This window comes from Phaseolus vulgaris, chromosome 5 (assembly GCF_051622355.1).
Source record: "Phaseolus vulgaris cultivar YP4 chromosome 5, ASM5162235v1, whole genome shotgun sequence".
NCBI lineage: Eukaryota > Viridiplantae > Streptophyta > Magnoliopsida > Fabales > Fabaceae > Phaseolus > Phaseolus vulgaris.
The window spans coordinates 25,653,656-25,714,603 of record NC_143502.1 but is presented as its reverse complement, the minus strand read 5'-3'; the positions used below and the strand labels follow the sequence as shown (position 1 = coordinate 25,714,603).

Genomic DNA, 60,948 nt, shown 5'->3' with positions numbered 1-60,948 from the left:
GTTTGTGACTTTTATGGCTGAAGTTGAACCGTGGATGAAAGGTGAAAAGAAATGGAAAAATATAGGCAAACTTCTTAAAGAATCCCTGTTAAAACACTCACAAAAGTGTTAATTAGGAGGGAGCTAAGAGACAATTGAGGTTGAATTTGTGTAGCAATTCATCAGTCAATCAAAGTTGGAAAATACATGGGTTGAGCACCTCTCTTTATAGCCCAAATGGTGCCAAATATATGAAAATACTCTCCACTCATAGCTTGACAAATGACACTCTATAATGGGAGCAAATCCTCACCATTTATGGAGAGACAAGTGGTGGCTTATGAGTGGAGAGGATTTCTCTCCATTGAGGTGCAACCATGTGGCAATCATGTTTCCCATGTTGGTTGTCCAGTTGACCCTTCATACTTTCCTTGCTATGTAGCTGTTGTTCATGCCTCCTTAGAAATCTCTCCAAAACCCCTAGACGATTTAGGGTTGCAAATGGGCTCAAAGAGGCCTAATTGTAACCTAATTAGACTCTCCACTTCTTATTCTAATAGGCCCAATACATGACCCAAAATAAGCACAAAAAAGGCCCAAATATAAGTCCAAATAAAATCCTACACTATTCTTTACAATTTAATAAGATTAAGAAATTTGGAAGAAAAGTTAAAAATTAATTCTCCATAAAAATAAAGTTTTTTGAACTCCTCTTCTTTTTCCATTCTTCTAGCCATAACCCTACTTAAAGACTCGATAATTTATATCTAATTAGTTATCAATGTTTTAGCTACCAACTTTATAATTTAAAGTAGTTGGTAGTTATAAATTTGGTAACTAATTAAATATGAATTTATAAATTAGTGATTTATTAATAATAGAAACTACTTTAGATATTAAAAAAATTATCTTTAAAATAATATCTAATTTAATCAATATATTAACTAATTATTATATTTTTATCTAAAATTAGTTTGTATTTAAAAATACTTTTTTAGAAAAATGAATGAAATATAATGATAATTAACTTTATCTCTGAAAATTATATTTAGTTTAGAAAAAATGAAAACCACATAAATAGCATGAACGGAAATGAAATTAGTAATCTTCACTTCTCTTTTACTCATAGGTATACCAACTCAAACTTTGTATAAATGGCAACTTCGTTATAATTTTTTCAATAAACACTTCTAAAATAAATAAATAATAAAATTATTTTTTCTAAAATTAAAAGACCTTTATAAGTTAGCTCATACGTAAATTAATTCTAGTTTGTATAAATTTTCTTTTAAAAAATTATTTATGAAAAAATATTTCAACTAACAAATGAAATGAAAAAGAACGAAGGAGGAGAACATAAACTATCTGACTTTTGGAGGAAGATCATAGTAATATTTGTACTTGTATAAACTAAAAGGGCCTAGATAGTACGTGGAACTGGGACTGGTAGTAACAATTGTCTTAGATTTCTCGGTCGCTCCTCCTTCGCCCTTTTTGTATTCGCTTTCTAGCTCTCAATCGTTCCTCCTTCACTCCTTTTGTGCTTCTCAACACTTCATGATGGAAACCGTCCAGCCTCAAAACTTTTGGCCAAGAAGATAGATGAAGATCGAGCTTTAATAAAGAGTTTGTAAAGTCTTTTTCTTCTTCTTAGCCTTGTAAAAATTGTATAGAGTAGTTAGGAAGTTTTGGTCCTTGTATTTTGGGCCAAAGTAGAGAAAGATGTAAATAGAAAACAAAGTAATGTGTAAAATAGTAAAAGAGGGGTGCAAATAGAAATGTAGGCAAGGAAGGCATGAGTCTCCACATGTCTTCTCCTTAATGGAGAGGATTTGCACCAATAAGGTGGTGACACTTGTCACACTCTCATTTGAGAGTTTTTGAGAGACTTTATCCTATAAATAGGAGTCTCTTGTACATGTATTTCTTTAACTTTGAATTAGTAATGAAATGCTGCCTAATTTTGGCCATTCTACTTGTTCTTAAGTTCTTCCTAGGTTAGTCTCCTTCAAGACTTAGCCTAGACTCTTTCCTAGTGAGTTGGCCTCACCTCTCACTCTCACAAATTCCTACTCCACTTCAATCCATGGAAACTCCTCTTGAGTTTCTTTAATGCTTCCGCTCATCATATCTCCTTCATCATTCATCCAAAGAAGAAATTACAAAGATCATTACTAGAAGAAGATCGTTTTTCCATCATTTGGTATTCAGAGCTATGGTTGTAAGATCTTCTTCTATTTTTTTCTAAATTCCGTGTTGTTCATAATGTTCTTGATTGTCTTGAATGTTTACCGATTGATTTTGTGTTTTTTTGTCTTTTTGTTCGGTTCAAATTAATTGTTCTTACTTGAACCTTCATGTATGTGCTTTTAGGTGTTCTTGTGTTCATGTTCATGTGTGCTTTTGAATTTTTTGAGTTTTCTTCAAATTTGTTCGGTGAAATTTTCATATAATTGAGTCATTTTGATTTTATAATCATATATGTTTTGTCTAGAGTCATGTTTAGTCAAAATTTGTCATAAACTCCATTAGTTGAACTTTTTGAAGTTTTTTTTTCAAATTTCTTCATAGATTAGAGCTCTTGAGTGCTTTTGATTTTCATTTTTGAGTTCATAAATTGCTACTAGATCATTAGCAATTTTCTTTGAGTTAGGTTTCCATTATTACTCTCTCAAAATTCATTTTCGAAAATTCTCGAAAAATTTTCCGAAAATTGTTCGTGGTTCTAAAAGAAATTTCCAGGTGTGAAGAGTAGTTTGGACTTGTTTGTGAGATCTCATTGGATCTGTGGTGCGAATAGCAGTTCTGAATCCGTTTGTATTGTCAAAATTTCACGAAAATCTGTTGCACGTTCACGTTCACGTTCATATGCGTTTTCAATCCGTTCATCTTGTTCTTCATTCTTGATGTGATTTTAAAAACGTGTGAGCTGAGTTTGGTGCGAAGGTGAGAAACATAAGTTTGACGAAGAATTTGTTCGGTGTGAAATCTAATTGAAGCGGTGTGGTGTTGGAGGAATCACGAACGGAGGTGTTTTGCGGTTTTTGGCAAACGAAATTGGTGTAAGGAGGTTTTGCGGCTTCCGGCGAACATAATCAGTGGACAGAGGTTTTTGCGGTTTCCAGTGACCTAAATCAGCGAGGAGTTGTGTTTTCCGGCGACCTAAATCGTTGAAACTGTGAGTTTCCGGTGCGTTTTCATCTACATTCTTCATTCTCTGGAACGATTTTTAAATCAAGTGATTGGAGAACACTGAATGAGATATTGCGGTAAGGAGATTTGAACCGCCGAAATCAGAATTTGCTTGAGATTTGGTGCGTTGCTGGAAGAATCAGTAACAGAGGAGTTTCAATTTTCCGGCGAAACCGGTTAACGGAGAAGACGATCGATTTGAAGCGATTTGCTGGAGAATTTGAGATTCAGCGAGCACTAACCAAAAAGGAACTGTAGTGTTTCGTATGAATTGATTCATTGCAGCCAAGGTGTTTGTTCAATAAGCATGAATTAGAATTGTGTGAGTTGAAGGTGTAGCAAAGTCCAGTGGCATTCAGTTTCTGTGAATTGAAGAGGTGCGTTCAATTACATTTACGTGCAATTTTAATTACAATTGTTCTGTTCTGTTAATCTTCGAAATAAGAGAAGTTGAGTAGTGGAGTGGTTGATCTGAGACGGTGTAATTTTGATTCAGTGTAGTTTGTGTTGAGTAGTTGGAATAGGCATTCCATCAAACACTTGGTGTTCTATACTGGATTGAAGGATTTCCTGTGGTGATTCAATTGGACCAACAACTAATTCAACATAAACAAGTTATTGGCAATTGATTTAACAGTGTAGTAATTGTTTTGATGTAGATTTGGGTGCAGAAGTTTTATGGTTTGGCTATTTTGGTACAAAATCCTGCACATAATTGGTGTATATTGTTGAATAGTTCGCAGCTGCACAATTTTAATCTTTTGATTAGTGTAATTTGGTGGTATAATTTTGTGCATTGAAACTGTTTATGAATTGATCACGATGTTGTGATGTAGTATGATGACTTGAATTGTTTGCATCATTTGGTTCATAATTGGTGTTTACAATGCAATGCTTAATTGAGTAAAATTCCGGTGCATAATTGGTTGGTGTATTGATCCAGAGATTTAATTAAAATTGCCTCATTGAATGCAAGAAAAGTGAGATAGAGAAAGCAAAGTGCGTAAACTAAATTGGTTCAATTTTGTTGAAGCAAGAATTTTACTGGTGCAAGTCTTGATGCAGAATTTTCCGGTTTAGCTTGTGAAATTGGCAAAGTGAAGCTGTTGGTGAATTTTAAAATTGCAATTGACAATCGTAGGTCTTCATACTAGCTGTTCTGATTCAGATTTGATTGCTTGAAATTGTTGATCATTTTGGTGCAGATTTTAAATAAAAAAAAAAGTATGTCTACATTTGAATTCAATTTGTGAATTACAAATTGATTGAAGCTGATGCAGTGAATTGTGGGGTCCGTAAATTTGAAGAATTTGATGAGAATGGTGTGCCGAAGGTGCAGGTGAATCAAGTACTAGCAAGGTGTGCAATTAATTGAAGAAATTAAAGTAGAATCAGTGAAAGCAAATTTGAAAATTGTTGAATTGGTGAAAGCGTGATTGTGGGTGCTTTTAACTAACAAAAAATAGTTATATGTTGAGTAATTAGAAGTGTGTATTGGCAGCTACTGGAATTTGCAATCACACGGTGGGACCCATTCTTTAAAGTTAAATGCAATTTGTTGAATAATGAGGGAGCGTAAATTTTGGTGAGAAATTTGGCAATTGGAGTTCCTTTGCGCGGACCTGCGAGAATTGAGTTCTTTGGACCAAGCTACATTGGGCAGCAACATTTTGGATTTCATGGTCTACTAAGAATTTTCATCATTCTTTGTTTTTCTTTTTGTAATCCAATTCTAGTGCCAATCTTTAGGTGCTTCTTTTGAGTGCCTACTTTCTTGAAAACCTTTAATTTCTTGCTTGTCTTGATTTTATGGATAATCTTTGTGTTTGTCATCTCTAATCTCCTTTGAGTTTCACTCTTCAAATTGAGCTTTTATTGCTTTTATTATTGACCTCTTGAAGTGGAATATACCTTGAATTTGTTCTTTGTGAGAATTGAGCTAACTTCTAGGTAGCATCCTAAGAGAAGGCAAAGGACTTTGTAAGGGGTACTCACCTTTGGAGGACAAACAAGTAAAGGCTTGGAGAGAAACACTTGTGAGAGAAGAGAAGAAAACATTGAAGATTATTTTTTTTTTAAATTTTGTGTGATTTCAATTGTTTTGTAATTTGGCCATTATCTTTACTTTAGGTGTCTTGGAAGAGCCTTTGGTGTTCTTCCATCTCCTACAAGTTTTCTTTAATTTTCTTATTAGATACACGCTTTAGACGGTGAGTGTGTCTTGAAGGTTCACAAGTGCCAACAAGCCTCACCATTAGGAGTCGTCTAGTTTAAATTTTTGCAATTTAAATTCTTAGTTTTTAAAAGCTTTCTTTTAGTTTCTTTCTTTAGAAAACTCTTTGTTTGGGTTGAAGAAGTTTTCATTGGAAGGAGATTTGTGAAGTGCATTGGGATAAGTTCTGGCTAGGAAAGACTTGGTACTTAAGAGTGTCCATTGTGACCCACCTCTCTTTCCTGGGAATTTACCTTGTGTGCTAAACTCACTTTCCTTCTTGTGAAAAATCTTTTAAATACAAAGCTTAATATGTCTATGTATACTTCTTGTCATAGTAGAAAGATTTATAATCCTCATTATCAAAAAAAGGAAGGGATGCGTTTTGAGCCTAGAAGTTTATATTATTCTACAGAGCCTGAAATATACATTCCTTACTTTGATGGAAATAAAAATGTTGAAGCATATTTAGAATGGGAAACAAAAGTTGATCAAATCTTTGAAAAACATCAATTGGATGAATTTAGAAAATTTTCCATGGCTACCCTAAGTTTTGAAGAATATGCTAGGTCTTGGTGGATACAAAGGGAAGCTGATGTTAGAATTGGTAGAAAATCAGAAATATTGAATTGGGATGAATTGAAGATGTGTATGAGAAGAAAGTTTGTTCCACCTTCATATGTGAAAAAGAAAAAGCTTAGAGAAGAAATGAAAGAGCTTGTAGAAAAAGGAAGAAATTTTATATACAGAGAAAAAGAATATGTTAGAAGAGAAAAGGAGTTTAGAGAAAAATTCCAAGCTCTTGTCAGAAAGAAAGAAGAGAAGGAGAAAAGGGAGAGAGAGGACAACGAAAGGAAAGATAGAGAAGAGAAAGAAAAGAGAGAAAAAGTGATGATAGAAAAAGAAAGTATAAAAAAATCTTTTTCTGGAGTTGAATCATATATTGATAACATTTTATCTTCTCTAGAAAACCCTTGTGAGGATGTGCTTGAAGAAAAATCTATGTTTGGAGCTGAACCAGAAGAATGTTTGATTGAAAAGGAAGAAGAGGAAACCCACGAAGAAGAAGAACCTTTTATGACACTCCCTCAAAGGATGAGAAAGAATCCTTAAAGGGGGATTGCAATACTTTGAACTCTTCTTTTCAATTATATAATGTTCATTCTTCTTTACAAAAATCTCAAAAACCAAACTTTGTGATGTTGTTGCCTAGCTTGGGCAATAAACAACACAAAGTGAACAAAAATACTTTTGAAAGGGGCCTTATGTTTTTCTTTAAAAAGAAATTTAAAGATAAAGGGCCTTATTTTTGTTTAGTTTTCTTTTGTTTTAATTTTCTTTTAAAAAAGAAATTTATCTCATGTTTGTTTGATGTTTATTGTAGATTGACATTTGACCTAGGAGGAAAACATCAAATAAACAGAGGTTGCTGTCATTGAGCATCATTCAGATCTGAGGACAGATCCTTTTCAAGAGGGAGGGGATGATGGAAACCGTCCAGCCTCAAAACTTTTGGCCAAGAAGATAGATGAAGATCGAGCTTTAATAAAGAGTTTGTAAAGTCTTTTTCTTCTTCTTAGCCTTGTAAAAATTGTATAGAGTAGTTAGGAAGTTTTGGTCCTTGTATTTTGGGCCAAAGTAGAGAAAGATGTAAATAGAAAACAAAGTAATGTGTAAAATAGTAAAAGAGGGGTGCAAATAGAAATGTAGGCAAGGAAGGCATGAGTCTCCACATGTCTTCTCCTTAATGGAGAGGATTTGCACCAATAAGGTGGTGACACTTGTCACACTCTCATTTGAGAGTTTTTGAGAGACTTTATCCTATAAATAGGAGTCTCTTGTACATGTATTTCTTTAACTTTGAATTAGTAATGAAATGCTGCCTAATTTTGGCCATTCTACTTGTTCTTAAGTTCTTCCTAGGTTAGTCTCCTTCAAGACTTAGCCTAGACTCTTTCCTAGTGAGTTGGCCTCACCTCTCACTCTCACAAATTCCTACTCCACTTCAATCCATGGAAACTCCTCTTGAGTTTCTTTAATGCTTCCGCTCATCATATCTCCTTCATCATTCATCCAAAGAAGAAATTACAAAGATCATTACTAGAAGAAGATCGTTTTTCCATCACTTCAACTCTTCAACTCTTCAACTTTTTGGTGCTCAGTCGAGAATTAACCTGCAGAAGGTTCTGTGACAATCAAGTAAGTACTCTATATTGAAAGTGTATGATGTAATTGATAAAAGCGTACCTTACTCTTGTGTACTCTCATTCATGGGTTGTGACCTAAACCGGCGGTCACCAGGTTTGTGATGTAGTCGCCGGATGTGAACCTAGAAGACCAAGTGATCAGAGATCGCCGAAAGGAGGACATCGCCGAAGGATCAGGAAAGCTTGTTCCGGGCTTTCGAAGCAGAGGATGAAGTCGTCAGATGACCATTCCCTAGCTAGCCAGAGGTTGAGGTCGGGGAACAGCTTACCCGAGCATGCACGATGAAGCAAGTGAAGTAGATCATGATGGCGGCCGGCGAGACCACAGGGAAGGTGTGTATGATGACACCCGTACTCGCCACGCATAAGAGATCACGCTTCAAGGCAGTTATACGCTGAGTTGCTTCCTGCATAAGTAACTTAGCCGAAAGCCTGAAGAGTAAGAGGTGACGCTCAAGTCAAGGATGCTCCAGATGGTGACACGTGTACAGCTGGATGCGAGCCACGTGTCCAGATGTGTAACTGTCAGGAGAGAGAAAATGCACAGGTATATAAGGAATCCTAACGAACTTCTGAGGTACGCGCGTTTTAGAATACTTCTTTTACGCTTGCGAGAACTTGAATACGCCGAGAGAGAATATTGCACGGTAACTGAAGTTCTTAGTTTTCTCTTAGTATTTTGGCGGTTCAGTCGCTGACTTGGGCGTCGGAGCGTGATCGGCCGCAGCGGCGCCGTTCAGTCTTTTGCAGGTTCTTGAGGCGAATCGAGGCGAAGGACGGAAGCTACCACGGTGCAAAGTCGATCCAGATTCGACGAGGCAAGGCTCTTGCGTTCTGGTCAACAAGCAGGATCATCAGGCGCCCACCGTGGGGCTGTGTAAAACCTGTCCCCATCCACAACGTGAGTTCTTGGAGTTTCTGCAGTTTCTGTGTGGTTGTGTGCTGGTGCAACCATTTTCCGCCGTTCATTCAAGCTTTGTTCGGTAAATTCGTGTTTTCCACCGTTCGTTCGGGTTTTGTTCGGTGAATTTGAGGTTTTTCCCCGCTTGTTTGAGTTCTTGTTCGGCGAGGTGGAGTTTTTCACCGTTTGCACGGGTTTCAATCGGTGAGATCGAAGCTTTACCGTTCATTCGGATTTTTGACCGGTGAATCAGAAGTTTTGGCGGAGAAGTGGTAGGTTCGTGCTAAGATTTCAAGTTTCTGTGGAGGCTCTTGTTGTTGTGATTGCGTTCTTGGAAGTTCTTTGGAGTTTACGAAGTTTTGACCGGTTGATTGCTGGATCGATCATTTCGCTGGTGAAGGTTTTGTTCGTCGAGCTTTGGTTTGCTGAGTTTTCATGAGAAAGATGAGAAGCAACCGTTCAAGTCCAGTTGTGCCAGTTGCTGCTGAAGGCGCCATGACCATGGCGCAGATGATGGAGATCATGCGTGCACTGCAGGCGAACGTGGAGGCCTCGCGCGTAGAGCAGGCAAAGATGCATGAGGACCTAGTTGCCTCTCAGGCCAGGAATGAAGAGCTCAGCTAATGGAAGAGGGCCAAGCACATCTAACCATGAAAGCCAAAGCCCAACACTAGACCATGAAGAGCGTCTAGACCATGATGAGCGTCTAGCTAGAAGGATGGAGCGTCTAGGACGTGAAGGGGAAAGGCTACCCATGGAGCGTCTAGGAGGAGACCTAGACCGTCTAGGACCTATCACAAGGTCAATGGCTAAGCATATTCAAGCCCAATTGAGTGAAGCCACGGATGGAAGGGAGAAAGCTTTGTACATGTTGCATAAAGGCCCATTAGGGGTGCTTAGTAATTAGAGTAGTGTAGAAAGCACATTTGAGTGAAACATTCTAGAAACTCTCTAGGTGTGGCCGGTCATGAGCACATGGCACATGACTTTGTGAATTGCATTTAATTTGGTTTTCATTTCATTAGGCATTAGCTTAAAACTTACGGCCAAGTAGCTTATAAATAGGGAGGCCTACACCTTGTATTTGCAAGTTTATTGTGAGTAAAGTTATGCTGCCATTTTGTGCCAAGCTTTGCTTCTCCCTAGAATTCTAGGCTCTAAACTTCATCTCCTTCACCTCTCCTTGGGTTGGCCGAACCTCCCTAACTTCATACACATCATGCACCTTCAAGATCAACACCACTCTTAGGAGGATCTTGCTCACACACCTTCATAGCTTCCGCACCACTTTTTCTCACATGATTCAAGAAGACCTTCATGAAATGCCATCATTTGGTATCATGACCTATGGTTCTTCAAGATGAGTTGCTTTTGGTCTTTCATTTTTAGTTCTTCTTTACTTTCATGTTGTTCATCTTATTTTCCATAATTGTCTTGTTGTTTTTTTACATTTTATTTTGTTTGGTGTGCTTTGTGGAAGATCCAACCGAAGCACTCTTGTTCAATTGATCTTGAACAAGTTCTTGTGCAAATTGTGATAGGATTCCATACACCTTTGAGTTGCTATTTTCTTTTAGGCTTTTGAGTCTTTATTGCTTTCATTATTTGGTTCCTATTATGCTTTTGAGTCTTTAATTTCTGAATCTTATATGTTTTGTCAAGTCATGTTCATCCATTTTGTCAACAATTCATAGTAGTCCTTTTATTTGGCTTGATTGTTTCTTGATTTTGGGTCTCTTTAATTGCTTGAATCTGCTGTTCTTTGATCTTTTGGTGCCTTTTTAATTTTAGTTTGAGTTCATATTGTGTTTATATCCTACACAATTCTATTTCACAAATTTCCATTGTGTCTAAACTTTGGTATCTTGCTGTTTTTGTTTCCAGTTTTCAGAATCCCCTATTTCAGATTTTCTGTGCTGACTGTTTTGATCCAGAAAAATATTTACACTCATAGGAAAATTTTGATTCTCTGGAATTTGCAAGTTTGAAGTGTTATAGAAAGGACAAAAAAAGAATTAGTCCAAAAGAAGCAACAAAAAAAAATGATAAATCTTTAAAATCAGTGTGCAAATCTGAGGTGCTACAGTTGGCGTAACTAAACACCAAAATTGCAAAATTTATTAAAAACAATTGGTGCATGCGTTTTGAGTGATTCCAAAGCCAGATTTTAGCTAAGATCTTGAATATCTTGCATATCAAATTTCAGAATCATATCTTAAAAACACAGCTCAGCATAAATTGGGGAAAAACACGTTTCTGACCCACAACATTTTCCAGTGGTGCTGTTTTTTTTATTTGGTCATCTAAATCTAGTGCCATTCTTAGGATTCTTTTGTGTGCCTACCTTTATTTTGGTACCTTTTATTTGCTTGCTTAATATTTCTTGAACCTCTTTCTAGTTGTCATAATCTAACTCCTTTTGGTGGTACTGTTTTATTCAATTAAATTGTTTCTTGCTTTTGTTCTTTGACCTCTAATTTGGTGCTGAAATTTATTTTCTCCTTTGGTGCTTAATTGAATGGAAACTAGACTTGGGTAAGGTCTAGTCTTTTGATAGGTGCTGGAATTGGAGAATTAAAACCTTCATTCTAAGGGAAAACAAAGCCAAGGCCGAAACAAGCTTTCTTGAAAAACACTACAAAAACTTGGAGGGCCAACAAGCAAAGACAACAAGGAAGTGCATTTAGCAAAAAGAGGATCAACAAAGGGAGTTTTCTTATTTTCCTTGCAACTTAATTTGTGTTAATTACCTCTTAATTACGTTTTAGACGGTGAGTGTGTCTTCAAGGGCTCAAAGTGTCCAAGAAGCCTCACCTAGGGCCGACTAGTATAGAATTCTTAATTAGCAATTGTTAATTGTTGGTGATTGTCTTTCTTTTTGCTTAGTAGTGACGCTTTGCATGCTTATCTTGTGTTAAACCGACTAGCTTTGTCAAATTAGTTAGCATACATTGTTTTCTTGCATTGAAAAACAAGTTTTGTTTTCTCAACTTACTTGTGTTCTAAGTGCTTTACTAAGAGAAAGTTTTGTGTAAAGGGATTGGGGGATAGTTTTTGGCAAGGAAAAGGCTTGGTACTTAAGTAGTCCTTTGTGACTCACCTCCCTTACCTGGAAAACTACCTTCTTTAACTTTCCTAAACTTTCTCAAGGTCAAACACCTATATACACAAAGTTTTAGCCATGTCTTCTTCTTCTCACTCTCCAAATTCTATTGAAAGTGAAGTAAAATCTTTGAAAACTCTTTTGAAAGAAGTATCACAAGCGGTACAATTAATTTCTTTTAGACAATTGGAGAATGAGAACAAAATCAATGAGATGGCTAAAGCTCAAGAAGAGAAATCACAAAAATCACAAAAATAAAAAAAAACTCATACTCATGCATCTAGGAGTAATGAGTCTCTAGGGGAGGGAAGCCTTAGAATTAATGACTACTACCAACCACCCTCTAGAAGGAATAGGCAAAGGGAGCAAGAGGTGCCAAGGGAAACTAGAGTAGACCTACCTCATTTTCATGGAAAAGAAAATGTAGAAATCTATCTAGATTGGGAAATGAAGGTAGAGCAACTTTTTGCTTGCCATAGGGTAAGTGAGGAACGTAAAGTACCCTTAGCCGCCCTTAGCTTCCAAGGGAACGCCATGTATTAGTGGACCTCTCTCGAAAGAGAAAGGCGTCTTCATAGGGAACCTCCCATTACATATTGGAATGACCTTAAGGGAGCCCTAAGACGCCGACACATACCTTCCTACTACCATAGGGAGTTGATGGACAAGCTCCAAAGACTCCAACAAAAAAACATGAGTGTGGAAGAGTATAGACAAAAAATGGAGCTCTACATGATGAGAGCCTCCATTAGAGAAGAGGAGGATACCACAATAGCTAGGTTCCTTAGTGGCCTATCACTTGAGATAAGAGATAGAGTGGAGCTCTTACCTTATCAAGACTTGAATGATTTGGTTCAACTTTGCATTAAAGTTGAGCAACAAATTTTACGCAAAACATCAAGTCAAAAGGTGAGTCCTTACTCTAACTTTTATCCCAATAAAGAGTTTAGAAGGGAGGGTAGTACATCCAAAGAAAAACCAAAAGAACCTACCAAACCTTTTACCAAAGAAACCTCCACCCCACCCATCCGAGCTAGAGATGTCAAGTGTTTCAAGTGCTATGGTAGAGGGCATGTGCAAGCACAATGTCCAAACCAAAGGACTTTGTTTCTTAAAGGTGTAGACGAGTACACTAGTGGCGAGGATGAGCCTAGTGAGAGAGAAGAGGGGGGAGAGGATGAGAGGGTAGCTCCACTAGAGGGAGAATTGCTTATGATTAGGAGAACCCTCAACAATCACCCTAGCACATCCATTGAAACACAAAGAGAGAACATATTTCATACAAGATGCAATGTTTTAGAAAACATATGCTCTCTCATTGTGGATAGTGGATCTAGTTGCAATTGTTGTAGTGCTAGGATGGTGGAGAAGCTTAAGCTACAAGTAGTTCCTCACCCAAAACCTTATAAACTTCAATGGCTTAATGAAAATGGGGAACTACATGTAGACAAGCAAGTGGAAATCAAGTTTTCCATAGGGAACTACAAAGATAAGGTTTTATGTGATGTAGTACCTATGGAAGCTTGTCATATTTTATTAGGGAGACCATGGCAATTTGATAAGAAAACCTTGCATGATGGTCTCACTAACGAAATTTTCTTCTCCCACAAGTATAAAAAGTTTGTACTTAGTCCTTTACCACATTCTCAAGTGGTAAAAGACCAAATACAAATGAAACAAAAGAGGGATGAGGAAAACAAAAAAAAAAAAAACGCTAGAAAAAGAGAAAATCCTTAGGGATAGGAAGGCATGGGAGAAGAGTGTTCCTTCCCACAAGGTTGGTCAACAAGAAAAGCCCCTTGAAAACGTTTTTGAAAATTTGCTTCTTGTTGAACAACCAAGCCTTATCTTTTGTAAAGGAGCACTTACATGCACTGCCACAAGTAGTGAACTTATGACTTTACCTCCTCAAATAGAAAATCTTTTAAGTGAATTTGAAGATCTATTCTCCCATGAGGGGCCCATTGGGCTTCCTCCTCTTAGGGGGATAGAACATCAAATTGACTTCATTTCGGGGGCAAGCCTACCGAATAGGCCTGCTTATAGAACCAACCCCGAGGAAACAAAGGAGATAGAATCACAAGTTCAAGACTTGTTGGAGAAGGGTTGGGTTCAAAAAAGCCTAAGCCCTTGTGCTGTACCAGTCTTGTTGGTGCCCAAAAAGGGTGGAAAATGGCGCATGTGTTGTGATTGTCGAGCAATCAACAACATCACCATCAAGTATAGGCATCCAATCCCAAGGCTTGACGATATGCTTGATGAATTGCATGGGTCAACTCTATTCTCCAAAATTGACCTTAAAAGTGGATATCACCAAATTCGAATCAAGGAAGGTGATGAGTGGAAAACCGCTTTTAAGACCAAATTTGGATTATATGAGTGGTTGGTGATGCCCTTTGGGCTTACTAATGCCCCAAGTACATTCATGAGGCTTATGAATCACACCTTGATGGATTGTATAGGTAAATATGTAGTAGTTTATTTTGATGATATCTTAGTCTATAGTAAAACCCTAGAAGACCATCTAAGTCACCTTAGGGAAGTTCTTCTAGTGCTTAGGAAAAATAGTCTTTTTGCAAATAGGGATAAGTGTACCTTTTGTATAGATAGTGTAGTTTTCTTAGGCTTCATAGTAAACAAAAAGGGGGTGCATGTAGATCCCGAGAAAATCAAAGCCATCCGCGAGTGGCCAACCCCACAAAATGTAAGTGATGTAAGAAGTTTTCATGGGTTAGCTAGCTTCTAAAGAAGGTTTGTGCCTAATTTTTCTAGTCTAGCTTCTCCTTTGAATGAACTTGTTAAAAAGGATGTTGCATTTTGTTGGAATGAAAAGCATGAGCAAGCCTTTCAAAGGCTAAAAACTCAACTCACCAATGCACCCATTCTATCTCTCCCAAATTTTTCCAAAACTATTGAGATAGAGTGTGATGCATCGGGGGTAGGCATAGGTGCGGTTTTGTTGCAAGGTGGACACCCCATTGCTTATTTTAGTGAAAAACTCCATGGTGCCACCCTCAACTACCCCACCTATGACAAAGAGCTCTCTGCTCTTGTGCGAGCCCTAAAGACTTGGGAACACTACCTTGTGTCCAAAATATTTGCCATCCATAGTGATCACGAGTCTTTAAAATATTTAAAGGGCCAACACAAGCTCAACAAGAGACATGCTAAATGGATGGAATTTCTTGAACAATTTCCTTATGTAATCAAATACAAGAAAGGAAGCACCAATATAGTGGCCGATGCTCTTTCAAGACGGCATACACTCTTTTCAAAATTGGGTGCCCAAATTCTTGGATTTGACCACATAAGAGAGCTTTACCAAGAAGATCAAGAACTCTCATCCATCTATGCCCAATGTCTACATAGAGCGCAAGGAGGTTACTATGTGTCCGAGGGATATCTTTTTAAAGAGGGAAAACTTTGCATTCCCCAAGGAACACATAGGAAACTCCTTGTCAAAGAATCACATGAAGGGGGACTCATGGGCCATTTTGGAGTTGATAAGACTCTAGATCTTTTAAAAGCAAAATTTTGTTGGCCACACATGAGGAAAGATGTCTAACGACATTGTTCAAGATGCATCTCATGTTTAAAAGCAAAGTCTAGAACAATGCCGCATGGACTCTACACCCCTTTGCCGATTGCAAATGCTCCTTGGGAAGACATTAGCATGGATTTCATTTTAGGACTCCCTAGGACTGCAAGAGGCCATGACTCTATCTTTGTGGTAGTGGACCGTTTTAGCAAAATGTCCAATTTTATTCCATGCCACAAAGTAGATGATGCTCAAAATATTTCTAAACTCTTCTTTAGAGAAGTGGTGAGACTCCATGGTCTCCCTAGAAGTATAGTGTCTGATAGAGATCCCAAGTTTATAAGCCACTTTTGGAAAACTCTTTGGGGTAAACTTGGCACAAGACTACAATTTTCAACTTCTTGTCATCCTCAAACGGATGGGCAAACCGAAGTAGTCAATAGATCTCTTGGAACTATGCTTAGGGCTATCATGAAGGGCAGCCACAAATCTTGGGATGAGTATCTTCCCCACATTGAATTTGCCTACAATCGAGTGGTTCACAAGACTACTAATGCTTCTCCTTTTGAAGTAGTATATGGTTTTAATCCTCTCACACCCATGGATTTGATACCTCTTCCTAAGCCACAAGATTTTGTGCATAAGGAAGGAGTAATCAAAGCTGACTTTGTAAAGAAAATGCATGAGAAGATTAAACTCCAAATACAACACCAAAATGAGAAGTACACAAAATACAACAATAAAGGGAAGAGAGAAATAATTTTTGAGGAAGGAGACTTAGTTTGGCTTCACCTTCGCAAAGATAGATTTCCAACTCAAAGGAAGTCCAAACTAAGTCCTCGAGGTGATGGACCCTTTCAAGTCCTCAAGCGCGTCAATAACAATGCATATAAATTGGACCTACCTCTTGAATATGGAGTACATGACACTTTTGATGTAATTGACCTTTCTCCATTTGTAGTTACCAATGACGATGACGAGCTGGATTTGAGGACAAATCCTTTCCAAGGGGGAGGGGATGATGGAAGAGGGCCAAGCACATCTAACCATGAAAGCCAAAGCCCAACACTAGACCATGAAGAGCGTCTAGACCATAATGAGCGTCTAGCTAGAAGGATGGAGCGTCTAGGACGTGAAGGGGAAAGGCTACGCATGGAGCATCTAGGAGGAGACCTAGACCGTCTAGGACCTATCACAAGGTCAATGGCTAAGCATATTCAAGCCCAATTGAGTGAAGCCACGGATGGAAGGGAGAAAGCTTTGTACATGTTGCATAAAGGCCCATTAGGGGTGCTTAGTAATTAGAGTAGTGTAGAAAGCACATTTGAGTGAAACATTCTAGAAACTCTCTAGGTGTGGCCGGTCATGAGCACATGGCACATGGCTTTGTGAATTGCATTTAATTTGGTTTTCATTTCATTAGGCATTCGCTTAAAACTTACGGCCAAGTAGCTTATAAATAGGGAGGCCTACACCTTGTATTTGCAAGTTTATTGTGAGTAAAGTTATGCTGCCATTTTGTGCCAAGCTTTGATTCTCCCTAGAATTCTAGGCTCTAAACTTCATCTCCTTCACCTCTCCTTGGGTTGGCCGAACCTCCCTAACTTCATACACATCATGCACCTTCAAGATCAACACCACTCTTAGGAGGATCTTGCTCACACACCTTCATAACTTCCCCACCACTTTTTCTCACATGATTCAAGAAGACCTTCATGAAATGCCATCATCAGCAAAGTGACTGAGGAGTTGCGCCAAGCTCTTCAGGAGCAGAGAGGCCGCCCAGTCGCTGAAGAGGTCGCACCATCATCGCCGCCTCGCGTTTTCCCTATGCCATTTGCTCAGGCGATCACAAACACGCCTATCCCTGCGAGCGTGGTACCCATGAAGGCTACTTTCACCGGCGTGGAGGACCCTGAGGCACATCTCACCACGTTCCACACGCAGATGATGCAGTCAGGAGGCTCGGATGCTATGTAGTGCAAAATGTTTGTGAGCACGCTCCAGGGAACAGCGCTGGAATGGTTTGTGAGCCTGCCTACAGGTCACATAACCAATTTCCAGCAGTTTTCGAAGATTTTCGTTGAGCAGTACATTGTGAACAAAGTGCCACCCAGGGTGTCTTACGACCTGTTCGACATAAGGAAATACCAGGGAGAGTCCCTCAGGGACTATCTGAATCGTTTCAGAGCACAGATGGTCCGCTTGCCTGCGAAAGACGAGGAGATGCTGGTATACGCCTTCAAAAAGGGCGTGCTGCCGGGACCTTTCTGTGAGGCACTGATCAGGGCTCACCCCGCCACGTTTGCTGAAGTTAGGCGACTTGCGGTGGCCCACATCGCCGATGAGAGTGAGGTCGTCGAGAAGAGAAGGAGCGTGGCCCCCGCTAGGCCACGTGCCCAGACCAGGATCCAGCCACAGAGGGTGCTGGAGACAGCGGCGACCAAGAGGGATCAAAGGACCCGCCATCCTTATGATCCAAGGAAAAACAAGGGCAGGGGCACAGGGCGCCCCAGGGAGTACAATCGCCCGCCAAAGCATAAGTTTGTCATGGGGTTGGCGGATCTGATCGCCATCCCCAACATAGCAGCCAGGCTCAAGGCACCTGAGAAGGTGGGCGACAAGGTGTTAGGACCAAAACCAGACGCCTGGTGCGAGTTCCACCAGAGATTTGGTCACACCGTTGATTCGTGTTTGGCACTGGGATACCAGCTCGACGACCTGGTCAAGAGCGGTTTCTTGAATGATTACCTGCTGGACAGGAGGACGGGGGGCGCGTCGAGCTCCCAGCCGGCGGGTGGTGAGGCTCAGCAGCATGAGGTGCCCAGTCATGGAGAGATCCACACCATCGCTGGGGGTTTTTCGGGTGGTGTATGCACCGCGTCACAGAGGAAGAAATATGCAAGGTCTGTGATGACGGTGGACATGTTCGAGGATCACTCGCCAGATGTGGACATTACGTTCACAAGAGAAGATCTCAGGGACGTTGTGCCTCATGACAATGATCCCATAGTTATCTTGCTTGTCACAGCGGGAAGGAAGGTCCATCGGGTACTGGTGGACCAAGGAAGCTCGGCAGATGTGATGTTCTGGCCGACTTTCACACAGCTGCAATTGCCCCTTGACCAGCTGAGGCCCTATGGAGGGTGCTTGTATGGGTTTGCTGGCGATCAGGTGGAGGTCAGGGGGTACATAGAATTAAGAACTACATTCACGGATGAGGCGGGCTCGAGGACGAAGAAAATCAAGTACCTCGTCGTGAATGCTCCCTCAGCATATAACATTCTGTTGAGAAGACCAACACTCAACAGAATAGGAGTTGTGCCCTCAACCAGGCACATGAAGGTGAAGTTGCCATCGATGGAGGGGTTGTGATCACCATCAAATCTGACCAGAAGGAAGCGAAGAAATGCTATGAGAATAGCCTCAAGAATAAGAGGTCAGTAAGTTACATCACAACGCCGCCGCCTCCCGGTGTGAAGCCCAAGCCAACAGAATGGCGAGTTGTTGATGCGGCGATGGAGGTGGCCGCCGGAGGCGATGTCACCATGCTGGATGCTGAGGCTGAGGGAGAGAACGCCGATCGGGAAGAAGAGGCGAGGAATCGCCTAGAGGAAGCGAGGGAATTGGGAATCGCCAGGGCGGTGATCGCCAGGGAAGCTAGACCCAAACCCGTCGAAGAGTGGCTCGAAAGGGAGATCGGGGGAAAGGTCTTCAAGCTGGGAAGATCCTTGGAGGCTGAGCTCCAAGACCAGATCGCCAAGGTGATAGAGCGGCATCTGAATGCTTTTGCATGGTCTGCTTCAGACATGCCGGGAATCGACCCCGACTTCTTGTGCCACCATCTAGCAATGGACAACCAGGTCAGACCAGTGCGACAGAGAAGAAGGAAGTTTAATGAGGAGAGAAGGCAGGCGATCAGGGATGAAACACAGAAGCTCCTCGCCGCAGGCCATATCAGGGAAGTCCAGTACCCTGAGTGGTTGGCCAATGTCGTGCTGGTGAAGAAAAGCAATGGGAAGTGGCGCATGTGCGTCGACTTCACTGACCTGAACAAGGCTTGCCCAAAGGATTCGTATCCTTTGCCAAGCATAGACGCCCTGGTCGACAGTGTTGCAGGGTGCAAGTTGCTGAGTTTCCTGGACGCCTTCTCGGGGTACAACCAGATAAAGATGCATCCCATGGATGAAAAGAAGACCGCCTTCATGACCGAGAGATCGTGCTACTGCTACAAGGTGATGCCCTTCGGGCTGAAGAACGCGGGGGCCACGTACCAAAGATTGATGGATAGGGTACTTGCACCAATGCTGGGAAAGAATGTGCAAGCGTACGTGGATGATATGGTCGTGACCTCGCCGGAGAAGAGCAAGCACGTTGCGGACCTGGAGGAGTTGTTCACCACAATCGCCAAGTTCAGGTTAAAGCTAAACCCCGAGAAGTGCATTTTTGGTGTGGAGGCAGGGAAGTTCTTGGGATTCCTCTTAACTGAAAGAGGAATAGAAGCCAATCCTGATAAGTGTGCTGCCATCTTGGCGATGAGGAGCCCGACTACCGTGAAGGAGGTGCAGCAACTTACAGGTCGGATGGCCGCCCAGTCTCGTTTCGTATCGGCTAGCGGAGAGAAAGTCCATCCGTACTTTCAGTGTTTAAGGCGGAACAATAAGTTTGCCTGGACGAAGGAGTGTGAAAAGGCCTTCGTCAAGCTTAAAGAGTACCTGGCGAGCCCGCCGATTTTGTGCAAACCGTTGGTGGGAACCCCTCTCAGGTTGTATTTTGCTGTGACTGAGAGGGCGGTGAGTGCGGTGCTCGCCCAAGACCAAGATCAGGCTCAAAATCCTATTTATTTCGTCAGCAAGGTGTTGCAAGGCCCGGAGGTGAGGTATCAGGCCTTGGAGAAAGCTGCACTGGCTGTGGTATTTTCGGCGAGGAGGTTGCGCCACTATTTTCACAGTTTTACAATATTGGTGATGACCGACTTGCCTATCCAGAAAGTCCTGAAGAAGCCTGATGTAGTTGGGAGGATGGTGAAATGGGCGGTGGAGCTGTCGGAGTTCGACATCAAGTATGAGCCCAGAGGTCCGATCAAGGGGCAGATTTTCGCCGATTTTGTGGTCGAGCTCTCGTCAGAGGCAGCACGAGTTGAGGGGGATGATTTTCGTTGGGTGCTCTTGGTGGACGGATCATCGAACCAGCAGGGTAGCGGTGCTGGAGTCATCCTGGAAGGGCCCACCGGTGTGCTGATTGAACAGTCCCTGAGGTTTGCCTTCTAAGCCAGCAACAATCAAGCAGAATATGAGGCGCTGATCGCCGGAATCTTGCTGGCCAAGGAGATGGGAGCTAGGGTGCTGATGGCTAAGAGTGACTCGCTGTTAGTCACGGGACAAGTAATAGGCGAGTTCCAGGCCAAGGATCCACAAATGGCGGCTTACTTAGCGTACGTGCAGGAATTGAAGGTTTCCTTTGTCTCATTTGAAGTGGTGCATGTGCCCAGAGAGCAGAATGCCCAAGCAGACTTGCTAGCTAAGCTCGCCAGTTCGGGCAAGGGGGTAGGCAGAGGACGGTGATCCAAGAAACTCTGAAGACGCCCAGAGCATTTGTGGCAGACCACCTGGTTCTTCAAATAAGCAAGTCGACGAAGAAAGCGGCGAGGAGTCACAGGTCTTTGAAGCGCCTCCAGAAGAGTTAAAGTTGATTTACAGCCCTTGGCCGTTTCATACGTGGGGGATCGACATTCTGGGACCTTTCCCATTGGCGATCAGGTAGATGAAGTACTTGGTGGTGGCAATTGAATATTTCACCAAGTGGATCGAAGCAGAACCAGTAGCCCAGATCACCGCACACAAGATCGAGAGCTTTGTGTGGAAGAACATCGTGTGCCGGTTTGGTGTGCCTAAGCGCCTGGTGTCAGACAACGGGACTCAGTTTGCAAGTCACCTGTTGAAGAAGCTGTGCGAAGAGGTGGGAATTCAACAAGTATTTGCATCCGTCGAGCACCCTCAGACAAATGGCCAAGTAGAGTCCGCCAATCGGGTATTGCTAAGTGGGCTTGAAGAGAAGGCTAGAGAAAGCCAAGGGATCGTGGGCTGATGAGGTACCCCGCATAGTTTGGGCGTACCACACCACCGAGCAGTCAGGAACCCATGAGACCCCGTTTAGCCTGGTCTATGGATGCGACGCAATGATTCCAGTGGAAATCCAGGAGAGGTCGCCGAGATTCCAGAACTTTGTAGCGGAAGACTCGAATGAGGAAAGAAGGTTGAATCTGGATTTGCTGGATGAGGTCAGGGAGGAGGCGAGAGTAAAAGCCGAGGAAGTGAAAAGGAGGATTGAACGAAGGTATAACTTGAAGGTGATGCCGAGGCAGTTTAAAGAAGGCGACCTGGTGATGAGGAAGGCCCACCAGTACGAGATGGAGAACAAGTTGTCGCCTAAGTGGACGAGACCGTTCAGAATAACCGAGGCGCTCGGGGACGGCGCCTACCGCTTAGAAACATTGGAAGGAGGGGCGATTCCTCGCACTTGGAACGCCACACACCTCAAGTTATATTACAGTTAAAGCTTTGTAAGTAGAAACAAACACGAAGAGATTTGCAAGCTTTCTGTTGAAACAGTTTGAAGGGGGCACTCTTTTTTCCCTAAGGAGGGTTTTTAATGAGGCCACCCAATAAAGAAGAGTTTTCAAAGTTTAAAGTTTCTAAGATTGCATGCTTGTTGTTTAGAAAGTTTTAGAAAAAGACCTTATCACTCGTACGCGATTGAAGGCAAGTTTGAAGTTATGCTGCATGCTTTCTAAAAGTTTTTAAGTCCCCATCGCTTTTCGGCGATCTGCGGCACAGTTAAAGTTTTAAAGTCCTCATCGTCTTTCGGCGATCGGAGGCACCAGTAATGATTAAAGACCTCAACGCCCTCGCGCGGTTTGAGGCGAGAACAGATTAAAAGCCCTCAGTGCATCCAGGGGGGAGAAGATGTACACCCTGAGCAAGTTGAGGCACCGGATAAAGTCCTTCTCTCCATCGAGCGAGTTCAGGCAAGATGAACTGAAAGGTCAGGGGTGTTTGTGACCTTAAACGGCGGGAAGGGAAGGAAAATGCCTTTTTCCCCTTTAAGCGAAACATCAATATTGACCCAGTAAGACCAGATCATTGTTCTGAAACTCAGGGCGGTAGAGAAGGATCCGAAAGGCGCCTCTACCCCCAGATGAGGGAGCAATGATCAAGTTATGAAGAAGAGAAAAGTCCTCCTTGCCTTTGAGCGAGTGCAGGCAAGAAAAGTCCTCCTCGCCGTTGAGCGAGCGCAGGCGAGAAAGAGGAAAGTGCTCCTCGACTTTGTGCGAGCGCAGGCGAGAACAAGTTAAAAGTCCTCAGTGCATCCAAGGAAGAGGAGATGTAATCCCTGGGCAAAGTAGAGGCACAAGATAAAGACCTTCTCGCCGTCGAGCGAGTTCAGGCAAGATAAAATCCTTCTCGTCTCGAACGAGTTCAGGTATGGTGTGGATGGTGGAAGAAGTTTAAAGGATGGCTAAGGTAGGTTCGGAGAGAACGCCTAGCTATCCGGCTTATTGTTCTGAAACTCAAGGAGGTAGAGAAGGATCCGAAAGGCGCCTCTACCCCCAGATGAGGGAACAATAGCCAAGTTATGAAGGCAAAAGAAAGCTTACATCGCCAGAACCCTAGGGCGATCAGAAGAGTTCCAGGCAATGACAGGAGTAAAGGCTAACCTTGCAGGCAGATCAGGTAAACTGTATTGTAATACCAGTTTAAGTTAAAACCTGTTGCCTAGTAAGTAGCTAATTGCCTTAAAGTTTGCAAGTTGTGCTAAATGTTGTCGCTTGAAGGTTAATGAGTTGCTCAAGTTTTTGCTTTAAGTTAACAGTTGATGAAATGATGTAAGATTGATAGTTGCTCGAGTTTGAAGCAGTGAGTAAATGGTTGAGCCCGCAGAATCGCTAAGTTAATTTGTTTAAGCGGTTTCTACAAGGAAAAGCAAAGTAAACAGAGAAACCATGTGCAAAAGCGGAAGAAGTTATAATAAAAGTTGTACCAGTTCGAATACAAAGGAAAGAAATTTACAAGTAAAGATCGCGCAAAAAGAAATAGGTAGATAAATCTCAGAAAATAAGTGATGGAGGGAAACGGTTAATCTTCAGAAGGCATGATCTTCCCATCCACCACTTCATTACATATTGACACCATGGAGAGGTCGAGCTCAGGGTACTGGCAAGCGACTTGCTCCAGGGCGGCGTCGAATCCGGCGGCAAGGACTTGGGCGGAGCTTTGTTCGAGCTCTTCGTTTTGTTGTTTGAGCCCCTCGGTTTGCTGCTTCAGCTCGTCAGCTCGTTTCTTCAGTTCTTCAGTTTCCCCACGAGCCCGAGCAAGGTCATCAGCAGTTTTCTTGCCTTTGTCCCACGCCTGGGCCAGCTCTTCAGCAATTTTCTCGTTTTCCTCTCGAGCCTTGGCGAGCTCGTCCACGGCGTCGTCCCTCTCCTTCTCGACCCTTCCAAGGAGAACCTCCCGATCAGCCGACCTCTTTTCAAGGTTCTCTACCTTGGCTGCATCCGCTTTCATCGATGCCTCCAAGTTGGCCACCTTAAGCCTGTAGGGAACCAGCTTACTCTCCAGCTCGATTTTCTCTTGAGCTAGGAGGTGCAGCTTCTGGCGTGGATCGGAGGCCTCCTTGCGCGCAACCCTCAACTCAGCACTCATGGCGTCCTCCACCCTTGAGTGATCGATATCTGCCATCATCAGGTAGCAAGACAGCTTTTCCGCCTCGATCCTTATCAGGCGATTCTCCTTCTAGAGTGTGGAGATCTCATCCTGAAGTTTTTTGTTGGAGCTCTTCACAGCCTTTGTTATGATTGAGGGGAGGTCCTCTGCCATCATTTTGAGTTTAGCTGTGAAGGGCCCCCAGATTTCTTTGACCACGGGGGGAAGGCTTGCAGCTGTTGTTGGTGGAGGTGCTGAAGGAGCCTGGTGCTGACTCTCACCACCACCCTCTTGAATTGGTTGAGCAAGGGGGGCTTCCTGGCGTGGTGGTGAAGTGGGGGACTCAGTTATGAGTATCTGTGAGTTGTGAGCGCCTTCATCCCCACCTGGTGCGGCTTCAGCAATTGAGGCGGTTGAAGGAGGACCCTCTCCAGCAGATACGAACGACGTGGAGGCACTAGGAGGGTTCTCCATGAAGTTGGGCTCGTTACCTTCAACCGCAGGAAGCGCGACGGCCAAGGGTGTTGCTTGGACTGGCGGTGTTGGAGCTGAGGGAGAGGGCGGTGTTGATGTTGGGAGAGCGGGTGGTGAAGAAGGTGCCACCCTTTTCCTTTTTGTAACTAGGCCGTCCTCAGTCGCCTCATCATCCTCATCCTCATCTTCTTGAACCACTTGAGGAGTGTTCCGTCCGATTGACCGGGACGTCTTCGTGCGCGACCTCAACCGTCAGCTAGGGTCTCCTTCCCCCTGGTTACCTGTGAAATCCTGCAAAAAAGAGGACAAAGAGGCGCCCTAGCGGCCGTTTGCACTCCGACGCTCAAGTCAGCCAGCAAGAAACACCAAAACTGTTCACCTCCGTCTCTGAGCACCGCGTATGGCACTCTGAAGGTGGTAAAAAATAACTGTGTATTGTGTGTGTGTTCTCTCCTTCAGGCAAAGATATTCCCCAGTCACTTGTACGTAACCTTGAAGCACGGCAAGCAACCAGAGAGTTCTCGTAAATTTGCCAAAAGTTCCAACCCCGTTTCCCACATTCCCCGCGCTATTTAAACCTCCCAAGCATTTAAAGCGCCTTAAAGCGCTTTTAATCACAAACGTAACGCACTCATTAAAGCATTTAATTAGAAAACGTAGCGCATTTAAGACGTTGAAACGCTTGGGAGCCATCATAGTACCTGAACGCTTGAAACGGAAACTGTATTGAATGACTTTAATTACCTGGCACCTGACTGGAGGGTGTTTCTATTCGGACATGGTTGTCGTACACGTGGAGGGCCTCACGACGCCATGACCCCATCTGGGGGCGTTTCTGCCCACCTGGGGACGTTTCTACGTGTGAGTCCTCCTGCTTGGGAGTGCTACTGCGCTAGGGGTGACTTTTTGGGTGCCAACTCATGCCCCCAATCATCTAGTCACTTACTCTGAGAGCGTATCTGCCTTCCTCTCGTACCCTGCACCCAGTTAGCCTGGGCGTGACCTTCCTCTTGGGTCGTATCTGTCCCGAAGGCGTCTCTGGGGCGGCAGGGGTACTTCACGAGTCAGGCTGCCCTCCACTGATGCTGTCACTATGGCCTTGAAGCCACCTTTTCTTTCTCTTTATCGCTGCCCCAGGGCTATCGGGACCTGAGGCCTTCCCACGGCGTCGCTCCCTCCATGGGTATCGGGGAACCACACCGTGATTGCCTTGCTTTAGCACTGTTTGATCTGGCGACGCCCTGATTGGGCGACGCCATCACCTAGGCGATGCCTTGTCTTGGCGACGCTTCCTCTTGGCGATGCTGGCACTTGGCGTCTCTCCACCTAGGTGACGCCTTGCGTTGACTTTGACTCTCCAGTCGCTGACTTTGACCTTGACTTAGTCAACGCCCGGATACGGAACGGTACAAGGAGTTTTCCTCTTTGGTTTCCTTAAGATGAGCTTTTTTCGTTGAGGGGCGGGCAGTGTCTTTAGAGGAGCTGGGCCTTGAGGAGGCGATCTACCCTGGGCAGCGGCGATCTCCACTACCGAGTTTGGTATGGTTTGGGAGCCCGCTGCCAGTTTGTGAGTTCGGGCGATCGCCCTCAATTCGGCCATTTTGCCTTTTCCCAGCATGTTATCTGCACAGGGCAAAAGATAGGTGAGCAATTAAAACGGAAGCAGAAGATACAAGCATGTCTGTACAGGGGTAACACAAGCAACACATAAGTTAATAATGGAATGCCAAATTAGGACGGAGAAAAATGCTAAGTTGGTAAATTTGATGGTGAGGTGGGGTTTACCGATGTGGGCCTCGAGTTGGTCCTCGAGGAATTCGAAGGTGATTATCGCAGAAGTAGGAAAGTTGATCTGGGCATCACACACCCTCTTCCAAAAAAGGCAGAGGTCCTTGTCCAACTCGCCCATGTTGTCAGGACTTCTTGGCCTTCTGAAGTTTTCTTTGGAGTCCTTACTTCCCTTGTTTACCCAGTACAAGGGAAAGCCATCGAGCAACGAGGGGTCTTGATCGTTTTGGCGCACTTGGACGAACTTTCCTTTCCAATCTTTGTAAGATTGCTGGAAGATTGAGAGGATCGATCTCCCAGCAATCCCGTTTAAGCTAACCCAGGGGCAGTCTCCGGGATTCTTGGCCTCGAACAAGAAAAGGAAGACGTCTACCGAGGCCGGTAGTCCCAAGTGCGCGCACATGATTTGAAATGCCCGCACGAATGCCCAGCTGTTGGGATGGAGCTGGGCAGCGGCAATGTTAAGCTCGGTGAATAGCTCTCGTTGAAAACGGGTGAAGGGAAGCCTGAGTTTCACCTTCTTGAAAAGAGTAGTGTAAATGAAGCAGAACAACTCGCCGTTATTCCCCTTGTCATCCGCGCAGATTGGCACATCAGGAGGGCAAGGCAGCACCATTAGTTTGTCGTCATGGTCCTTGTGGAACGAGAGGTTGGGTTCGTCCCCTTTCTTCAACCGTAGCACCGCCAACGCAAAGTTTACTGAAGAGGTCTCCTTCAGCAAAGTTGGGGTGGCCCACGGGTAGAGTTTCTTGTAGTCTTGTGTGGGAATGGAGGCTCCTCCGACGACTGGTGGAGTTGCCTGAGTGAGATTAGGGTGAGAGGTTGCAGGCCTCTCAGCCTGGGAAGAAGGAGCACCAGATGCTTGTGGTAAGTTATGCGCTTGGGATGGAGGGTTTCGTGATGAAGGAGGAGGATTCGCGGTGGTTTTCGTGTGAGCCATCGCGGGAACTGCAAAGGAAAAAGGAAAAAGGATGAACAAAGGTTGCAGAGATCGACTCGATTGTGGATGAAGAATGGAGAATGAACGAACGGGAGTTCGTTGTGATGAATGTAATGGAAGACGAAGCCCTAAGTTACGAGAAGGAAGAAGAAGAGGAAACAACCCACAGCGTATGCACCAGACAGATAATGGATGATGCAAATCGGTTAAAATGTAGCAAGTATCAATAGAAGAAGTAAAAGAGGTATCTTTCGATGATCAGATGAGCGTTGAAGGGAGTTGCAGATTGAGGGAGCTGAGAAGTGTTGTGGGTTTGCAGAGAAAACTCAGAACGTTTTGAGAAAGCAGAGAGATGATGAAACAGTAGAAATGAAAGGGTTTAAGGGTTTTCCAAACGTTTTTGGACGCGCAAACGGCAGCTGAAGATGACCGTTGATGAAGCCACGTGTCGAGCGATTGGAAAAAGGGGTTTGGTGGAGCGTCAGAAAGGCAGAGGGTGCGAACGTTTGGAATTCCGTGCCAGTGCCACGTAGATCGGCAGTGACGTGACCTCTTAGTCTTTTCGCTGGACAAGTCTTCGCTTAAGACTGGGGGCTTGTGTACCGCCCAGGTAGTCGGAAGTGATGACGTGGCAGCAAGCGATAATATAGGCGTGTTGAACGGGACACCTGGCAGGCAGAAGGGAAGGAAGTCGGGGGGCTCGTGTAGTCGCCAGTCGTTAAGATGGCGTGCTCCGATCTCTATCATACCTAAACCGGCGGTCACCAGGTTTGTGATGTAGTCGCCGGATGTGAACCTAGACGACCAAGTGATCAGAGATCGCCGAAAGGAGGACATCGCCGAAGGATCAGGAAAGCTTGTTCCAGGCTTTCTAAGCAGAGGATGAAGTCGTCAGATGATCATTCCCTAGCTAGCCAGAGGTTGAGGTCGGGGAACAGCTTACCCGAGCATACACGATGAAGCAAGTGAAGTAGATCATGATGGCAGCCGACGAGACCACAGGGAAGGTGTGTATGATGACACCCGTACTCGCCACGCAGAAAAGATCACTCTCCAAGGCAGTTATACGCTGAGTTGCTTCCTGCATAAGTAACTTAGCCGAAAGCCTGAAGAGTAAGAGGTGACGCTCAAGTCAAGGATGCTCCAGATGGTGACACGTGTATAGCTGGATGAGAGCCACGTGTCCAGATGTGTAACTGTCAGAAGAGAGAAAATGCACAGGTATATAAGGAATCCTAACGAACTTCTGAGGTACGCGTGTTTTAGAATACTTCTTTTACGCTTGCGAGAACTTGAGTACGCTGAGAGAGAATATTGCACGGTTCCTGAAGTTCTTAGTTTTCTCTTAGTATTTTGGTGGTTCAATCGCTGACTTGGGCGTCGGAGCGTGATCGGCCGCAGCGGCGCCGTTCAGTCTTTTGCAGGTTCTTGAGGCGAATCAAGGCGAAGGACGGAAGCTAGCACGGTGCAAAGTCGATCCAAATTCGACAAGGCAAGGCTCTTGCATTCTGGTCAACAGGTAGGATCAGGTTGTATCTGGTGCGTATCTTTAATAAAACAATATTAGTTGATTTATCTCATAGTTCTCGAATTTATCGAATGTTGCTCGGATTTATAGAGGTGTTACCCTGATTTGTAGGATGTTACCATACTTGTCACTATTCTTTATTTGTTCTTTAATGTAATTAATCACCTGGTTGGCCAGTCACCAATGCTGAGTGACGTGACTCGTTTGGCTCTAACTAGTACAATATCCATGTGTGGACAAAAAATAAGAAAGATAATAATTATGTAATGGATATAATTGATTAGGTTAAAGAAGTCACCTAATAATATAATTGATTATGTGACTTTTTGTTAACTGATCCTGCCTGTTGACCAAAACGTTGGAACTTGCCTCGTCAAACTTGGATCGACGTTTGCACCGCGTCAACCTCCGTCCTTCGCCACGATCCACCTCAAGAACCTGCAAAAGAACAGAGCGACGCCGCTGCGGCCGATCGCACTCCAACGCCAAAGTCAGTGACTAAACCACCAAATACTACAAGAGTAACACTCAGGAACTCTCAAGGAACCGTGCAATGTTCTCTCTCACAGTATGCTCTAGAACTCGCAAGCGTAAAGAATACAATCTGAACGTGCGTACCTCAGAAGTTCGTTGGGAAACCCTTATATACCTGGTCACTTTCTCTCTCCTGGCAGTTACACACCTGGACACGTGGCTCGCATCCAGTCGTACACGTGCCATCATCTGGAGCCTCCTTGACTTGGGCGCTGCTTCTGACTCTCTTTTGGCTAAGTTACCTATGCATGGTACTGCCCAGTGCATAGCTAACTTGGAGTGCGATCTTTACTGGGATTGGCGAATTAGGGTGCCTTCGTACACCTTCCCTGTGGTCTCGCCGGCCGCCTTCATAATCTGCACCACCTTCATCTTCGGCGATGTGCTTGCTCCGGCGATCTCTAATCACTTGGTCGCCTGAGTTCACATCTGGCGACTTCATCTTTAACCCGGTGACCGCTGGTTCTGGTATACTGGAGATCGGAGCACGCCAACTTAATAACTGGCGGTTTCACTAGCTCCCCAATTTCCTTCCCTTCTGCCAACCTGGCATCTCGTCAACACGCCTGTACTGTAGCTTGATGCCACGTCATCACTTCCGACTACCAGGGCGATTCCCAGCTCTCTCGCTTCCTCAGGGCGATCCCTCGCCTCTTCTTCCTCCAGACTGGCGTCCCCCTCCCCCAGCTCAGCATCCACCATCTCCACGTCTCTTCCGGCGGTCTCTTCTACTACCGCCGATCTGGGCTTCAGACCAGGAGGCGGGGTGGTTGTCACGTAACTCACCGATCTCTTGTTTTTCAGGCTATTCTCATAGCACTTCTTTGCTTCTTTCTGATCGGATTTGATGGTGATCACCACCCCCTCCAGAGATGGCAACTTCACCTTCATGTGCCGAGTCGACGGTATAGCGCCTATCCGGTTGAGCGTGGGCCTTCCCAACAGAATATTGTAGGCTGAAGGAGCGTTCACGACGAGGTATTTGATCTTCTCCGTTCTCGAACCCGCCTCATCTGTTAACGTAGTCCTCAATTCTATGTACCCCCTGACCTCCACCTGGTCACCAGCGAAGCCATACAAACACCCTCCATAAGGCCTCAGCTGGTCAAGGGGCAGCTCCAACTGCGTGAAAGTCGGCCAGAACATCACGTCTGCCGAGCTTCCTTGGTCCACCAGCACCCTGTGGACCTTTCTTCCTGCTGTGATCAACGAGATGACTATGGGATCGTTGTCATGGGGCACAACGTCCCGAAGATCTTGCTTGGTGAACGTGATGTCCACCTCAGGCGAGTGGTCTTCAAACATATCCACCGTCATCACAGACCTCGCGTACCTCTTCCTCTGTGATGCGGTGCATCCACCACCCGAGAAACCTCCTGCAATGGTGTGGATTTCCCCGTGCGTAGGTATCTCGTGCTGCTGAGCCTCTCCACCTGCTGGTTGGGAGCTCGACGCGCCCCCCGTCCTTCTATCCAGCAAATAGTCATTTAGGAAACCCGCTCTTAACCAGATCGTCGAGCTGGTATCTTAAAGCCAAGCACGAATCCACGGTGTGGCCAAAGCCCTGGTGAAATTCACACCAGGCGTCTGGCTTTGGTCCCAGCACCTTGTCGCCCACCTTCTCTGGCGCTTTCAACCTAGCGGATATATTGGGAATGGCGATCAGGTCCGCCAATCCCATGACAAACTTGTGCTTAGGCGGGCGATTGTATTCCCGGCGTGCTGGTTGCGGGCGTCCTTGGCCCCTACCCTTGTTCTTCCTTGGATCATAAGGATGGCGAGTCCTCTGATCCCTTCTGGCCGCCGCTGTCTCCAGTACCCTCTGTGGCTGGATCCTCGTCTGGGCGCGTGGCCTAGCGGGAGCCACGCTTCCTCTCTTCTCGGCGACTTCACTCTCGTCGGCTATGTGGGCCACCGCGAGTCGCCTAACCTCAGCAAACGTGGCGGGGTGAGCCCTGATCAATGCCTCGTAGAATGGTCCCGGCAGCACGCCCTTCTTAAATGCGTAGACCAACATTTCCTCATCTTTGGCCGGCGATCTGACCATCTGCGCCCCAAAGCGATTCAAGTAGTCCCTGAGGGACTCTCCCTGATATTGCCTTACATCGAACAAATCGTAAGACACCCTGGGCGGTGCCTTATTCACGATGTACTGCTCGACGAAAATCTTCGAGAACTGTTGGAAGTTGGTTATGTGACCTGTAGGCAGGCTCACAAACCATTCCAGCGCCGTTCCCTGGAGCGTGCTCACGAACATCTTGCAGTACATGGCGTCCGACCCTCCTGACAGCATCATCTGCGTATGGAACGTGGTGAGATGAGCCTCAGGATCCTCCACGCCGGTAAAAACAGCCTTAACAGGTACCACACTCGCAGGAATAGGTGTGTCAGTAATCGCCTGAGCGAAAGGCATGGGGAAAACACGAGGCGGCGTTGACGGCGCGACCTCTTCAGCAACAGGACGCCCTTGCTGCTCCTGAAGAGCTTGACACAGCTCTTCAGTCACTTTACTAAGCTCATCATTCCTGGCCCGAGAGGCGACCAGGTCCTCATGCATTCTCGCCTGTTCTATGCGCGAGGCTTCCACAGTTGCCTGCAACGAACGCATAATCTCCACCATCTGCGCCATGGTCATGGTGCCGGCGCCTTCAGCAGCAACAGGCGCAACTGGACTTGCGTTCTGGTCAACAGGTAGGATCAGGTTGTATCTGGTGCGTATCTTTAATAAAACAATATTAGTTGATTTATTTCATAGTTCTCGAATTTATCGAATGTTGCTCGGATTTATAGAGGTGTTACCCTGATTTGTAGGATGTTACCATACTTGTCACTATTCTTTATTTGTTCTTTAATGTAATTAATCACCTGGTTGGCCAGTCACCAATGCTGAGTGACGTGACTCGTTTGGCTCTAACTAGTACAATATCCATGTGTGGACAAAAAATAAGAAAGATAATAATTATGTAATGGATATAATTGATTAGGTTAAAGAAGTCACCTAATAATATAATTGATTATGTGACTTTTTGTTAACTGATCCTGCCTGTTGACCAAAACATTGGAACTTGCCTCATCAAACTTGGATCGACGTTTGCACCGCGTCAACCTCCGTCCTTCGCCACGATCCACCTCAAGAACCTGCAAAAGAACAGAGCGGCGCCGCTGCGGCCGATCGCACTCCAACGCCCAAGTCAGTGACTAAACCACCAAATACTACAAGAGTAACACTCAGGAACTCTCAAGGAACCGTGCAATGTTCTCTCTCACAGTATGCTCTAGAACTCGCAAGCGTAAAGAGTATAATCTGAACGTGCGTACCTCAGAAAGTTGGTTGAGAACTCTTATATACCTGGTTGTTTTCTCTCTCCTGGCAGTTACAGACCTGGACACGTGGCTCGCATCCAGTCGTACACGTGCCATCATCTGGAGCCTCCTTGACTTGGGCGCTGCTTCTGACTCTCTTTTGGCTAAGTTACCTATGCATGGTACTGCCCAGTGCATAGCTAACTTGGAGTGCGATATTTACTGGGATTGGCGAATTAGGGTGCCTTCGTACACCTTCCCTGTGGTCTCGCCGGCCGCCTTCATAATCTGCACCACCTTCATCTTCGGCGATGTGCTTGCTCCGGCGATCTCTAATCACTTGGTCGCCTGAGTTCACATCTGGCGACTTCATCTTTAACCCGGTGACCGCTGGTTCTGGTATACTGGAGATCGGAGCACGCCAACTTAATAACTGGCGGTTTCACTAGCTCCCCAATTTCCTTCCCTTCTGCCAACCTGGCATCTCGTCAACACGCCTGTACTGTAGCTTGATGCCACGTCATCACTTCCGACTACCAGGGTGGTACATTAACAAAAGAATAAATGATGTGATTAATTATACATGTGAAATTTTGAGCTTCTTGGTTGCTTGTTAGTTGTAGACTGTAATACAATAGTAGCAGTTTCATTTGTAAACTTAAAATTTATCTCTACTTTAAGTTTGACTATAAGATTTTGATTAAGCTTCTTGTACCGTCCCATACCCGGGCGTTGACTAAGTCAAGGTCAAAGTCAACACCAGGGGTCAAAGTCAACACAAGGCGTTGCCGAGGTGAAGAGACGCCAAGTGCCAGCGTCGTCAAGAAGAGGCGTCGCCAAGGCAAGGCGTCGCCTAGGTGAAGGCGTCGCCCAACCAGGGCGTCGCCAGATCAAACAGTACTAAAGCAAAGCAATCACCGTGTGGTTCCCCGATACCCATGGGTAGGAAAGACCAGGGAGGGAGCGACGCCGTGGGAAGGCCTCAGGTCCCGATAACCCGGGGCAGTGATAAGGAGAAGGAAAAGGCGGCTTCAAGGCCATAGTAATAGCACCAGTGTAGGGCAGCCTGACTCGTGAAGTACCCCTGCCGCCCCAGAGACGCCTTTGGGACAGATACGACCCAAGAGGAAGGTCACGCCCAAGGTAGCCGGGTGGAGGGTACGAGAGGAAGGCAGATATGCTCTCAAAGTAAGTGACTAGATGATTGGGGGCATGAGTTGGCACCCAAAAAGTCACCCCTAGCGCAACAGCACTCCCATGCAGGAGGACTCACACGTAGAAACGTCCCCAGATGGGCAGAAACGCCCCCAGATGGGGTCACGGCGTCGTGAGGCCCTCCACGTGTACGACAACCATGTCAGAATAGAAACACCCTTTAGTCAGGTGCCAGGTAATTAAAGTCATTCAATACAGTTTCCGTTTCGAGCGTTCAGGTACTGTAATGGCTCCCAAGCGTTTCAACGTCTTAAATGCGCTACGTTTTCTAATTAGATACGCTGATTGAGTGCGTTACATTCGTAATTAAAGGCGCTTTAAATGCTTGGGTAGTTTAAATAGCGCTGAGAATGTTGGAAACGGGGTTCGAACTTTTGGCAAATTTTCGAGAGACGCTCTAGTTGCTTGCTCGAGCCTTGAGGTTACGCACAAGGGACTAGGGAAAGATTGTTTGCCAGAACGAGAATAAACACACAATACACAGTCCATTTTTACCACCTTCAGAGTGCCATACGCGGTGCTCAGAGACGGAGGTGAACAGTTTTGGTGTTTCTTGCTGGCTGACTTGAGCGTCGGAGTGCAAACGGCCGCTAGGGCGCCTCTTTGTCCTCTTTTTTTGCAGGAATCCACAGGTAACCAATGGGAAGGAGTCCCTAGCTGACGGTTGAGGTCGCGCACAAAGACGTCCCGGTCAACCGGACGGAACACTTCTTTATGGTTGGACTATACAAAGATCTTCCACAAAGGCAGTTGCTTGTACTTATAGACTTCACTTTGGGTTCTTTGTAGCATTTCCCACATCACATGCAAATTTTGATATGTATAGTTTTTGAAGATTCAACACTTCCTACAGCAAAAGATAGGTTCATGTGTTAGTGCACCTGATAAAAAAAAGTACTCTTAGGGTGTGTTTGGATCTAGTCATGACTTGTGTGAGCATATTGACAAACGAGTAGCTGGTAAGTTTGGATCAACTAGTTTGAAGGTGGGTGCACGAATGGAAGAGCGAGTGGAATGAAATTCTAATTCTTCTCTTATATGCAAGGATTTAAGGTGATGTCCATGTAAACCAAAGTATTTTACTAGGATACCCATAACACTGAGGTACTAAGACATTGAGGAAGAGGAAGAAGAAAGCACTGACTAGAAAACATTTGAGGTGAGTGAAATTGATTTGACATGTTTTCTACAGAGAACCAAATCTATTTTCCCTCATGTGTTATTCAAGGGAGAATCTATTATCACTTATGTTTTATTCAAGGGAGAATCGATTTTCACTCATGTACTATTCAAGTAAATAATGATAATGATAATAATAATAATAATAATAATAATAATAATAATAATAATAATAATAATAATAATAATAATGATAATAATAAAATAATATAAACAAAAACATATTTAAGTATATAAAATAAAAAATATATAATTATTATTATTATTATTTTAATAAATTATAATATATTTAATAATATTATTTAAATTTAATACATAATTATTTTTTATTATATTTTTTAAAATTTTAAATATTTTAATTATTTATTTTATGTAACAATTTCTAATTTTTACATTGATAATTTTTATCCAAATATATTTGTTCCTGCCGGTTGACTTGCTCCGCTGGTTGACTCTACCAACTACTATGACCCTTCAATCTTGCCTAAGAAACGTGCCTTTTTGATAAAGAAATCTCTCACCTGCAAAGATAAAGGAGCACCCTAGCAGACCTTTGCACTCCGACGCTCAAGTCAGTATTAGGGCAAAGAAACACCAAGTGTGTATATTAGCTTAAGTCTTAGAAACTGCGTACCTTACTAGGGTTCTTGACACCCTTTATATAAGCTGAAACTAGGGTTTACCTTTACGTCATTGCCCTCGACTAGGGTTCCTTGGAGAATGTCCTTGCACCGCTATTCATAAAATCTTAGCGTTTCTGGCACATGAACTTCCCTTAACTGGAGTGTAACGAATGACATAGTGGCCGCTTGGGTACCAACTTGTGCACCTATTCTCTAGCGCCATCTGCTTCGTGGGTGCCCTAAGTACTCACGTGCCATGCATGTAACTTCCTTGGAAACCCTAACCCTAATGGGCCTTAACGCCCCCTAGGATTATCCACACGTGCTGCGCCTTCTGCGTCCTACACACCACGTGCATGGACCCCTCGTGACTTAGGCTTCCCACACATCTCTTGTCCTTAACTGTTATCTTAACAAAACTCTAGGACCCACCTTATGTGGCCCTTTACAATGTTTTGACGACCTATGTACGATCTTCTTCCCCTACTAGTGGGGTTCGATATCGATCTCCAACATCGGGGCTTAGGATATAAATATCAAGGACTAAAAAATTCCCTGGTAGGTGCGTCTGGGGCCCACCTCACGTGGCCCCCTTCCATTACCGAGCATCGGTGCGTAATGTCTGAGGTTAGCCTCTGAGCAGATGACCGAGGACTGGTCGGGACATAAGCCTCCCAGTCTCCAGCTGTAACTTGTTTCAGTGAAGAGACTAAGTGATCGCGCAACGTGACCTACGTGGCGTTGGGTAACGGGCGTGAACAGTACACCGAAGTGACATCTCATCATTCGTTGCCAATCAACGTACACGTGTCGGGATTGATGACTGAGACTTGTTGGCGCTCGAGCTTCTTCGTGTACATTTTAAACACTTTAACCTTTACGTTCTCACCACTGTTTCATCACTTTTACTTACGCGAACATTCACTTGGCCTTTGCGGGGAAACACTTTCTTCTATTTCTTCCAAAACTCAGACCCTCGAACTTCATCACTCAAAAGGTATGATTTTTATTTCCCGATTACTTTGCCATTTATGATTTCAATGCTTGTAATATGATTATAACTGCCTGGGTCTGTTTATAATTTCTACATTTCTTTGTGCGTTCATTTCTAATGTTCATGCTTTGAGTCTCTGTTTTATGGGTTCCTTCTGGTTCTGTCGAGTTGTGCCACCTTCCATCTCTAAAGTTTCTCTTTTTCTTTTCCTTTTTAGCTTTATTATCCAAGATGACTAAACGAGCACCTGAACTAGCTTCTCCTTCAGACTCCAATTCTACTTCAACTTCATCCCATGTTCCATCTTCTTCGCCAGTCCCTCCTCCTCCTGCGTCATTCTATAAGTCCTTATATCACTGGGCACCGGTGGACCTTCTAGAAGAAACATCCACTTTTACGACCCTTGAGAGCATAACGACTTATAGGAAGAAACAAACCTGCCACCCTTCACGCGTCTTCGGCAAGGACCATGATAAGTTCGTGCGGGTAGTAGCTTGTCGCGAAGGTGAACCAGTGTGCTCGGATGAAGCTTCTGATCCGGAGGGCCCTTTCTGCTTCGTCTATTCCACCATTTTCCGAAGGCTGGGGCTTCGGTTACCTCTTACTCCATTCGAACGCACCCTTCTGACGGAGGTCAATGTAGCCCCTGCCCAACTACATCCCAACAGTTGGGCATTTGTAAGGGCCTTTGTCATTCTCTGCTATAGCCTTGGCCTTACGCCATCTGTAGACACCTTCCTTTTCTTCTTCGAAGTCAAAGACCCTGGGAAGAAATTGTGGGTTAGCTTTAACGGGGTGGCTGGTAGGGTGCTCTTAACACTCTTCCAGCAATCATATAGAGGGTTCAAGAAGAACTTCTTCAAAATCAGGAGCAATCGGAGGGACCCTGCCCTTCTTGATGGGTTTCCCTTGTATTGGACATGCACCAGCTTTGTCTTCAAAAGGTCAAGAGTTGGTGAGGCCGTGGCACCCTTGACTTCTGCATCAGGTGGGACCCCGACCTTTATGGACCATCCTCCAAGCGCCTCCTCTCCACTCCCCCTTGTTGTTCACGAGGGTGGAGGGGAGAGTGCCCCCGAGGGCCAAGAGATGCCCTCCACCTCACCACTTCCCCTGCTGCTCCAACGAATATTTAGTTGCTTCCAAGACAAAGAGGTGGTGGAAGGCTTAAGTGACAATCTCCTTCAGGACCGTGTGGTTGATTGCCTTCGGGACCTTTTGATTGGCTCCAACCTTGCGCTTAGCAAGACCCAAGAGGCCGAGGACTTCAAGGTTAGGGTGGCAAAGCTCGAGGAGGAACTTTCCACCAGAACCAAGACCTTTACCAATCGTGAGACCGCCATGTACTTGCAGCTGGCAAGCCTTGCTAATCTGAGAAGGACGCCAAGAAGGCCCTTCATGACAAGGGCCAAGAGGCGGTTGAACTAGAAGCGAAACTCTTGCTTCTCCGCACCCATGTGGTCGAGCTCGAAGAGCTGGTGGCGGAACTGAAGGGAAAAATGGCTAAGCTAGAGGAGAGGGCCACCCAGCGCGAGGTCCTTCTGGGGCAGGTTGAGGGCGAATTGGCTGAGAAGATTGAGTCCTTGGCTGAGAAGATTGATTCCTTCAAAAAGACAGAGGAGGAGCTTACAAACAATGCCACTGATGCTTATGGTGAGGGGTTTCAAGATGCCATTGCTCAGTTTGCCTGTGTGCATCTTGAGGTGGATCTTACCCCTTTCGGTGAGTCCAAGTGCGTTGTTGACGGGCAACTCGTGCCACGAGAATTACTTCATTTTGTGATTTTGTCTTTGTTGACAAACAAACTCTCTTTGCATGTATACCTTTATAAGTATTTATCTTCTGTTTAACTGTTGCCTTACTCGCTTCGCTCTACATTCTTTCGCCCCTACTTGTGTTGATTTTAGCCGACAACGCCTTCGACCTAGGTTTGCCCTTTAGATAGCATGTTTAACTTGTACGTTGTTCGCGCGAATCCCTTGTCTGGTACGACTTTTGATTGAGGGTATACTCCCTCTGCTGCCCTTGATCTTCTTCTTGCGAAGTAGGGCAATTCCATCTTCGTCCCTTCCTTCCTTGAATCAACGGGAAGACCATGCTGGTCAACATTGGTGAGCCATACCGCTCTTGACTTTGGGTGAAATGTATCTTCCCGATCTTGATCCTGCATCACGAAGGTTAGGGTGGATCTAACCAGTGAGCTATGTTGTTCGACCTTGGAGTTACTACGTAAGAGGGAGGCTTCCTAAGGAATCGTATGCGAACGACTCTTTCGCGACCTCATCCTTGTTGTATAAAGTTAAGGAGCGAGTCTTTAACATTTGAACCACACTTCTCTTTGCCTTGGTGAACTTACACGAGAGGGGCTTTATTGGGAGGACCAAACTACCTTTTCTCTCCGCGTATCACTTCAAGGGAGAGGTTCGTTTAATTAGCGAACCATACTATTCTTCGCCTTGGTGAACTTACACGAGAGGGGCTTATTGGGAGGACCAAACTACCTCTGCTCTCCGTGTATCACTTCAAGGAAAGAGGTTCATTTAATTTAGCAAACCATATTGTTCTTCGCCTTGGTGAACTTACACGAGAGGGGCTTATTGGGAAGAACAAACTACCTCTGCTCTCCGTGTATCACTTCAAGGAAAGAGGTTCATTTAATTTAGTGAACCATACTATTCTCGACCTTGGTGAACTCACCTGAGAGGGAGGTTCACTGAGGAACCACACTACTTCCGCTCTTGGCTTAATCACTACAAGGGAGAGGTCTATTTAACTGCAATGCAAATTTCTTAACTAAATAACTGGAATTTTATTCGGGTGACCTCATTAAAAAACCCTTATGAGGTTAAAAGAATGCCCCCTTAAACATGTACAATGCAAAAATTAGCTAAAATAAAACTTCAGGTTGGTCGCGTTCCAAGTACGAGGGATCGGGCCACCCTCCAATGTTTCGAGCCTGTATGCTCCATTCCCAAGGGCCTCCGTTACTCTGAAAGGATTGGTCCACTTGGGAGATAGCTTGTTTTCTAACTGGTACGGGTGGACCTTCTGCATAACCAGGTCGGCGACCTGGAATTGCCGAGGCTTCAGCTTAGAGCTGTACTTGTACTCCACCCTCCTTTTCAAGGCTTCGGCCTTAATCCTAGCTTCCTCCCTTACTTCATCCAGTAGGTCCCGCTTCACCTTTCTCTCTTTGTTGGATTCTTCGACCACAAAATTCTGGAAACGCGGTGAGCTCGCCTGGATTTCCACTTAAATCATTGCGTCCGAACCATAAACCAAGCTGAAGGGTGTTTCCCTGGTTGTGGATTGGGGAGTAGTGTGGTAGGCCCACACGATTCTAGGAATTTCTTCCGCCCAGGTCCCCTTGTCTTTGTCTAGCCTTCTCTTCAGACCTCTGAGCAGAACTTGGTTGGCTAACTCAACCTGTCCGTTCGTTTGGGGGTGTTCTTCTGATGCGAACACCTGTTTTACTCCCAGCTCTGTACATAGTTTGCCCAATTGTTGGCTTGCAAACTGGGTACCATTTTCAGATACCAACCTCTTCGGGATTCTGAAGTGACATACTATGTTTTTCCACACGAAGTGCTGAATTTTATGGGCTGTGATCTGTGACACTAGCTCAGCCTTGATCCACTTTGTGAAATACTCTATGGCTACCACAAGGTACTTCATTTGCCATACTGCCAAAGGGAAAGGCCCCAGAATATCGATTCCCCAGGTATGAAATGGCCATGGGCTGTAGATCAATCTAACTCCTCTGGGGGCGCCTTGTGCTAATCAGCGTGTTGTTGGCAGTACTTGCACCGCTGGGCGTTTCTCGTGCAATCTTCCCTCATGGTTGGCCAGTAATACCCTGCATGAATGGCCTTTGACGAGAGGGATCGGCCACCGATGTGGCTACCGCATATCCTTTCGTGTAGTTCTGCCATGATGCACGTGCATTGTTCACTGTCTACGCATACCAGTATAGGATGGGTGAATCCGTACCTAAATAGTTTCCCATCGATCAGGGTGTACTTGCTCGAATTTTTCTTGATTTTTCGAGCTTCTGTGGGTTCTAACGAGAGTATTTCATCGACTAAGTAGCGCTGGTAGGCCGTCATCCAGGTTTCTTCTGATTCAACCTGGTAAACTTGCGGCGCTATTTCCCCAGCAGCTGGGTACCTGCTTATTCTGGGTGTTTTCACCGTCTCTTGCTGTACCGCCCTGGTGGTCGGGAGTGATGACGTGGCACCCTGCTACAGTATAGGCGTGTTGGCAAGGCGCCAGGTTGGCAAAAGGGAAGGAAGTCGGGGGGCTCGTGTAGTCGCCAGTTGTTATATTGGCGTGTTCCGATTTCCAGCTTATCAGAATCGGCGATCAGCAGGTTAAAGATGAAGTCGCCAGATATAGATTCAGGCGACCTAGTCATTGGAGATCGCCAGAGCAAGCACATCGCCAAAGTTGAAGGAGAAGCAGATTACGAAGGCGGCCGGCGAGACCACAGGGAAGGTGTATGAAGGCCCCTAACTCGCCAGTTCCAGTAGAGATCGCACTCCCAAGTTAGCTATGCACTGGGCAGTACCATGCATAAATAACTTAGCCAAAATGAGAGTAGAAGCAGCGCCAAGTCAAGGAGGCTCCAGATGATGGCACGTGTACGACTGGATGCGAGCCACGTGTCCAGGTTTGTAACTGCCAGGAGAGAGAAAACAACCAGGTATATAAGAGTTCTCAACCAACTTTCTGAGGTACGCGCGTTCAGATTATACTCTTTACGCTTGCGAGTGATAGAGCTTACTGTGAGAGAGGATTTGCACGGTTCTTGTTCTCTTAGTATTTGGTGATTCTGTCACTGACTTGGGCGTTGGAGTGCGATCGGCCGCAGCGGCGCCGCTCTGTTTCTTTGCAGGTTCTTGAGGTGGATCACGAAGAGGAACGGAGGTTCGAAGCGGTGCACACGTCGATCCTTTGACGAGGCAGTTTCCAGCGTTCTGGTCAACAGGCAGGATCATCAGGCGCCCACCGTGGGGCCGTGTAAAACTTGCTCCCATCCACAGCGTGAGTTCTTGGAAGTTTCCGAAGTTTTCTGCGTGGTTGTGTGCTGGTGCAACCATCGCTCGCTGTTTGCTTGAGTTTCGTTCGGTGAATTCGCGTTTTATACCGTTCGTTTGGCTTTTCGATCGGTGGAGTGAGGTTTCCTGCTGTTTACACGTAATCTGTTTGGTGGAAGTTCGAGTTCTTTCGCTCGTTTGGTTGTCCGCAGGGAAGCGGCGGTTTCTGGTGAGGTTGTGGTTTTCTTTGAAGGCTTACGGTGTTCTTGAGTTTTCTTGCGCAGTTTCGCACTGTTTTCTCCGATTAATCGCTGATTCGATCGTGGTTGAAGTGTCGTTCGCTGCATCCTGTGATTCGCTGAAGTTCATGAGAAAAATGAGGAGCAATCGTTCAAGTCCAGTTGCGCCCGTTGCTGACGAAGGCGCCGCCGCCATGACCATGGCGCAGATGGCAGAGATGATGCGTTCGTTGCAGGCAACTGTGGAAGCCTCACGCGTAGAGCAGGCGAGAATGCATGAGGACCTGGTCGCCTCTCGCGCCAGGAACGAGGAGCTCAGCAAGGTGACTGAGGAGCTGCGTCGAGCTCTTCAGGAGCAGCAAGGGCGTTCTTCTGCTGAAGAGGTGGCGCCGTCGACGCCACCTCGTGTTTTCCCAATGCCTTTTGTTCAGGCGATTACTGACACGCCTATTCCCACGAGCGTGGTTCCAGTCAAGGCTGTCTTTACCGGCGTGGAGGATCCAGAGGCTCATCTAACCACGTTCCATACGCAAATGATGCTGTCGGGAGGGTCAGACGCCGTCTACTGCAAGATGTTCGTGAGTACGCTCCAGGGAACGGCGATGGAGTGGTTTGTGAGCCTGCCGAACGGCCACATAACCAATTTTCAACGGTTCTCGAAGATCTTTGTTGAGCAGTACATCGTGAATAAGGCACCACCCAGGGTGTCTTATGATCTGTTTGATATAAGGCAGTACCAGGGAGAGTCCCTCAGAGATTACCTGAATCGCTTTGGAGCGCAGATGGTCAGATCGCCGGCCAAGGATGAAGAAATGTTGGTCTATGCCTTCAAGAAGGGCGTGCAGCTAGGACCATTCTGCGAGGCCTTGATCAGGGCTCACCCCGCGACGTTTGCTAAAGTCAGGCGACTTGCGGTGGCTCACATCGCCGACGAGAGTGAAGTCGCCGAGAAGAGAGGCAGCGTGGCTCCCGCCAGGCCACGCGCCCAGACCAGGATCCAGCAACAGAGGGTGCTGGAAATAGCGGCGGCGGCCAGGAAGGACCAGAGGACTCGCCATCCCTACGATAGGAGAAACAAGGGAAGGAGCCAAGCACGCTAGCAACCAGCACGCCGGGAATACAATCGCCCGCCTAAGCACAAATTTGTCATGGGGCTAGCGGACCTGATCGCCATTCCTAATATATCTGCTAGGTTGAAAGCGCCTGAGAAGGTGGGCGACAAGGTGCTGGGGTCAAAGCCGGATGCCTGGTGTGAGTTCCACCAATGTTTTGGCCACACTTTGGACTCGTGTTTGTCTTTGGGATATCAGCTCGACGATCTGGTTAAGAGCGGGTTCCTAAATGACTATCTGCTGGACAAGAGGACGGGGGGAGCGTCGAGTTCCCAGCCAGCAGGTGGAAAAGCCCAGCAGCACGAGATGCCTTACCACGGGGAGATCCACACCATTGCAGGGGGCTTCTCGGGTGGTGGATGCACCGCATCGCAGAGGAAGAAGTACGCGCGATCGGTGATGACAGTGGATATGTTTGAAGATCACTCGCCGGAAGTGGACATTACGTTCACCAAACAGGATCTTCGGGACGTCGTGCCCCATGACAACGATCCCATAGTTATTTCGTTGGTTACAGCAGGAAGGAAGGTCCACAGTTCTGGTGGACCAAGGAAGCTCGGCAGACGTGATGTTCTGGCCGACTTTCACGCAGCTGGAGTTGCCCCTTGACCAGCTAAGGCCCTATGGAGGGTGCCTATATGGGTTCGCTGGTGACCAGGTGGAGGTTGGGGGTACATTGAGCTGAGAACCACGTTTACAGATGAGGCTGGGTCGAGGACGGAGAAATTCAAGTACCTCATTGTGAACGCTCCTTCAGCATACAACATCCTGTTGGGAAGGCCCACGCTTAACAGGATAGGCGCAATCCCGTCGACCCGGCACATGAAGGTAAAGTTGCCGTCTATGGAGGGGGTGGTGATCACGATCAAATCTGATCAGAAAGAAGCGAAAAAGTGCTATGAGAATAGCCTGAAAAACAAAAGATCAGTGAGTTATGTAACAACCACCCCACCTCCCGGTGTGAAGCCCAGATCGACGGTAACAGAGGAGGCCGCCGGAAGAGATGTGGAGATGGTAGACGCTGAGCTAGGGGAGAGGAATGCTGGCCTGGAGGAGGAAGAGGCGCGGAATCGCCTTGAGGAAGCAAGGGAGCAGGGAATCGCCAGGGCGGTGATCGCTAGAGAATCCAGGCCTAAACCTGTCGAGCAGTGGCTCGAAAAGGAGATCAGAGGAAAGATCTTCAAGCTGGGAAGATCTCTGGAGGTCGAGCTCCAGGACCAGATCGCCAAGGTGTTTGAGCGGCATCTGGACGCGTTTGCATGGTCCGCTTCGGACATGCCCGGGATTGATCCCGACTTCTTGTGCCATCATCTGGCGATGGACAATTTGGTGAGACCGGTGCGACAAAGGAGAAGAAAGTTCAACGAGGAGAGGAGGCAGGCGATTAGGGACGAAACACAGAAACTCCTCGCTGCAGGCCACATCAGGGAAGTCCAGTACCCTGAATGGTTGGCAAATGTCGTGCTGGTGAAGAAGAGTAACGGGAAATGGCGCATGTGCGTCGATTTCACCGACCTGAACAAAGCTTGCCCAAAGGATTCGTATCCTTTACCAAGCATAGATGCCCTGGTCGATAGTGCTGCAGGGTGTAAGTTGCTGAGTTTCCTGGATGCCTTCTCAGGATATAATCAGATCAAGATGCATCCCATGGATGAAGAGAAGACAGCCTTCATGACGGAGAGATCGTGCTATTGCTATAAGGTGATGCCGTTTGGGCTGAAGAACGCGGGGGCCACGTACCAGAGGCTGATGGATCGAGTACTTGCACCAATGCTGGGAAGGAACGTGCAAGCTTACGTCGATGACATGGTCGTGACCTCGCCGGAAAAAAGCAAGCACGTTGCAGACTTGGAAGAATTATTCACGACGATCGCCAAGTTCAAGTTAAAGCTCAATCCGGAGAAATGCATTTTCGGCGTGGAGGCTGGAAAGTTTTTGGGTTTCCTCTTGACTGAAAGAGGAATAGAAGCCAACCCAGACAAGTGCGCCGCCATCTTGGCGATGAGGAGCCCAGCTACGGTGAAAGAAGTCCAGCAGCTAACAGGTCGGATGGCAGCCCTATCTCGCTTCGTGTCAGCTAGCGGAGAAAAGGGGCATCCCTATTTTCAGTGTCTGCGGCGCAATAATAAGTTCGTTTGGACGAAAGAGTGCGAGGAAGCTTTCGTCAAACTGAAGGAGTATCTGGCGAGCCCGCCGGTTCTGTGAAAACAGCTGGTGGGAATCCCTCTCAGGTTGTATTTTGCTGTAACTGAGAGGGCGGTGAGTGCGGTGCTCGCCCAGGATCAAGATCAGGCTCAGAAGCCTATTTATTTTGTGAGCAAGGTGTTGCAGGGCCCAGAAACGAGATATCAGGCCCTGGAGAAGGCTGCACTGGCCGTGGTATTTTCGGCGAGGAGGTTGCGCCACTACTTCCATAGTTTCACCATACTGGTGATGACCGATCTGCCCATCCAGAAGGTCTTGAAGAAGCCTGACGTTGCGGGAAGGATGGTGAAGTGGGCCGTAGAGTTGTCAGAGTTTGATATCAAATATGAGCCCCGAGGCCCGATTAAGGGGCAAATCTTTGCAGATTTCGTGGTCGAGCTCTCATTTGAGGCAACGCGAGTTGAAGGGGACGATTTCCGTTGGGTACTTTCAGTGGATGGATCGTCGAACCAGCAGGGCAGCGGTGCTGGAGTCATATTGGAGGGACCCAACGGCGTGCTGATCGAACAATCGTTGAGATTTGCCTTCAAAGCCAGTAACAATCAAGCAGAGTATGAGGCGCTGATCGCCGGAATTTTGCTGGCCAAGGAGATGGGTGCTAAGGTGCTGATGGCTAAGAGTGACTCGCTGCTGGTCACGGGGCAAGTAACAGGCGAGTTCCAGGCTAAAGATCCACAAATGGCGGCTTACTTGGCGTATGTGCAGGAATTGAAGAGTTCCTTTGCCTCCTTTGAAGTAGTACATGTGCCCAGAGAGCAGAATGCCCGAGCTGACTTGCTTGCTAAGCTCGCCAGCTCAGGCAAGGGGGGTAGGCAGAGGACGGTGATTCAAGAAACTCTGAAGACGCCAAGGGCATTTGTAGCAGATCACCTGGTCCTTCAGATAAGCAAGTCGACGGAGAAAGCAGCGAGAAGCCATAAGTTCTTAATGCAAGAAACTCTGAGATCGCCGAGAATTAGAGCATGTCGAGGAGAGAAGGTGAATGTGATGCAGGTCTGCGCCACCCATGAGCCAGACACTTGGATAACACAGTACAAGCGGTGCCTGGCAGATGGCCTCCTCCCACTGGATCCGACAGAAGCTAGGAAGGTAAAGAAAAATTCCAGCAAGTACACATTGATTGATGGCGATCTGTACAGGTTTGGGTTCACTCACCCACTCCTGGAATGCGTACACGGCGAGAAGTGCACGAGAATCATGGCAGAGCTCCACGAGGGTATATGCGGAAACCACGTTGGGGGTCGAGCTCTGGCCGCGAGGACTCTCCGTGCAGGCTACTACTGGCCATCGATGAGAGAAGATTGCAAGAAGTATGCCCAGTGCTGTAAACAATGCCAACAGCACGCCGATTGGCACAAGGCACCTCCCGAGGAGTTGAAGTCGATCTATAGCCCTTGGCCGTTTCATACTTGGGGAATCGACATCCTGGGACCTTTCCCGCTGGCGATCAGGCAGATGAAGTACTTGGTGGTGGCGATTGAGTATTTCACCAAGTGGATTGAAGCAGAACCAGTGGCCCAGATCACCGCACACAAGATCGAAGGTTTCATGTGGAAAAACATCGTGTGCCGGTTTGGAGTGCCTAAACGCCTGGTGTCGGATAATGGGACGCAGTTTGCAAGCCACCTGTTGAAGAAGCTTTGTGAAGGGGTGGGAATTCAACAAGTGTTTGCATCCGTCGAGCACCCTCAGACAAATGGCCAGGTGGAGTCAGCTAATCGGGTGTTGTTGAGAGGTTTGAAGAGAAGGCTTGAGAAAGCCAAGGGAAGTTGGGCTGAGGAGGTACCCCGTATAGTCTGGGCGTACCACACCACCGAGCAGTCAGGAACCCATGAGACCCCGTTCAGCTTGGTCTATGGGTGTGATGCCATGATTCCAGTAGAGATCCAGGAGAGCTCGCCGAGATTCCAGAACTTCGTAGAAGAAGACTCGAATGAAGAGAGAAGGCTGAACCTGGATCTACTGGATGAGGTCAGGGAAGAGGCGAGGTTGAAGGCCGAAGCCGTGAAGAGAAGGGTTGAGCGAAGATACAACTCGAAGGTGATGCCAAGGCAGTTTAGAGAAGGCGACTTGGTGATGAGGAAGGCCCACCAGTACGAGATGGAGAATAAACTGTCACCCAAGTGGACTGGACCGTTCAGAATAACCGAGGCGCTCGGGAACGGTGCCTACCGCTTAGAGACGCTGGAAGGAGGGGCGATTCCTCGCACCTGGAACGCCACACACCAGAAGTTGTACTATAGCTAAGAGCTTTGTAAGTAAAGACAAACACAAAGTCATATTACAATGTCTCTGATGAAACAGTTTGAAGGGGGCACTCTTTTTCCCTAAGGAGGGTTTTTAACGAGGCCACCCAATAAAAGAAGAGTTTTCGAAGTATAAGGCGTATTCAGATTGCATGTGTGCTATTTTCCAAAAGTTTTGAAGAAAGACCTTGTCACTTATACGTGATTTAAGGCAAGTAAAGATATATCGCGTGCTTTCTAAAAGGTTTTTAAGTCCTCATCGTTTTTCGGCGATTGGAGGCGTCAGTTAAAGTTTTTAAGTCCTCATCGTTTTTTGGCGATTGGAGGCATCAGTTAAGGTTTTTAAGTCCTCATCGTTTTTCGGCGATTGGAGGCTTCAGTTAAAGTTTTTAAGTCCTCATCGTTTTTCGGCGATTGGAGGCATCAGTTAAAGTTTTTAAGTCCTCATCGTCTTTCGGCGATTGGAGGCACCAGATGAAAGACCTCAACGCCCTCGCGCGTTCTGAGGCAAGATAAAGACCTCCTCGCCGTCGAGCGAGTGCAGGCGAGAAAGAGAAAAAGTCCTCCGTGTTTCTGGGGGCGAGAAGATGTAACCTCTGGGGCAATGTAGAGGCACCAGTAAAAAGTCCTCCGTGTTTCTGGGGGCGAGAAGATGTAACCCCTGGGGCAATGTAGAGGCAAGTTAAAGACCTTCTCGCCGATGAGCGAGTTCAGGCAAGTTAAAGACCTTCTCGCCGATCAGCGAGTTCAGGCAAGTTAAAGACCTTCTCGCCGATCAGCGAGTTCAGGCAAGTTAAAGACCTTCTCGCCGATGAGCGAGTTCAGGCGAGTTAAAGACCTTCTCGCCGATGAGCGAGTTCAGGCGAGTTCAAAGACCTTCTCGCCTACATGCGAGCTTAGGCAAGATAAAATCCTTCTCGTCTCGAACGAGTTCAGGTATGGTGCAGAGGGTGGAAGAAGTTTGGAAGGTGGCTAAGGTAGGTTCGAAGAAAACGCCTAGTCACCCGGTCTTTCGTTCTGAAGTTCAAGGAGGAAAAGAAGGATCCCAAAAGGCGTTTCTACCCCCAGATAAAGAAACTATTGCCAAAGCATGAGGCCAGAAAGAAGCTGATATTACCAAGAGTTCTTGGCGATCGGGAAGAGTTCAAACAGCGGCGAGAAGGTTGAAAGACCTGTTTGATAAGGCAGGTCGAGTGGGACGGTGTTTTGAGCCAGTAACTGAGTTACAGTTCGTTGCTTGAGGGATATTCTTACGATAAGGTTAGTTGCCTTAAGAGTACATGTTGGTTAAAGTGATTATTGCTTAAGTTTGAAGTGGTTCGAAGCAGTTAAGTCAAAAGTCGAAGTGGTTCGAAGCAGTTTGAAGTCGTGTTTGCAAAATCATTAAGTTAAATCCGATAAAGTTAAACATGCAAAGAAGGTTAAAGCGCTTAAAGAAGTCAGGAGAGGGAATACCCAAACTTTGTCATTAAGATAAGTATCTGTTAAAGGCACATATACACGAGTTTATTACAGAATAATACAAGGGAAAACACGAAGGTAGTAGATGAAGAAGAGTTGATTAGTCTTCATCAGGAACGACTTTTCCATCTACTACTTCATTGTTCAGCGACACCATGCTGAGATCCAGTTCGGGGAATAGGCAAGCAAATTGTTCCCGCGCAGCTTCGAATCCAGCAGCCAGAATCTGAGCAGAGTTTAGCTTGAGTTCTTCAATTTGCCCCTGAAGTTCCTCAATCCGCTTCTTGAGGTCTTCAGTTTGCTCTTTCAGCTCTTTATTCTGTTGCTCAAGCTCTTCAACCTGTTTTTTAAGTTGTTCGTTGGTCTCTTGAGCCTGGAGAAGGTCTTCAGTAACCTTCTTGGATTTCGATTGTGCTTGGGCCAACTCAGCAGCCACCTTTCCCTTCTCTTTGTTGGCCTCGACGAGATCAGCCATGGCGTCGTCCCTCGCCTTTTCCACTTGCCCAAGTAATTTCTCTCGGTCGATCGACCTCTGCTCCAATTTTTGTACCTCAGCGGCGTCAGCTTTCATGAGAGCCTCCAGGTCAACCGCCCTGGCGCGAAGAGGCACGATCTTGCTCTCCAATTCGACCTTCTCTTGGGCAAGTTGATGCACCTTGTGGCGAAGGTCAGTGGCCTCCTTGCGCGCCAGCCTGAGCTCGGTGTTCATTGCATCCTCCACTCGGGAGTGTTCGATTTCTGCGAGCGTCAGGCTGAAAGACAACTTCTCCACCTCGACCCTCATGGTGCTGTTTTCGGTTTTGAGGTTGAAGAGGTCGTCTTGGAGCCTCCTGGTTGAGCCCTCCACAGCCCTGGTTATGATCGCCGGGATATCCTCTGCTATGGTCTTCAGCTTGGCAGTTAGAGGCTCCCACATCCTTGTGACCTCCAAAGGGAGGTTTGCTGCTTGGAGAGGCACCAAGTGGGCTTGTTGTGGGTTCTCGTCGCCACCTTCCTTAGCAGGTTCTTCAGTAGTTGCTTCCTGACGTGGCGACGGAATCGGGGATTCGGTGTTCAGAATCGGAGAGGTATGAGCAACCTCATCCCCGATTGGAGCATCTTCTGCAGCTGAGGCGTTTGAAGGGGGACCCCCTCCAGCTGACACATATGGTGTAGAGGCGCTTGGGGGTCCTCCAGGAAGTTTGGCTCTTGGGCCTCAGCTGTAGGTGGCGCAGTGGCCAGTGGGACCGCTTGGACTGGAGAGGCAGGAGCCTGTGGGGGTGGCGATGATGGAGGAGGAGCAGGCGTCGACGGAGGTGTTGAGGTTGGAAGAGGGGGTGGAACAGGCGGTGAGGAAGGTGCCACCCTCTTCCTCTTTGAGACCAAACCGTCTTCGGTGGCCTCATCATCTTCTTCCTCTTCCTCATGGATCACCTGAGGAGCTTTCCTTTTAGGTCTCTTGAGGACCATTTTCTTGCGTTGGGCGGGTTCCTTGGGTGGTGATCGCCCTTGGGCAATGGCTGTCTCCACCACCGAGTTGGGCACCGTTTGAGAACCTGTCGCCAACCCGTGGTTTCGGGCGAGCGCCTTCAGTTCAGCGAGCATGCTTTTGCCCAACATGTTGTCTGCATGGAACGAGAATGCATGGGTTAACTCAAAGGAAAAAATAAGTGCATAAGGTGATAAACAGCAAAGCAGATGATATGTGCAGGAAAGGTAAAACCAAAGTCTTGCGCATAACGCACAAGACGCCCAGAAACAGCTAAACAGAAGCATCAAAACAATAATTTAAATGTCCTAACCTATTCGAATTTCTAGCTGATCTTCATAGAATTCGAAGCATATCAAGGTGGTGGTAAGGAATGTTATATTGGCGTCCGACACCTTTTTCCAGAAGAGACAGAGGTCTCTGTCCAATGCTCCCATTTTGTCAGGACTTCTGGGCCTCCTGAAGCAGCTCTTGGACTCTTTCTTCCCCTTGTCCACCCAGTACAAGGGGAAGCCATCGAGAAGGGAGGCGTCCTTGTCGTTCGCACGCACTTGGACGAACTTCCCCTTCCAGTCCTTGTAAGATTGCTGGAAGATAGCAAAGATGGACCTCCCAGCAATCGCGTTCAAGCTGACCCACAGGCGGTCTCCGGGGTGCTTGGCTTCGAAGAGGAATAAGAACACGTCCACCGACGCGGGCAACCCCAGGTGGTCGCACATCACTTGAAAAGCTCGAACAAACGCCCAGCTGTTGGGGTGAAGCTGGGCGGTGGCAATGTTGAGCTCGGTTAGGAGTTCCCTCTCGAATCGGGTGAAAGGGAACCTGAGCTTCACCTTCTTGAATAAAGTCGTATAGACAAAGCAGAAGGGCCCATCGGCGCTTACTTTGTCATCAGCACAAACAGGCAGATCGGGGGGGCAAGGCAGCACCATCATCTTCTCGTCGTGCTCCTTGTGAAACGATTGATGAATCTCGTCCCCCTTAGTCAGCCGCAAAACTGCTCCCGCAGTGTTCACAGAGGATGTCTCCCTCAGAAGGGTCGAGTTGGCCCAGGGATACAAGGTTTTGAAGTCTGGCAGGGGAACGGGGGCTCCTCCAGCGATAGGTGGAGTCGCCTGGGCCAAGACAGGTTGGGAAGACACAGGCCTCTCAGCCTGCGAAGATGAAGCGCCACGAACTTGTGGTGGGTCGTGTGCTTGTGAAGGAAGGTTTCGTGATGAAGGAGGAGGATTCAGGGTAATCTTTGTGCGAGTCATGGTAGCAGCTGCAAAGGAAGAAGAAAGGAAAAATGATCAGGGGGTTATAGAGGCTGACTCGATCATAGAAGGAAGGTGAAAAGCGAACGAATGTAGGTTCGTTGCGACGATTGACGAAGCCCTAAGTTACGCAGAAGGATAAATGGAAAAACAACCCACAGCGTATGCACCAGGCAGTTACAGGATGATGCGAATCGGTTAAAATGCAAGGAAAACCAGCAGAAGAAGGAAAGTAGGTACCTTTTGATGATCAGGAAGACGTTGAAGGTTGATGGTGATGCAGGATGCTGGAGAGCGCTGAGAGTTTTTCACAGAAGAAAGTTGGAGCATTCGTGAATGCGAGGGAAAGTGATGGAACAGTGTTGGGTGAAAATGGGTTTAAGGGTTTTTTCGAAATGGGTTTAGGAAGCGCAAACGGCAACTGAAGAGAGCCGTTGATGAAGCCACGCGTCAAGCGATGAGTGAGGGGTTTGGTGGAGCGTCAGAGCAGCAGAAGGTACAACCGCTTGGAATTCTGCGTCAGTGCCACGTAGACCGGTGTTAACGTGACTCTTTCAGTCTTTTCGCTAGACAAGTCTTCGCTTAAGACTGGGGGGCTTGTGTACCGCCCTGGTGGTCGGGAGTGATGACGTGGCACCCTGCTACAGTATAGGCGTGTTGGCAAGGCGCCAGGTTGGCAAAAGGGAAGGAAGTCGGGGGGCTCGTGTAGTCGCCAGTTGTTATATTGGCGTGTTCCGATTTCCAGCTTATCAGAATCGGCGATCAGCAGGTTAAAGATGAAGTCGCCAGATATAGATTCAGGCGACCTAGTCATTGGAGATCACCAGAGCAAGCACATCGCCAAAGTTGAAGGAGAAGCAGATTACGAAGGCGGCCGGCGAGACCACAGGGAAGGTGTATGAAGGCCCCTAACTCGCCAGTTCCAGTAGAGATCGCACTCCCAAGTTAGCTATGCACTGGGCAGTACCATGCATAAATAACTTAGCCAAAATGAGAGTAGAAGCAGCGCCAAGTCAAGGAGGCTCCAGATGATGGCACGTGTACGACTGGATGCGAGCCACGTGTCCAGGTTTGTAACTGCCAGGAGAGAGAAAACAACCAGGTATATAAGAGTTCTCAACCAACTTTCTGAGGTACGCACGTTCAGATTATACTCTTTACGCTTGCGAGTGATAGAGCTTACTGTGAGAGAGGATTTGCACGGTTCTTGTTCTCTTAGTATTTGGTGATTCTGTCACTGACTTGGGCGTTGGAGTGCGATCGGCCGCAGCGGCGCCGCTCTGTTTCTTTGCAGGTTCTTGAGGTGGATCACGAAGAGGAACGGAGGTTCGAAGCGGTGCACACGTCGATCCTTTGACGAGGCAGTTTCCAGCGTTCTGGTCAACAGGCAGGATCACTTGCGTTAGCGACCGATGACTCCTCTTCATCCCTTCCGATGTGCTAACCTGTTGAATTTCTGCCACATTGTCCGTGGTGGTTCGAGGTGTCTTTAGGGTCTCCTGAATCAAAATCCTCTGCCTGCTCCCTTTGCCCGAACTGGCTAGCTTTGCAAGCAAGTTGGCTCGGGCATTTTGTTCCCTGGGCACGTGGACTAATTCAAACGACTAGTTCAGGACCTGGACATATTCCAGGTATGCGGCCATCTGAGGGTCTTTAGCTTGGTACTCCCCCGTGACTTGGCCTATAACTAACAAATAGTCACTCTTTGCCAACAACCCCTTCGCTCCCATCTCCTTAGCCAACAACATTCCCGCGATCAGGACCTCATACTCTGCTTGGTTGTTGCTGGCCTTGAAAGCGAAGCGTAGAGCCTGCTCAATCAGCAACCCATCTGGTCCTTCCAAGATAACACCAGCTCCACTACCTTGTTGGTTTGAGGAACCATCTACAGAGAGCACCCACCTGAAACCTGCCCTTTCTTGGTGTGTGGCTGCCGAGGAGAGTTGCACTACGAAGTCGGCATAGATCTGGTCCTTGATGGGGCCTCTAGGTTCGTAGTGTATGTCGAATTCAGACAGTTTTACCGCCCATCGTGCCATTCTACCCACTACATATGGTTTTTGCAGGACCTTGCGGATTGGAAGGTCTATCATTACTATCACAATAAAGCTCTAGAAGTAGTGGCAGAGTCTTCTTGCCGAGAATACCACTACTAAGGCTGCTTTCTCTAAGGCCTGGTATCTCACCTCTGGCCCGTGCAATACCTTGCTGACGAAATAGATTGGCCTCTGCACCTGGTCTTGCTCCTGCAATAGGACCAAACTGATCGCCTTTTCTGTAACTGCGAAGTATAAGCGGAGTGGGATACCTAGCTCTGGCTTGCACAACACTGGTGGGCTGGATAAGTAATCCTTCAATTTTACAAACGCCTCCTCGCACTCACGGGTCCAAACGAACCTGCTGTTCCTCTTCAGGCACTGGAAATAAGGCTGTCCCTTGTCTCCCCCTGCTGATACGAATCTGGATAGAGCTGCCATACGCCCTGTTAACTGCTGTACTTCTTTTACTGAGATTGGGTGTCTCATAGCTATTATGGCAGCGCACTTCTCCGGGTAGGAAACCCAAGAACTTACCTGCCTCAACCCCGAACACGCACTTCTCCGGGTTCAGTTTTAACCTGTACTTCGCTATCGTGGTGAATAACTCTTCCAAGTCAGCTATGTGCTACTCCTTCTGCTGGGAGGTGACAACCATGTCATCTACGTATGCTTGGACATTCTGCCCTAACATGGGTGCTAACACTCTGTCCATCAGCCGCTGGTAGGTGGCCCCTGCATTTTTTAGCCCAAAGGGCATGGCCTTATAGCAATAGCAAGACAACTCCGTCATGAACGCGGTCTTGCATTCGTCCCTAGGGTGCATCATGATCTGGTTGTAACCAGAGAAGGCATCCAGGAAGCAGAGTAATTTGCATCCGGAGGCGCTGTCCACCAAAGCATCAATACTGGGCAGCGGGTAAGAATCCTTTGGGCAGGCCTTGTTGAGGTCCGTGAAATCGACACACATCCTCCATTTCCTATTGGCCTTCTTTACTAGTACCACATTGGCTAGCCACTCGGGGTACTGGATTTCCCTGATGAGGCCAGCCTTTAGTAGCTTCTTCGTCTCTTCCCGTATGACCTGACGCTTTTCTTCGTTGAATTTTCGCCTTCTCTGGTGGACAGGTCGGACCTTGTGGTCCATGGTGAGACGATGACACACGAAATTAGGGTCAATACCGGGCATGTCGGCGGCGGTCCATGCGAACGCGTCGAAGTGTCGCGCTATGACCTTAACAACCTGATCCTGTGACTCCTTGCTCAAGGACTGCCCAAGTTTGAACATCTTCCCACCGATCTCTCTCTCCATCACGTCTCCTGCGAGCTCGGGTCGGTTTTCTCGGGCGATCTCTTCGCGGGTCACTCCGTCTTCCTTTGGTGGCCTGGTATTAACATAAAACACCCCTCTCTTCGTCTTGAGGCTGTTTTCATAACACCTATTCTCCTTTTGGTCAGATTTGATGGTGATCACTGCCCCCTCAAGGGAAGGCAATTTTCATCCTCATATGCCTCGTGGAGGGAATTGCTCCCAACCTATTTAAAGTTGGTCTTCCTAACAGTATATTATAGGCCGAGGGAGTGTTAACAACGAGGTACCTGATGCTGGTAGTGCGCGAAGACGCACCATCCGCGAATGTTGTCCTCAACTCGATGTGCCCACAAACCTCCACCTTGTCCCCCACAAAACCATACAAACATCCGGTGTAGGGCCTTAACTGGTCCGTGGACAGCTGTAACTGGTTGAAGGTCGTCAAGAACATCACGTCTGTCGAACTTCCTTGGTCTACAAGGACACGGTGCACCCTCCTCCCGGCAGTGACTAGCGAAATTACCACCGGGTCGTTATCATGAGGTACGACATCCCGGAGGTCGACTTTCGTGAAGGCGAGGTCGATGTCTGGGATCAGGTCCGCCTGATGTGATTCCACTAGCACAATTTGAATGATTTTTGTCATTCTTAGGAATCATCTTGAGTTGGATATGAGATAGGCACTTTAAGATAGAATTGTATAAATGTTCTATAATCAAGAACTCACCAAAACTAGTACCAAAATCCAAACTCATATGGAAGTTCCATTTATTGTCAAATTGAACCGATTAAAATGGAAGAAAAGCCAAATGCACCGAACAAAATGTATTAAAACTGAAATGTACCGAACATATAAACTAGAAAATGAAAAGGAATCAAAGATGAATCAGCAGAAACAATTTGAACGAAGCAAAACAACAAAGAAATGAAAAGTGCCGAACAGAAAAAGCTAGGAAGCAAACTAAGACATGAATATAACAAGTGAGGAAGGAAGGAGAAGAGAAAGCTCATGAAGATGGAGGAATGGTTGGATGATCACACCACTTAGAGGATGGTAACTCCAAGATGAGTGTGCAAGCCGCCACTTGAGGTAACCATGGAACTCTCAAGATAAGACTAGTGAAGAAGGCACAAAGCTCTCCAATGCTCTCTAAAAAATTGAGTATAGTTTCTCTAATCAAAATTCAAATCTGAAAAATACAAAGGCAGCACCTTAATTTATAGCCTAGAGGTGCTGAAATGCAAAGCTAAATGAATTCAAATTCCCTCCCAAATACAAATGAAAGTGGCGCCAACTATAGTCATGAGGAAGGTGTGACCTTCTCTCTCACTTTGGCACCTCCCTAATTACTCCTACACCTATCTACTAACGCACCCCCCCTAAGACTCCTAACTAAAGACCTAAAGATGCTTTAACAAAATAGGTTTCTAATGTTTCCCTCGAAGCACCTTCAAACAAAGAAATTACAAAAAGAGAAAATAAACGTCCATTAGCTCCTAAAGCTTTGAACATGCTTCTTGTAAGCCTTTGAGGTGGGCTTTGACCTCCATGGGCGTCCTCTATTTGAGCCTCAACCTTTTCTTGCTCTTGATGATTGGCCTCCATGTCCACTTGAGCTTGATCTCCATCATACTCCCCGAGTTGGAGAGAATTCGACCACGAATTCTAGAGACCTACAGAAAAAGGAGTTAGATCACTGATATTAAAAGTATGACTACCTAAGAATGTATCAGGCATATCTAACCCATAAGCATTGTCATTAATCCTCTTTAGGACTTGGAAAGGTCCATCTCCACGAGGCATTAGTTTGGACTTCCTTTGAGTAGGAAAACGATCCTTCCTCAAGTGAAGCCAAACCCAATCACCCTCCTCAAACAACAATGCTTTTCCCCTTTTATTGGCAAGTTCAGCATACTTGCCAACCTTCTTCTCAATTCTCTTTTTGATGTCTTTATGCAAAGTTTTCATAAAAGAAGCCTTTTCATCCCCATCTTTGCACAAGACATCTCCAAGAATGGGAATAGGAAGAAGATCAAGAGGTGTTAAGGGATTAAACCCATAGACAACCTCAAAAGGAGAATGTGAGGTGGTAGAATTTACTACACGGTTATATGCAAACTCAACATGGGGTAGTAAATTCTCCCACACTCTAGGATTCCCCGAAATGAAACATCTTAATAGTTGTCCCAAAGTTCTATTCACCACCTCGGTTTGACCATCAGTTTGTGGGTGGCAAGTGGTAGAAAATAAAAGTTTAGTTCCAAGCTTGCCCCACAAGGTCTTCCAAAAGTGACTTAAGAACTTGGGATCTCTATCGGACACTATAGATCTAGGAATATCATGCAAACGAACCACTTCTTGGAAGAAGAGGTTTGCAATATGACATGCATCATCCACTTTGTGGCAAGGAATAAAGTGAGCCATCTTTGAAAAACGATCCACTACCGCAAAAATGGAGTCCTTTCCCTTTGATGTCTTGGGTAATCCTAAGATGAAATCCATAGATATATCAACCCAAGGCATTGAAGGGATAGGAAGAGGAGTATATAAACCATGGGGATTCATTTTAGACTTAGCTTTGCGGCAAGCTATGCATTTATCACACAAACTATGAACATGTTTATGCATATGAGGCCAAAAGAAATGTTCATGCAACACATCCAAAGTTTTAGCAACCCCAAAATGACCCATTAAACCCCCATCATGTGCTTCTCTAACAAGAGATAATCTAATAGAGCATTGAGGAACACAAAGACGTTTTCCTTTAAAAAGAAAGCCATCTTCTATAAAAAATTCTTTGTGTCCTCCCTTAAGACACTCTTGAATGATTGAGGTCGTGCAGCCGCTCGAGGTCGGACAGGACAGACGAGACCTTGCTTCTGCGTCACTCAATCATTTGCGGCAATGTATGCTAATGCTCGACGTCTAATCTCTGTGAATGTCTTCGAGTAGAATCTTAGCAGTGATTCACTGAAAGGCCCAGGTAGAATTCCCTTGACAAAGGCATGCACCGTCATGGCCTCATCAGTGGGTTTCAATCTCACTACCTGGACCCCAAATATGTTCAGGTAGTCCTTCATGGACTCCCCCTGGTATTGTTTGACATCGAAAACATCATAAGAAAGTCGCGTGGGGGCATTGTTAACAAGGTACTGCTCCCTAAACAGTGTCGCAAACTGGTCAAAGTTGGTGATGTGCCCGTCGGGAAGGCTAACAAACCATTCCAACGTTGCGCCTGACAACATGCTCATGAGCATCTTGCAGTACACAACATCAGATCCTCCTGTTAGCATCATTTGGGTGTGGAACGCCATGAGATGTTGTTGGTAACGCCGTGATGGAGATCAAGCTCAAGAGGAAATAGAGGCCGAAGATCAAGGACAAAAGGAGGTAGAGGCCGAAGTTGAGGAAGCTCAAGGAGACACTACCTTACCTCAAAGGCTTACAAGAAGCAAGTTTAAGGAATTAGGAAGTAGTGGTAGATTGTTTTCTCTTTTTATAGTGTCTCTTGTATAAAAAGTAGAATGTTTAAATACATAGTCTTTAGGAAGGTGCTTAGAGGGAAACATTAGACACCTCTTTTGTAAAGCCTCTTTAGGCTTTAGCTTAGAAAATTCTAGAAGCTTAGGCGTTAGCTTAGGAGAGGCGTTAGCTTAGGAGACTCTTGAGTAGCTTAGGATACAAGCTTTGTAAAGCTAATGACCGGCCCTTGCTCCTATAAAAGGAGGGCTTGGGTCCTTCATAATTCAGAATTGGAATTTGTAGTATCAAAACTCTCCCAAATTGATGATTGAGTGTAGTGAGAACTTGCCTTCTCCTCTTCCTAGTCTCATCTTGAGAGCCTTGGTTCCCTCAAGTGGCGGCAATTCACACTTATCTTGGAGCTTTCACACTTCAAGTGGCGTGTTCATCAACCAAGAACTACAACCACATAAGTCTTCTTTCTTCTCCATCTTCTCATTCCATTTCCGTGCCTATGTTTGAACTCCTAAACATGTCTTAGGTTCCTTTCTTTCTTTCTATTCGGTGTTGTAGCTTAGTTTCATGTTTTAATCGGTTCATCTTCCTTTCTCCTTGCTTTTGTTCGGTGCATTTCAGTTTTGAAGCATTTTAATCGGTTCATTTAATTTCTTAAGCCATTTAATCGGTTCATTTTCTTTCTTGCACGTTTTAATCGGTTCAATTGACAAGAAATGGAACTTCCATGTGAGTTTTGGTGTTTGGCGCAAGTTTTGGTGAGTTCTTGAAACATAGAACATTGATCCATTTCTATAAAAGTGCCTATTCAATCTCCAACTCAAGTTGATTCCATAAAATGTCAAAGAATCATCTATATCTTGCTATTGGAATCATATCATGTGGTATCATGAGTTTAGGTTTCTTGTTGTTTGTGTTTTGAGTTGTTTGTAGGCTCTTTAATTCAAGAACTCTATATTCTTGTTGTTTCCTTTTTGTTTTTAGGATATTTTTGAGTTTTCTTGCTGTTTTCCTTTTGCTATTACATTGTGTTTGTGTCATTTTAATTTTTGAATCCATACAAGTTTTGTCATAGTCATGTTTTTCCAAGAATGTTATCAATTCCTTGTGTTCCTTTTATTGTAATTTTTGTTTCTTGTTTTTGTGTAATGCAATTTTCTAAGTTTGTTTCTTGTTCCTTTGATGCATTCTGGATTTGTGTTCTTCAAAGTGTTAAAAAAAAGTAGAAAAAGTAAGTACTTCAAAATTCAAAGTACAAAAAAAATGATAAATCAAATACAAACAGTGTGTAATTCTGCCGAAAAAAATATGGTAATCTGGCAGTGATTTTAGAAAATTTATCTCAATTAATTGGCTTACTGTTTTTGAGTAATTCCAGTGCCATTGTTGAGCTAAATCTTGAATTTTCTGTGGTTACAATTTCATTATCCAGTTCGCTTTATATCATTCCAGATAAATCGGTGAACATCAAGCACAGTTTGCACAAAAATATTTTCTAGTAGTTCTGTTTTTGTTTTCTTCATTTACTCTAGTGCTTTTCTTTAGGTCTCTTTTGTGTGCTTTCTTTTTCATTGAGTACCTTATTTTATTGCTTGCCTTTTCTTCATTATTCTTTGAGTTTGTCAATACATCTTGTATTCCTTTTGTTATAGCCTTTTATTGTTTAATACCTTTTCTTGTTTGTCATTCATTGTTTCTTTGGTTTTGTGGTGATTAGCTTTGAGATTGTGTGCTCTTGCTTTGACATCTTTCATTTGAGGTTACTAAATGCCTCAAGATCAGATTGGTAAAGGGGAGTATTCTTTCATTTGGAGTGCTTTAAGTGACACTTCACTTCGGCATTTGTTTACATTTTGTGTTTGCTAACATTGTTTTCTTAACATTTGTGTGCTATTTTGTTTGCTGTTTTCTTTTATAAATGGCTTCATATTCCAGCAGTGATTCTTCCAAACAGCATTCTCCTAGAAAAGCTTCTCTTCTTGATGAATTAAAAAAGGCAAACCGAACCATTGCTCTCAAAGATGAAGCTATAAGAAGGTTGGAGGAAAGATTACAAAGAGTTGAAATGAAGCAACCTAGGTCCTCTCATTCTATCAATGAAGAACGTCATTCTCATAGACTTTCATCTAGAGGTCTTCCAATGATCATGGCCGTGAAGAGGAACATAGAAGAAGAAGACATCATCACCATTTTCATGGATATAGACCTCACACTCATGGAGATAGACATAACCGTGAAGATGCATATCACCAAGAAGCCAAGCCTAAAATTTCTTTTGTAAAAGTTCCTAGTTTTAGTGGTGATAGTGATCCTAATGTGTACTTAGATTGGGAGGCTAAATGTGAACAAATCTTTGATGTCCATGAGGTCAAATAAGATCAAAAAGTTAAGATAGCCTCCTTAGAATTCATTGATTATGCCATGAAATGGTGGCATAGTGTTGTAAAGGAGATTATCTATAACAAAGGTCCTCCCGTGGACTCTTGGGACACTCTAAAGGAATGCATGCGCCTTAGATTTGTGCCACCACACTTTAGGAAAGACCTAATGTTAAAGCTTCAACGTTTCAACAAGGCACGCTAAGTGTGGATGCTTAATTCAAAGAATTAGAAACACTTTTGCTTAAGGTAGATATGCATGAGAGTGAGGAAGCTATGATAGCTAGGTTTGTGAGTGGTCAAAGGAAG

The 60,948-nt window shown here is 45.7% G+C and overlaps 1 long non-coding RNA gene across 3 annotated transcripts; it reads left to right on the top strand.

The window, feature by feature from the left end:
- Window positions 1-1,549: 1,549 nt before the first annotated feature.
- Window positions 1,550-7,279, top strand: LOC137835322 (uncharacterized). 3 transcript variants are annotated; one of them, XR_016521244.1, is made up of 2 exons: window positions 1,550-3,548; window positions 6,768-7,279. It is a non-coding gene; the product is annotated as an uncharacterized LOC137835322 (long non-coding RNA). The 3 variants fall into 3 exon arrangements; XR_016521245.1 differs by lacking the exon at window positions 6,768-7,279 and adding an exon at window positions 4,377-5,055; XR_016521243.1 differs by lacking the exon at window positions 6,768-7,279 and adding an exon at window positions 3,668-5,055.
- Window positions 7,280-60,948: the final 53,669 nt, after the last annotated feature.